The sequence below is a fragment of the Hetaerina americana genome, unplaced genomic scaffold, assembly GCF_022747635.1.
Source record: "Hetaerina americana unplaced genomic scaffold, ioHetAmer1.1.p SCAF_6, whole genome shotgun sequence".
In the NCBI taxonomy this organism is placed as follows: domain Eukaryota; kingdom Metazoa; phylum Arthropoda; class Insecta; order Odonata; family Calopterygidae; genus Hetaerina; species Hetaerina americana.
Window position 1 is genome coordinate 45478478 of NW_027287205.1, and position 72089 is coordinate 45550566.

The window sequence follows — 72089 nt, forward strand, 5'->3', positions numbered from 1 at the left end:
ATGGATAGCATCTGTTACAATAAATATTTGGAAATAAGGCGCCTAAAGGCTTAGTTTGTGTTAAACCTTACCCTGAATCATCAAACTCAACGTTATGGCTGATTGCTACTATGAAGAGGCACTCCACCTGACAGTTACCTCAAAGGTAAGGATCTCTGGTTGATCCTGTGAGATTGTCAGATGTGACAGAGATCAGCCGCGGGGGCTGATAAAAACCCGAACTTCAGTTTCCGAGAGTGTGAGGGGCATACTTTCGGCTATTTGGTAAATAACTGGTATAATTTTCCACCCTTTTATATATTGTCAACCGTGACTTCAGATTTAGAGCTTCATTTACAAGAAAATGTTATTGTTATTTGATATCGCCATGAAAATGATGTGTAACTGTTAAAACCGTGGCAGAAGGCACTATACACTCGCATGAAAAATTATCGATTATTCTCGTATTTCATTTATAAATTTAAAATTCCACAAAGTTTGGAAAGACATCAGACTATACTCGAAATTTGGTAAAATTTAGTACTTGAACGCAAAAGGATTTCAAAGTTTTAATAGTATGTTTTTGAATCTCTCTGATTCAACGGATCAAATGCGAAACCTCTTTTCCTTGAGTGGGAACTCGCCTTTTATTTGGCACAGGTAGAGAATGAGCAAAGCATGTTGTCTCGCTTTACTTGAATGACGCGATAAGAGGTGCTAGTCTAGCCATGGGATCGTTATAAACGTCTGATCGCCAGTCTTGATATCCTATCGACCCTTCCGCCGACGAAGTTGCCGCGGCGGTGCTAAAGAAGAATCGCTCCAGAGACGCTCCGAGAATCCCGAAGAAAGAGATCGACCCACCCTTGACGATTTTAAATCTGGGAAGAGGATAAGGACGCCCCGGCGTAGAGACGGATGTCGCCAAGAAGTGGACGCGATATTCATCACTAGCGCGAACAGAGGACATCACTTAAGATAATCAGAACCTTGTGCCATCGGGGTGGACCTTTGAAAACCACTGAAAAGTCCACTACTTCGACTTAGAACAGAGCGCAGAATGTATTGTAACTTACAGAAATAAAAATGCTAGGGCAATTTAATGGTGGGATGAAAAGTACGTTATGGTAAATTCAATTAGACGGTCTAGAACAGCATCACAATCTAAAATGATTAAGATATTTCACACCAAATGTGGAAATGAGGAGTCAACACCATATGAAAAAATTTCCCATTTTGACATACGTTTACGTGATTCCGTATACTTTTCGAAGGTGATTGACAATGCGATCTGATCTAAATACGAAACAATAGTCGGTACATGCTTAGTGATCTCTAGTTACATAAGAACACTGAACGTAAAAAGAGAAGGAATATGAAAAGTGTAGCATAAAAAGAGTAAAAAATAACAAAAAACAAGAAAAACAGATAAAAGGATTCAGATTTTGAAAGGGTGAATGATTTGGTGGGGGAAATTCAAGGCGTACAACGCAGAAAATAGAAAATACGGGATGCCGTAGAAGAGGATAACAATTACATGAGTAGGAAAAAATTAGCATTTTGAAATGTATAGAGAGTGATGATGGGATGGATTTACACAGGTGGACGAACGATAATTGTGGCCGTAGGAATCCTTTTTTCCATATAGCTATCCCATTTACATAATTTTCATGATCTCAGAAAAATAGGAAAATATTTGCATTCCACCCTAAGACACTAATTTTGCGGAGAAAATTTTGTGTTTTTCTTTTTTTCAATTATCCCCCAGAATAGGCATAAAATATAAACAAGGATATTTGAATTATAAAAAAGTATGTTATAAGTCCTCAGTGTTGTGTAAAAGTTTTCGCAAATGTGCAAAACCTACATCCATGTGGCGAAAAATCTTCATCAAGAAATAAATCAATGCATTATAATATTTCTGATAGTAATAATTTAATGTCAATAAAAACTACACTAATGGTAATAACAATATTAATAAACTAAAAATACTCAAAGAAATACTGATAATAATAGCAACAATAATAATAATTTTCATTATTTTATATTTTGAAGTATTTTTTGGAAAGACATGGACTAAATACCCTAAATTTTCTTAGCTTCCTCTTACAAGACACACTATGAGACCACAAGCTGCATATATTCTACATCCTTTCATTCAATCAACCCTAATATATTACGACTTAATATTACAGTGATAAAACTCATATATAGGCAAAAGTTTATTCTTCAAAGGATTGTTGAATCAATGCACCCGAAGCTGTCAGCGTGATAAGCATCGCTATTTGGTCACCACTTTTTCCCGACCTAACATTTGAATGCAAAAGACAGGAGACGTAATCGGAGACGTAATCGAAGATGTAATCGGATTTTCCTCTAACCTCCGAGACGCTTGCGCTCTTGAGGGAACACAGACGAAGGCAGAAAGAAAAGGAAGCGGCAAAGAAAGGGCGCGTAAAAGAGACGAAGGTGGAAGAAAGGAGGAGGCGACAGGAGCCGGGCGAAAGGGTGTTGCTCGTTGGAGGATGAACGGGAGGGGAATGGGGATTGTGGGAGACAGTCGGTGGGTAAAAGGGATGATTTGGGAGATTGGGAGAGGGCGGGGTGAGGGGAGGGCGAGGAGAGGAAGAGGAGTGAGGGGGATGAAAAGTGGGCGGTGAGAGAGGTGATGCTATTCGAGTGAACAAGCGTAAAGTCTAGGGGGCGGATGACGTGAGACAAGGGCATGGCGAGAAAGAAATAAAAGAAATTAGTTGAAGTGAGGACAGGGTGCGAGGATCGAGGGTAAAACCGAGGAGGGTGAGAAATAATACGTGGAAGGAGAGCAGAGTTGCCAACATACGAGTGATCCCGGGAAATTTCTGAGGGGATGAAACAACTTGATTTACCGGAAGACTAAGCCAGCCATATTGTCTCGTTGAAATATCGAGGTAAATATGATGAGCATAATTTGAAAAGTTTCCATATTCATAACGACAAATTTCGAGTAATCATGAAATTGAATTAATCAAAATTATTCCGAGAGAACACCCAGATATTCATTCTAATGAAAATAATACGATAACAAATAATTTAACAAAACGTAGTAACTAAAAGATTGTTTTATCAATGGTTTGAAAGAAGTTCCTTTAGAGAAAATAATTACGGAGGTTTACCGTAGAAAAAGTGTGATAGTTAAAATAAAAGAAAAATGAGAACATGTCATAAAATAATATCAAAATTCGCAAAGAAAACTATGGGAAAAGTAAATTGGAAAAGGAGATTGGCTTTCGGACAAAATGATTAGAAAGAAATACGAGAGAAAGAAATCAAAAAAATGTACACATGCAGTATGTAGAATCAACTACGAAAAGTTGAGTAATAAATGATTCTGGAAACTAATATGACGAAAGAAGGAAATATAGCATAGTGGGAGATGCAGTGCTAGGATTTGAAAAGTTTGGTAAAGAAGGGAGGAATGGGGACATACATAAAGGAGAGGAAGTATCAGGACGTAAAATAATTAAAATCATCACTACTAGTACTAAAATAACTATAAGTAATCTGACAGTTAAAATATTGAAACTTGTAGTACCAAGAAATATGAGGATAATACTCGCACATTGAGGATATGACTGGTAAGGATGTTAGGCCAACAAGCTTACACATCATGGAAAAGAACAACATGCAAAAGAAGACGAAGTAGGTTCGGAGCACATAAGTCCTAGAACATTTGATGCCGAGATACAAAGGGCATTATGAGAATTTAAGTCTTATTAAGTCGTGGTGATATACATGGTCCATTGTGAAAGTAATGTGCATTATTTTTATGTGACGCGACTATCTATGCCAGCGCGGTAAAATACGTTGGGAAATGTGGTGCGGAGTCTGCCCTTTCAACCCAGCCGGTCGCAAGTAAGCTCCGAGCGGTTTGAGCGGAAAGACGTGCCTCCGTGTGAAGTGTGTTTTTCTACTTTGTAACACGGCACGATGGAGTGTCTAGCCACACGCCACATACCCCCAACCACATGTCCTTCATCGTTGGTCCCCCGGTGGTACCCCAGCCCCCTTACAAGCCCGACTTGCCTCCATACGACTTTTTTGTTTCCCCGCCTCAGGAGAGAGCTGAAAAGAAAGCATTGGGAGACTATGGAAAACATCCACAAGCATGTTACAACGTTCCTGAGGGAAATTCGCGTCGAAGAGTTTCAGGGTGCCTTCCAGACGTGGCAGGCACGTCTCCGCAAGTGCAATGATGGAGGGGGAAAGTGTTTGAAGAATTTCAAGCATTTCTATATAAACGATCGATGAATCTATTTTTGCAGAGAAATCCCATTACTTTATAGTGGACCCTGTATGTTAATATCGCTAATCTACTAACGATTCATAAAAGAGTGGAAATAGTCGTTTTTATGGGCTGATGCACAGCTTTTATGAGGGAGGAATTAAGCCGGAAAACTTCCACATATTAGTAATAGATCTCATTCCAAATGCTACATAATAGGACGACTACAGAACAATAGCATTGATTTCTCACGCAGATAAATTGATTCTCAGGATCATCAATAATTGAATAGAGAGCAGGATAAATGATTACTGTGTGAATGATCAATTTGGGTTCTGAAAGAGGAGAGGTGACGCTATTGCAGTAATGATATTTATTAATATACGAGTAAAGGAATGTGGCATTGAATCAGGATATACGTAATTGATTCTTTCGAAGATTTTGAGAAGGTGTGTGGTATGGTTTATGGGCAGAATAAACGTAATTGAGTAAAATTGAAGGAGTAGATTGGAGGGATAGGACGCTTATCAGTAACCTGTATGTGTACATGTACGTGTCCGACTGCTCACATTAGAACGTGTTAGGAAGTGGGAAGAGAATTGTGTGTGCATTATCACCCGTGCTTTTGAAAATATATATTAATAGGTAGGTTTAGATGGGTAATCATCACCTTCCAAACCGACCTTCGGGATGATTACTGTTTATGGTTTTTTATGTGTGTGTGTGTATATATATATATATATATATATATATATATATATATATATATAGATACATATATATATTTATATATATATAAAACCATAAACAGTAATCAACCCGAAGGTCAGTTTGGTAGGTGATTGTGGAGTTCACCCAGTACTAAGCTGGACGGCGTGTGAAATTCACACATCAGGGTAGGGAGCCAGTTCCTTCCCCTTAGCCGGTTATGGTTTCCGAGGAAGATCTGGTGACCGAAAAATCACATAGCTTGGGTGGAGCTGCAGGTGCCCAGAGAGGCTTACACGGGAATCGAACCCGGGCCCTCCTGCCAGTAGTCCAACGCTCTATCCTTGGACTACCGCGACCCACACACACAAACACACACATTTACCATACACCATGAACACAGTAATCAACCCGAAGGTCGGTGATTCATGAGTGGCCTATCTATACCTGTATATATCTATGTACATTTACTTATTTAAAGCTTCTCCATGTTTAGATGTAAAACTAACCAATAATTAAAAATATCGATAATCAATAAAGGTCACCCTTGACCATGCTCCTATGGGCGAACACATGAAAGTCCAGTTGAGGTGGTAACCCTTGTTAGGAGCGTGAGGGTAGGCTTAAGGGGCCCAAAGTGCGAGGTGGGTGAGGATGAGAGAGAAATTGAAAGTGAAAGAGTTTTTAAGTTGCCTTAGTGAAAGAGTAAGAGGGAGAGGGAGAGATGAAGATATAGAGGGGATGAGACCGTTGCTCCCTTTCTACAGAAATCCCTCATTGATCACTTTCGACGAGGAGAGAGGGGAAAAAAGTAAGAGATGGAACACAGACACAAACGCCGGGCGGAGGGCGGAGGGGTTGGGCGTAAGGGGGGTGGCGGCGAGGGAAAAGAAAGAAGGAGATGCGATTGCGAGCGACGAAGCGATGAGCTTCAGCTTTTAGAAGGAACGGGAAGTAGGCTGGGGTAGTTGAGGCGATTGCGAAAGGGAGGGGAAATGGGGTGAGGAGCAGGGAAAATGGGCAAGGAGAGAGTGGCCCGGGTAAGAGTTCCTTGTGAATCGGAAAGACATCGAAGAGGAGGTCTTGGGAAGAGGGAAGGATAATGGCGAGGGGGCGGTGAAGGGGAGAGGGGGGTGTGCGTGGCGAATCCGGGGAGATGTGGCAGAGAACACTTTGGTGGGGGGGGTAGGGGTTCGGAGGGATGGGATTTTCGATGGATACGCAGAAATAATAGGATCCCTCTCCGTCCTTACCCCAACCCCAGTCGTACCCCCCCTATTTAATTCCATCAAAACAGGGTGACTGATGGTCTTGACCCGTTTCCTTAGATTGGAGATTTCCTCCCCGACCTCGTCTTAAGGGGACCCCCCTTACTTTTCCCGAAGGCGGCACTTGTCGTAAATTCCGATCGGGGTGAGGAGCGTTTTTTTCCGTGAGACTGTTACATTTTTTTTCTTCTTCGTGCTTTAAACCCCGGTCCGTCGGATGAAAGGTTAGCCATGTCGAGACGGGAAGGTACACATCCCTGCAGTCTATGGTCTGAATACACGCCAATTCCAAACGCTCCCTCGTTTAAATGCTGCCCCAAAAGATTCACAAAATTCCATTGTTCAGACCGGTTGGACATAAAAAAACAGAATAGAATAAATCCATTGACATTGTTCCAAGTAACGCCTTTGAAAGAATGTGTATTTGGTGCACTAGCAATGCACTACTGCGGAGGAAATGAGATATGCGGGCATGTTCTGATAAACGGTAGGAATTATTGTAAACGCGAAAGAAACAGAAAAGGAAAAGGCATCTTAGGTGAATTGAGGGAGGCAGAAAGTATGCGGAATTGATGGGAGGGTGAGATGCAATACAAAAATATTCAAATACTCCAATTTACGCCTATCGTTTTGCCTCAACGGCCATGTTTCCATGCCGTACGAAACCAAGCTCCACTTCGAAATATTCATCAATCCTTTCCTAGCATCAGGAGTATATTAGTAGAAATGTGAATTTTTTTGCGCTATTAAAATAATATTCTCTTTTTCAAACGAGATTGAAATTATCTAACCGTTCTATAACATCGAGCTCAGAATAAGTTTTTCTGATTCAGACGAAATTTTCTGCAATTTCAGCTTATGGAATTTATAAATTTGAAAAATAAGTTTCTCAAGCTTATGTCCCAGATTTTTGCCGAACTGAAGGCAGAATATATTTAATAACGTCATTCCTTAGACGGAATTTTAAGTAACACGACTGTGGTTTCCTTGGTCAAACCAAATTTTAGAGCGAGAGAGACACCCTCGATGAGTTTAACATGCTTACTTTTTTAGGTCATCCACTTTTAGGAAAATAAACTTCCATTCATCTTGCCGCTCACTACCACATGCAAACGACCTTTCACCTTTAAAAATAATCTGGTTCCGACTCCCTCCTACACTATTCCTCTCAGGATATCCCGAGTCCCCTTTTCTGATCTGCCCTCCGTCTTCCGGCTCATAGCCAAAAATTCTCTCCACCAATCATATCCCCCCAGGAAGTCATTGAATCTTCTGTGCCATTGATCCCCACGAGGCAACTGTTAATTTTTCTCCATATGTTTCATACACTTTGGCAGAAAGAAGGTCCCCATTTCTATCTGCAATCCGACCAGTAATCCGTGCATGACCTTGCCGAACTATACGGATGTTTTACATTTTATCATATTAACTTCAGTTTGCATGTACATATTCTCCACATTATGAGAATTTTATTTTTATTAGAACTAGTGTACTAGCATAACGTAGTTTTCTTACAGACCCTGGCACTACCCACTATGGTACTTTACCCTGCCTAGCCCGCGAAAAAAATTAATTTAAAACAAACTATTAAAAATACTCATTATTTATCTCTGAATACTTAACATCTGTCTTAATGATAACCTAAATACCTTTTCTTTTCCTATCCCTACCTCGCTTACCCTAAACTCTCCCCTCTACTACTATCGTTAGTATTCCACAGCCTCTCGGTATCTCCTGCATCCATTTGTCCTGATTTCTTCGAATTTCTCCCAGAAACCATCTCTCTTCCCTCTACCATACCTATAAATTCATTGTTTGTTTCCATTACGTCCATTTTTTCTTTTCCATATTACTCTAAAATCATATCTCAAAAGCATCTAACTAATGCCCCATCGGCCAAGTTTCCGTGTCACCAAAAATCACACTCCATATTAAAGTTTTCACTTCTTGGCTCTACGCCTTTACTAAAGGTGCCTGTCATCAACCCATGACCCTTCATCAACGCTCCCGTAACACAAATGTTTTTTACGTTCCTACTACTCTTTCCAACACCTTCCAAAACACTTCCCAAATAGCTGAACGGTTATATGTACATGTTCTATCTTTAGTGTGTATCCTTGACTTTCTGCTTCTTGGGAACTTCATTACCTTATAGAGATGCTTGGAGGAGTAAAATTAAAAAAGAGAAAAAGCTGACGAAGCGAAAAGAAGGAAAACATCATAGAGTAAATTTTGAAACGATGTGCAAGACCATCTAGCAACATTTTTTTCCTCGGAATTCCAAGTATCCACATATTTTAGTAATACATACAATTAGTTGATATTTTAGTCAGTTGGAGTTTCATAGCTTTTTTTACATATTTTTGGAGTTTATCCCAACTTCTACGAAATCCGTGCTTTCAAAATTAATGCGATGAAATACTAGTTTCTACTGCTCAGTAGGCTCCAATAATATTTCATTTATAAACTTTTAAATTGATTGTACCAATTCCCTACAAATCAATTTAGGCAACATTATGGATACATAACCCTGCCGATGTATTATCCGATTTAGAGAGAGGAAAAAACCTTCTCATCACACTCATCGGAATGGTGGTAGCAAACTCATGAAAAAAACAGTAAAATGATTCGCGAGGACACGGAATGAGAACATTTTCAGTTGTAAAATTAATATTTGCCCTGCATTCTTCACCTTCAGGTGACTGATCAGTAGAGCCTAAACTGTTCGGATAAATGAAAGCATTGAATTATGCGCGCACACGGACCAAATGGAACCCGATAAAGGAATTTAATTAAGCCCTCTCTCTCTCTCACCCTCTCCCGCGTCAAACTGATGATGGCAAAGCAAGGGATGTTGTGAAGTCGACTGTTGCTTTAAAATTCCATTCCTCGAAAGCGTAGGTGCGGTAGAGAGGTGCCTTGGTGTTGATGTAATGAGAATGATTTTTAACTGTTGAGTTTGTTTGCCCTGGGATGCGACGATTCTGAGAGAATAACATAGTTTCTATGATAGGGATACTGAGGTTTCGTAGTATCACCCAGCTGCATGAAAGGATTCAGAAATTAAAACAAACCCAAAGAGTTAGGCACGCTAAATATTTAACAACATTTTCCAAACTATTTAAAACTAAAAAAGTTATATAATAATCCTTGCCTATGCATAATCGGTATTTCCAACGATTTAATTTTTTATACATTTTTGATTTTATTTTAGAAAATATAATTTAGCCATTTCAAAAAATATATTTATATATACATAAATGTATAAAAAACCATAAATCCCGACGGCGTGTGAAATTCACACACCAGGGTAAGAGGGCCAGACCCTTTCCCTGTGCGTGTTATGGTTTCCCATGAAGATCTGGTAACTGAAAAATCACATACTAGTTTGGGTGGAGCTGCAGGTGCACAGAGAGGCTTGTCCGGGACCTCCAGTCAGTAGTCCAACGCTCTACCCGCTGGACCGCCGCGACCCACAAATGTATGTATATATATATATATATATATATATATATATATATATATATATATATATATATATATATATATATATATATATATATATACACACATATGTATTTATTTACTTATTTATAAAGGAAGAATAGGTGAATTGTTACTTTAAATTGAGCAGCCACAAAAACGGAAAACCTTTTCGAAACACTCAGGGTCGGGTCGTGTTTTTAAGACTGATGTGTTTCAGCAGTTTAAAATGGAAAAAAACGCATACTTTTGTAGGATATAGTGACATTCAGCATTAAATTAGCCTGTTATCAACAAACGAATAATACAAAATGAGTCTTCTCATCTAAAACGACTATTTTCGTAGTTAAAATTGCAATGACCTCTCACTCGGTGATGATTAGAGCCAGTTCATGCTATCCGGAATCCACTATATTTTCCGGAATCCGAATAAAAACAATTTCAAATAATCATAGAGATAAAAACTAAATAAAAATGCTTACCATACGTATTCTTACTCTCGAGTATTATTTTGTTTTTTTTTTCAAAACGTTTTACATTATTGAGAACTCATGACTAACGTAACCATACCTGAAAGTAAAAGATACATTAGACTAATTATGTATTTCGAGTTTCAAACAGATTTTCGACTAGAGCCGGAGATGGTTTAAATATGTGGTCCTCAGAAACGTGGAGATACGATGTCATGTTATCCTAAGCAGAATGGTGACATTTTTGGAAGGCTTAGGGTTGGAATCACTTGCAAGGCAAACGCAAAAGTAAAGCCATTAGCTTACAAACATCTGAGAAATATCATAAAACTGCTAAAAATTTTAAAAATTCCTCCATGATAGCTGCCCTTTATATCTATGAGGAGATACGTGTAATCGTAAAGGTTAAAAATGCAATTTTTTCGTGTGGAAAGAGAAAGAATAATTTTCATTGAAATTTCTCAACTTTATGTTAAATGGAAGTCTCTCAAGAAAATTGAATTATTTTCCGTAGACAATGGTCATTTTTGAAAAAAAAACATTCGTGGCATTATAACTAAGAGTAAAACTTTGAACGTATGAAAGGAATTGCGGAGGAAAATAAGTGAATGTAAAAATAGAGGCATATTAGAGTATTAAAACAAAGTTATAACCCCCCAAGATATGTACTTCACCTTACCATTTATATCGCGGGGATGGGGAATGTACCGTCAAAGGTTGAAACACCATTTTATCGCAGGGAATAGTCGTCATTGAAATAACCAGAGGTTAGATACAGAGGAGGTCGCCCACAAAAAAAATGAATCATCACCTCGGTCAGTTGTAGTTTTTGAATAATTATTTTGTAGCCTAATATCTATAGCCGACGTCTCGCGTCGCACAATTGGGACTCTGGTGAAAAATGAGCAAATAAGCAATGATTAAACTCGAGATTAGCGCCACCACGGAGCGGTTCTCCTGCATTTCCGCTGCACGTTACGCCCATCCTCCAGCAGCAGTGGCCGCAGTTTCAGTAATGGCTCTTCAAAACGCAGAATCAAAAAAAAAGTCAGTCACTGCTGTACCGAAAGAGAGATCACATAAGGGGCACCCGTTCGAATTGGAAATAGTAATCGAATAGGGCCACTCTGACGCCCGCTCCAATTTCCCAGACCCTTTCATTCCTCCTCCGCTCCCCCCTCTCTCCCTCGCATCCCAACCGGCCCGCCGATTCTAGAAGGCACACTACGCATCCCTCCCCCTGGACTCGAATTTTTTCTCATTATTTTCCGCTCCCAATCCTCTTCCCCAACATCAACTCCCTGGCGCCCCTTCTCTCCGTCCCCCTTAAACCGCGCCGATGAAGACCGAAGGTAACGCCTTCGCCCTGCTGGAACGGTTTCAACGGTTCAAGGAACACGTAGAAAAGGTTGTTAGCTCGAGGGTACCGGCAGGAAAAAATAAGAGAGGAGAGGAAGCAAGGAGAAAAGTTTCATTCTTCTGCGATGGAAAGATGCGGCCTATCGGAGAGGAACGGGAAGGATGCCCCGCGGGCGTGCCAAGACCGCCGGAGACCGCGTGACTCTGGTTATCAAGTATCACTCCGCTTGAGTAAAGATTTTCTAGATATCATCATCCTTTGATTGCCATTTTTTGTCTACCTTCGCTCTATTGCGCCCGACTTGAGGCCACGGAATACCAACCGAACACTATACATCGACATATGCAGTAGAACTTTCCTTCGGGTAAGTTAGTAGAAATGAATTGAGCAGGCACATTTTTACAAGATGATTATGTGGAAGTTTTATCCAATCGTCAACCGACCCGTGTATATATTTGCTCCTATCACTGCCATCACATTACACCACTTCAATTTCTACATCGGAAGATTTTCACCGATCTCACGCGTTGAACAACACCCATTACAAACACCATAAGATACTCGGTTACGAGATGGTCATTGCCGATAGCGCAAAATATTTTTTAACTCTTTGATGTTTTTAAGGATATGAAATCTTGAAATTAGTAGTGGACGGACAGAATTACTTGTATTGTGTTAATTTGTACAGGTCAAAAGTCAAATCATATTTTTACCAAATTGTTGTAGTATCAGAAGAAGTTACGAAGAAACTGAGAGGAAAATATTGCAAAGTAAAGAAAATTAAGTGATATCAATGAGTATGATATGTAAGCCGTTTTGCAACGTCCAGGAACTAACCGTCAATAAGCATAACACCTTGAATTGATAAACTGCAGTAGTTGCCATGCCGATAACTTCAGAAATTTTACCCTTGATAGAGATGATAAGGGGGACAGTGCGCAGGCACTCGTAGATCTCAATCAATGCAAATACTATTTTCTGAATACCTGCGACAGATTTTATGGAAATAAGATAGTATTCGCAAATAAAATCATTACTTGCAGATTCTTGATGCCGTTATACTTAAATAGATTTTAGGGTTGTACTCGAGCTGCAGAAGGTAGACACTTATGAAGGCACTATGTGTACTAGGACATATATTTAAAATTAATCACTGACCAACAAAGAAATGTTTACCTTACTTTGTGCTTTTGCAATACAATCAATATATTGAGACACTTAGGTACAATTGGATCATAACAAATTGCGATGTCAGAACCCAGGAAATATTAGGGTTTTTATGAGCTAGTGAAATGAAAGTCAATCGACAAATTTATTTCAAATTATAACTATTATAAAAAATACCGATAAACTGAATGTCCTCTGTTCTTGGTATAAATGAGATACTTAATTAGTTTATGGCATGCATTTTTATAAGGCTATACGGCAAGAATGCTTGCTAAATATCATAATAATTATTTTTTCACCAGGATCAATGTATCCCAAATATTTTGACAGTTCACACAGAGCTGCCTTCTACAATTTATTTAATCAAATATGAAGCAGAGAAGTAAAGTACTATTTATTATAGGAGTTACGAAGGAAAGCTGGAGAATATCTCAAGCCACAATAAGTTAGATGCTCTCTAACGAAACAAAAAACTTATTTTAGTAGAAGATTTTTCACTATTAAAAATCTATTCATATTTTTTCTTAACAAGTTGATGGACAAATTATTCGCGTTAGATATTAAGATGAACATTATTAAGGGATGAACAGTCATTTGGATGCTTATTAAAAATATACTAAGAAAATACCCGGTCATGATCGCGAAAATTGGTTATGTAAATCGAAAACTAAGTACTTATGCCGAAGACCATTCGGTATCAACAAGTTAAATGTACTCTTGTAAGTTTCAGTCTATACGATACATTTCCTAGCATGGATCTCTTTCTTAAAATCAGAATTTCCCTAAAGTAATAAAAACGTACATAACCTGACCTAACATTTAAAGATTTAAAATAATCTTTTAATTCAAAATTTTACACTTTGGCTCCATTATTTATTTTAGTCTTAAGTATTGATCATTGCAATGTCGACATCGCTACTGAGCCTACCGTCACCTGTGGTTCTGAGAGACCACGTTTGACTTGTCATTAGGTTTCCTGTGGGGATAGAATTACGGCAGAACGGCATAGAACGCAAAAAAAAACATTCTCTGAGGGACCGTCCCATTTCTAGCACGTCACGTCCTGATTCCAATAGTAGCTAGCTGTCTGCGGGAGAGAAATTCCTCATCTCCAGCTGATAATGAAACACACTCGTCGCCTCCACCCACACTCATCCTCCACCGACTGATATCCCTGGAGCGTAATTGAAGCGAAGGGAGCGCCTTTGGAGGCATCTTGAGAACTCTATCCTCCGGCCAACCCTCCCACCCCCGGATCCACCCTTTTATTCGCTCGCTTCGAAAGAGATTACATTAGAAAGGGATGGCGGAGAGTGGGAGGTGGTTGGAGATGAAAAGGCGGGAGGCGATGGAGTGGAGGAGGGGAAGGAGGCAGAGGGGAGCGCGGGTGGGGTGACTGGAGATTTCTTCCCGTAAATTACGCCCTCTCCTCCACGTCCGACCACTCCCCCGACTCCTCCGTGCATCCGCGGTCCCCGCTCGTAATTCGCCAGACCGTGCCGCTCGCCGGTCACATTCATTTTGTCATCCTAAGCGTAGACAAACAGCCAAAGAGCTCTCAAACATTTGTCTCTGATCTTCCCTGGGCGCCACCTGCCCCTCTACCCTAAATACGTACCCCTTTCTCTGCCTCTACTGGTAGGGACCAAGGCGGAAGAGAGGGAAGGGACTGGGAGGGGGGGAGTGCGAGACGCCCCCGTTTCCATTCCTCCGAAAACAGGGATTTCTTCCCCTTTCTTCTCTGTCTCCTCTTTCATTTCCTCTCTGTTCGCCTGGTAATCGAAGCCCTAGTGATTGATCCGTCTCCCGGAAGGGATCTGCTCAACAATAATCGTGCCTTAATGTATCGGCATGAGGACTCTTTACCTAAATAGCCCGATTGAAACCATTGCCTTGCCCCTGACACTGTTCAATGATCTTGGAAACAATATATGTAGATTGTTAGATATCGGTCCCATATATCGCCAATAGCTTTAATGTGGAGCGTGGTTTTGTACGGTGCGGAAACTTGATAACTGAGGCAAAGTGATAGGCTTAATTTGGGAGCTTTTGAAATGCGATCGTTGAAAATAATGAAATAAGTAAAATGACGGAAAAGAGAACAAACGATGAGGTGCTGGGCACTGTGGAGGAGGACAGAGGATAGTTATCAGAAAGCCAAAGGAGGCAAGAAGGTTGTTTGCAAAGCATTTTGATTAGAGATGGAGAGTTGAAGACGAAAGTGATAAGAGGGGAGGACGTTTGACAGGTGAGATAAGAGTTAGAAAAGGATAGGCACAGTGGTCGGAATGAAGGGAGATTGATTGCATGCGGGAAAAAATAAGTGCAATTTAATTTGGTGCCAGGTTGTGCCTTGATAGACGAGGCTAAGAAATGTAGCGATGATTAGCCTGTGTTAATATAAAATCAACTTTAAACAGTCGACTACCAATTAATAATAACATCGCTAACACATTATCGATCACTTGAAATTACAGTTTCCGCAACCGGTTTTCCGTCCTTAAGCCACGGAATTTCATTTCCTTCAAGGAGTGACAAACAAACAAATAATTTTACCATTGGTATCAATCTGTTTTACCACATTTTATTTTAAAATATTTACACCCTCCAACATTGAATACGAAGTAGCATACTTGGCGCATTTCTACCACCTCTAGTACAGTGATAAATAAGGGAAGGATCCTGACGAAAGGTAATATTCACAGCGTGTGTACCTTAGTAAAGCGGCTGATTGGGCGACTGAATCCAGTACGGCGTCCATTTGAGTATTAGCGTCACGTTAACGACACTATAAAGAGAAAACCGAAAATTACCTCATTAAAATTTCCAAGAAATATCGATGAACGCAAATTTGAAAACAAATCAGGGCAACTCGGGACTCGCGAGACTTTGAGGCAGGTCTCGTTCCTAGCCGCGTGGCAGGGACCCGGAGAAAAAAAAGCTTTAAAATAATAATTCAAAACTATCAAGACGAGGAGGTAGATAGTAACCAGACGCAATTACCCAGAAATTAAAATACACGAATTGGGGGTAACATTTTGCGCGGGTACATTCACAGTATCTTTGGGGAACGGGTTTGGTCGGAACACCTCATTAGGTCAGTGTTAAGTAAAAAAACAAAATAAAAGATGTATTAGCCTGCACAAACTGTAGGCCCCTAAGTTTAATTCTCACCACGGAAAGGCAACACTTAAGCTCATGAACAAAAATATTGATGAGGTACAACCACTAATTATGGAATGATCAGTTTGATTTTAGAATGGTGAAGGGTCCTGCAATGATTGTGTAGCCGCAATGAAATACCCAGAAATATACACAGAATATAACCTGAATGTATTTTTTACAATCACCAGCAACATTCGGTGATTATTAAAAGTTGAAATTGTATTTTTCGCTCGTCCCTTTAAAGGCATTTTTAAACACTAATAGCTAAGTAGCTAAGTAGCTGCTAATAGTTAAGTAGCTGCTTAATATTAAGATCTGATAAATTAAAATAAAATATTTGCCAAAGCCCTAGTGTTCGAAATTATAAATAAGGACATATAATTCCATAATAAACTTAGAGCAGGCTGTGGGTCTTTTAATCGGGTCCTGTGTCATAGTATAGGCCGAGGCTTAACATTTTTAGTTCCGCTGCGATGAAAATGTTTCACATCCGAAAGGGATTAAAGTTGGAGGGAACGCATTGGAGTGGGTAAAACAATATACTGTTTTAAAGAACATTTACATAATTTAAATGAAAATAGTAACAGAGGTCTATGAAAAAATATAAAATTTATTCATGCGTTCTCTGTATTGCAATTTTTGGAAGGTAACGCAGCTACTTACAAGATAGAGTTAAAGTAAATTCTTTCAAGTACCATTTACTCAATGGATTAGTAATAAATTTGATACATGTATATTATCCCTCTCTAATGTTTTGGTTGCTAAAACACAAGGATTATCGTATATTGAAAGTTCTCGCAAGTGGAGAAGTTAGGAAAAGATTATCACGCAAAAAACAAAATAAGAGGTGATAGCTTATGGTAGGGGAAGGGGAAGTTTATTGAAAATTTTCATTTCATGAAACTCATAGCCTCGTATTGTTTGCCGAAACTTTTCCTATTATTTCTTTCAAATTAAGTAGGTATATGGAAAAGTATACCACTATTGAAAAAAACTGAATTTAGGGCTCAAACAGAACACATACTTTTCTTTTTAATTTCTTTGTTATTTTTGGGTTGCTTTCTCCGATCATTCTTGCCAATACAAACATATGTGTGAGTAGCGAGATTTCAAAAATATAAATCTAAGGAAAGTAATATAAAACTTCACGATATTTTAGTGATTTATCATTTATTCGTCATTCAAAATTAGTGAGAAAATGACCAGTACAAATGCGTATTTCCATCATGAAAGCCATCCATATTGAAGGAATTTCTCAGGTATTTTATTTTTTGCTTGAACATTGAATAAAAAATTATAACTAAGATAATATTTTATAAATTTTTGCAATATGATTATCTCTAACACATTTCAGAAAGGAATTATAATCGTTAGACGTTTTCATAATTCTTATTTTGTCTTCAAATTAATCTGAAAACTGTTTGCGGGGAATTAATTTCGAAAAAAAACTTTTTTGTGGACATACTTTGTTACAAAGACTTTAACATGAAATGTGAGACCTGACCTTTGAGGAAAGAGGATGAGCATAGGTTTAGAGGCTTTTGAGATGTGGGTGTGACGAGGAATGGAGAAAATAAGTTGGACGGAGAGGACGACAAACGCCGAGGTTATAAATAGTGTGGGCGAAGAGAAGATTTTACTAAGGGATATCCAAAAAGGCAGAGAATGTGGTGGATGGTGGAAATATTAAAAGGCAGTGGCATAACGAGGGCCATAATATAAGAGACTAGCAGGATAGAGGGAGGAAGAGACTGGAAAATATTGAGATAACATGAAGGCAAAATTTACGAAAAAATGAATAAAGAAATAGGAAGTTGCCACGATATTCAGAAATAAATAGTCATTAGGGACATTCTAAAACCTAGCTTTGATAAAGATGGATTACTTTTACTGATTTATTTTAGTAACACCTGCGAACTCTGATCCATTTCAGTTCCCCCTGACTAACTTATAAAAACGTTATGAACCAGAGCAAAAAACTGATGATTTATGACACGTACCCAGCAAGAAATGATTGATGAAACAGCAATTCATGAAAATAAAAAACAATTATTTTCGAGTGCCTAAACCGAGTAATTGAATTGAAAGTCTACGGACCAATTGTTCATTGAAATATATCCGTATTCTGATTGATCGTTTAGTGAGCAGAAATAGATTATCCAAGAATATCCGCGAAAGGAAATAGAGTATTTCACTCGAAATATAAATTCAGGCATTTGTTGATATGATTTACTTCAGTTTCGTTTTAAAACACTGGGGAAAACCAAAACGAATGTTTTCGTATTTATTCATTAAGCTAATATATTTCTAAGGAAACACTGGATTGATAATTACATAATAATCGCCAATTAATGATAATTTCCTAAAAATGAGGACACCAAAAATGTGGGTGGAGAAATATGCTTGATCTAGCAAAATTTTAATCTTAAGTCTATGCTTATTTTTTCTCAAACCATATCACAGTAAATAATATCCTAATCTGAGATGAATATTGATTTTCCTTTCACACGCTCCCTCCAGCGAAAACCATTTCAAACACATTTAACGCCTAATACTTTCCTCCTTATTTGCCAAATTTACATATAGATTCAAACCTGTAATCCATGCTGAGGAAGTGGTAAACACTCTAGCATTAGCATGATGAGGAACAATAAATTTTATAGCAAAGAGAAGCAAATTTTTCGTTCAAAAAATAGCAGCCTAACCTGGCCAAACAGAGGGTAGACTGTTGTATAATGTTCGCGTAAATTACCTGTTTAAAACCATGGCCGGAATATTTTAAAGTCCCTTTAAAAAGGGTGTTTTTTATTCTTCCCACGAATGCAGTTTATTCAGATTGAAAAACATACTTCTGCAATAAATCTTTCGACATTATACGCATTCTATTTATCTTCAATTTCCTATGTGGCCAAACCATTCGATGTAATTTTGGGATTGAATAATGCCCCTGGATATCAGGAGTGAAATCTTTAGATATATATCTTCCTAATCCTTTCGACCGTTATGTGTATAACTTACATCCATGACCACCACGATTCTGCAGTACAATTTTACACCGGTAGTTTTTTACTTTTTTATTGAAAACAATCACTGTATTTATTTTGGCCCTTTGCCTAATTTAAACGAATAAATTTCTTTGGGCCTCTGCGTTGCCTCGTTCTTAAATGGTGGACGTTAAATACGCATTTCCCTTTGTTAGTTAACATTATCCTTTTTGAGAATTATAGACATTTTGAATTGATATGCTTATAAATAAGAAGAAGAATGGTGTCATTTACAGCTAATATGCTGTCTACACGTCATTTATGTGAATAAAACATCATCTACAATTTATGTTGAATTTATATGAGTCGACCTAGAAGAAGACCCTCAATTCTTGCCTAACTCCCGAAGATTTGGTGAGTAGGCCGTGGGAATAAGTAGTATTTATGACAGATATGAGGGTGTACAAAATATCCTTTACACCTAGATAAATAGGTACATATATTTTATAATTAAGTGCATGTAGAGAAAAAATGTAAATAAAGAACATTTTTATAACACCTCGACAGCATAATGCAAGCGTACACATATTAAATTAAGATCTCTAAATATCAGATACGTCGCTCCTCGAGACCATTACTGCATTTCTATGGGACATTACACCCCTAATGAGAGATATCAGTCCTAAAACTTGCACTTACAATTTACTCTCGGTTGTGTAAGAGATTAAAGATTGAAGACGTCCACCAGCGAGCTGTCGCGTTGGGTGAAATGTATCGTCTTTGAAGTAAAACGAAGTTCGGATCCTTGGGAACAAGAAGGATAAACCCCAAATAGATAGATACAGGGGTTCGAAAGGTTTCAATCCTTTTATAAATAACTCCATGACAGCAAAATGAAACAGGTAAGGGTATCGCTGAAAAGATGAGAAAGACGTGTATTCTCGGCTTGGTATCCTTTGAAAGACATTATAAACCGATGTATGAGCGTTTAAAGTATATAGGAAGGAAAAAAAATCAGTGCACTTGTCGTTTTCTTAGTTTCTCTATTCCGTAAGCACGTACTCTTCTGAAGGGAACGTTTGATCTCTACCTGCAGGATGTTTTCTCGCTGTATCCCATGAGATAAATGCTTTTAAACTTTCTAGATCTATTCCTGAGTCCATCAATGCATCCTTGCCAATCATTGGCAAGTGCTAAAGATGAAAATTTTGATGTTAAGTCGGAAATGTGATCTAGATAAGGAAAAAACAGCGGTGCAACAAATATTCTCATCGCACAAAAAGCCAACGGTGAACGTTTGATATGCATTTTAGCGTATTCTTCATGTGGCCTATCAGAAGTTATCTCGCATTCCAAAATATGCTTCACTGTAGCAGTACGTATCAATAAATATTAAGAGTGTTCGTTCAAATTAATGAGCGTATGTAATATGAATATTTTTTGAAACTGGTGGACACATTTGCGCACTTTATATGTAACAGATCCTTCTCATAAGCGGCGCATAGGGAAAACTTTTAATGCTAAAATTTCACGCAAAGCGAGGTTTATTTTGTGTTGAAATTTACTGCCAACATGAATAAATTATGTCGAAGATTTTTTTCATTAAGTATCCTATCATAACCTGCCACATTTTGTGTAGCTACTTTCGACATGCATTTTATTATAGAAAAATAAAATGACTCACCAATACAAATAGATGATTCGTCAGACGAAAAAGGATCCTCATTTCAGTCTGGTGCCAATGCGAGAAAAAATGAGAGGGAGAGAGAGAGAGAGAACGGCTTCAACGTCTAATGGGCACTTACAGATAATTTAGAGAAATATAATTAATTATCTATTAATTCGTTCGTAATTTAATAATGATTACTTGATTACTGGGCAAATTTTTGTCATATGTTTTCGCGAGAGTAAAAATATATTTGTTAATTAAAATAGGGATAAACAAAAAATTAATTCCTACGTAACATTACCGACAAGAAATTTTAGAGATTTAACTACGTATTTACTTATCTTTCTTAAAAATATATGACCTGTGGTCTTAAATAGGCTAGCTTTAATTTTAGTTAACTTTCCCAAGACCTGTTCTAAATTCACCAAACAGTTAAGAGTTATCTTTGGGAAGATTATCATAGTGATTTCATTTTTGTTGATTTTAAAATTGAATAATGCTTTCTGCAACCTAAAATTTCACTATAAATCCATTTGAGTATCGAATTGGCCATAGAAAATGTTTTCATACATTAAAGAAAAAGATCGGTGAAAAGTTTTGCAGTTGTGCACTAAATTAGGAAAACCATTTTTGTGAGTCGGGCTTAACCACTCTATTTCATGTAGGAAAGCGAAACGAAGTCAGATGTCAATGTAAAAGAACACTTTCCTAAACGATTGCACTTAGCTAAAAACTTCATAATTCTCATTGTCCTTTGAATTTAACCCATGGGAGAGTACGGTGGATTCGACGATGTCAAAAGCTCACGATGAGATGGAGATTACACAAGGTCCTGTTACAACATTATTTCGTGGATATCAATTTATTAACATTACGGTTGGGCCCAACCAATGATTGAAACTTCTCACATCTTTGTACATTGAATTATTTCCATTCATTCAACCATGAGTTTTGGGTTTGGATCATTCTGAAAATTACATTTTTAATGAGTATTGAAATAATTATCGGAATTAGTCATCTACGTACGCATTTCAATTACTCTCCTGGCAGTTATGATCATGAAATGTCTTCCAATTTGTCAAATGCAAATCTACGTGTTTGACGAAAGTAGAGTATTCACAGTGGCATGCCCCATTTCCCAATCCTGTTCACATCTTCATTGAACCATAAAACAGCAATTTGTTCGGTTGAAGACTCCATTTAAACTCTTTCAGTCTCCGTCGACTGTTTCTTTGAGGTTCCGAAACTTATCCCTGATCCATGATCGTGTGTTTAAGACTATTTATAGGTCGTATCACCTCAATCCTCGAGCCGTGCTCTCATTTACTTAAGATGACAGATATTAGTTTATGAATGGCATCACTGTTCTCCAATTTTTCTTGGCGACCCCAATTCTCTTCCGTTTTAACCTCAAAACTCTTCAGTACCTCTGCTTCAATACCTATATCCCCGAGGATACTTTGCTCATCTTATAGTGTAAACTTCCATGTCACATTTTAGAAAATATTGATGATCCACAGTATGGATAATGTTATCGCAGGGCCTGATAATTATATTTTACCCAGGTACAATGTTTCAGTAAAAGACATACATGCACACGCATTGTTTACTGATTATCCTAAAGTTTACTTTTCCAATTACCAAAAAATAAATGAATTAAAAGAAAAGTTTACATCGTGTTAAGTTTACTCGTTAGATTAATTTAGTATTACTTTAATTATTATTTAAAGTTGCAGTATATCAAACAAGATCTTTATAGTATTACGTACAGGTAACGAAAGCTAAGTCTTCCGATTATCGGTGCCATAGTCAGGGTTACCAGGTATAGTCCAGTCAAAAGGGATTATGAATAGAATTTTTTAGGAATATTTTTTATTTAAATCGAATATTAATAATGACTATAGGCATAATATCAATATACACCATCATAAAAAGCGCCCATTAAAAAGTGTTGAAGATTTTAAATTTTTTAGACAATTCAGTTTGATGAAAATTTATGGGTCAAGTTCTTACTCATCAAATTCCCTATTTATTGGGCTATGGATTCTACAATAATCTTTTTACAAGTTGCAACGCAGGGTTTAATTACCCTACTACAGGTAATAAATCTTTGCCTTTTCCATAGTTTTTAATACATAATTCCAACCATACTCATACTGAAGAAAAGTAACCTTATTTAAAGCATAAAACGTGTATGAATGTTAATGGAAATATTTGATGACCCATTAAATTGTTAACAACGTAAGAAAGCTCATTTACAACTACACAATACCACATAAGCTGTTGTAAGAACGTTGGCAGGGGATGATAGGTCATTAGCCTTCGTACATATGGATATTTTCTCTATTACCTCATGCACCTGGCACCCCACGATCCACCGAAAACCTCTTGTAAAAGGGGCTACCGAACATCAAACATTCAACATGCTTACACGTATCACTAAAGATTAATGAAGATAAAAACGTACTTTTTTGAACTAAGTGCGTGGAAAGTGGTTTCGAATAAAATAAAAGATTTTTTTCAAATGGGTTTCAAACCTCAACTCAAAAACTCTAATTGAATGAAGTGGCAGCAGTTTATTCATGTAAACTTTCCTCTGTAAGTGGTTACCAACAATAAAATTATTCTTCGAATGTTGCAACAACAGCAACTGGTTTTCGCACACCTTTCATACCACAAAAGAAAGTTCATTTCCTTACGCACGTCTCACATATTAAAAAAATTACAGTAACCTCAAAAAATAGGGAAATTTGAAATATTTCTTTTAATTTGTAAAATAATGCATAGGAAACCCGATGAAAGCGCATTTGTATGGATACTGGATTTTCAGCGAGTTTTATTCGAATTATATCTTTGGTTATGCATCCAGCTGAATACTTGAATGATAACAATTTTATCGATAACTATTTTAGTAGCGCATTATCCGTCATACAGAGAAAACACATGCAAATAAATTGATCTAGAATAACTTCTTTTTAAATTTCCATTTTCACACCACGTCGATTGGAGTGGTAACTGCGCTCGCCTAAAATACTCTCCATGTAATTTGTGGGCGGGTTACTTTCTATTCATTCAAGGATAACGACACTTCATTAGTACCAAGTGGGCGTCCCATTAAAAATCGTTTGTATCAAGTCACAAAGGTAAGTGTTGAATAATTTCTAAAAACTATTTCTAATCCTAGAATACTAATGAAATATTTCATGCACCTTATGATATCACTTCATTAACAATGAAAGTATCTTTATGAAAAGAGGTTTCGGACGTTACCCTATGAAGATTACATTACATTACCATGTAGAATTCCTCAGCCTAAACGCTTGTTTTTTTGAATATATACATATAACTTGTTCTCCAATTCTTCATCCTCCTCTAGAAAAGCCACTTCCTTCATCTTCCATGTTTAGTCAATGTTTTGTACTATTAATTACATCAAAATTGCATTACCTCTCAACGTTTCCCCAAGTCACGTTAACCACCTTCTTTGCCTTTCGCTTGGTCCTTTCACTCCAGAACACGTAAAATATCGTCGTTAGTCTACCTCTCTGTTCAATTTATTTTCCCTACTCCACTCACGAGCCTCTAATCTAAGCTAATCCTTTGTTTCAAAGACAAGATTCTCAGAGCAGATAATCACGATATTATCGTCTTTATTAATCTCTTCTTAAGCCTTCACTGAGCTTGCCCGTCAGGTTTTCCCTCCCTTTTGCCATTAACTCTTTTACCAAACGATAATTTTTTTTATTCGCCTCGACTCATTTGCTCATTTTACACAAAAATGCAGCCTAATTATTTGAGCTTAACTGAGGAAAATATTCAGCCTATTAACGTGAATTTCCCTCATTAGCCTAGCTATCCTCCTTCTTATTAAACATTCTGCTTTTATTTTATTTTGATTGTTTTACATCCTATGATTCATGCATGCGTCTTGAAACGCATTTAATATTAATTTACAATAGCATGGCTTTGCGGGTCACTGGTGCATAATCATCATATTTTACTTAATCGGCCATCTGCAAATAATTACGAACCTTCCTATTTTTCATATTTAGCCCTTATACTGTACAATCTCTCAAACAAATTATGTTCTCTCTCCTTTGCCTCTTTTTCACTTTACATGCTTCCTTCTATCACGCCTTTCTCATTATCTCAGTATCTCCTCCATTCACATTTTATGTGTTTCACAAATATCCCCATGAACGTCTTTCATTGGTTCCCCGTCCAGCGTATTATCCTTCCTCTCGCAAAGAACATGAGTAATTTTTCCAACGCATCAACCGCATAAGAACATTCCAAAAGCAAGAAATCTATTCTCCATCTATTTCCTGAAAAGCAAATTCCCTGGGCCATACCGTATAAAATCTCATATTTGAAACCTTGGGAGATATATTCGAACATTCCATCATCGATTCCCTCCTAATAGCAATTAATTCCTACGCAATAATCTACATCTAATAAATGCCCCGCAGGCCTCTGGATGGGCGGAGGAGTGGCGGAGGGTGCTAAGGCACCAGCCACACAACAATTCATATTCGAAGATGAATTAAATACAAAACTAATCGTGTACAAACACTATTTATATACATCACGTCATAATTGAGTAAAAAATGGCATGTTTGTCTCTTATTAAATATATTTGAGTTCTTGGATTCTATTTTATGATTGAAAAACATCTTCATCGGATCTGTTGGTGACGGGGTATTTCTCTCTTTATTTTATCTAGTTGGTGATATGTGGATAGAAATGTCCTCATAATTTTCTTTAAAAATTGGTACATTTGAGTTAAAAAAATACTGTCCATATATTTTCCCATTTGGATCGTTCCAGTTTGGTCTTCCGTTTTGTTCTTCACGTCAGAGCTTGGAAATTCTGCGGGCTCTTCCGACACCAGCTCCGCACAAACGAGCATCGCACTAGAGCTCGGGCCGTCTTTCGAGCTGGGCGGAGGTGATCGATGATGATGATCTGGCCACGACTGGCACGGATCCCTCGGAGAGTGAGGCGGTCTCTTCTCCACAAGGACCTCTTTCGGGCATGCGTCGACGCGGGCGTGGCGGGATTCGGGGGTGGGCGGGAAAGAGTGATGGGCAAGGGTGGAGAGGGTACATTAAGATGGGAAAAACGAAGGGAACGAGGCGAGGGATTTCTAGGAATGCGTCCCGTTATCGTGTGCGCTCGTTCCTGTTTGAATGCGCAATGCTTAAGAGCTAAGGGGGGGGGGATAGAGGGATACATTTCCACTTTCCTACGTCAATGCAGAGGCTCCAGAAGAATTCGTCCCAACTATTCGGTCGGGTTGAAGAGGAAAATGTCTCAGGGTTAGATTAAAAGTACTTGACAGGTTTAAAATATACTACATCTAACCATGCACGATGTAAAGAGGGCGTGTGCCAGGCGGTGTTGGGTCACCAGTCATTAGGATAACTCTCGACTGATTTTTCGTATTACGTATCCAACAGCTGTGGTCTCGCAAGGTAAATATTTTTAAGTTTATCTGTAGTCTAAATATACAAATACGCATTAGTTTTCTGGCAGTTAATTCTAAACGCTCCACCCAGAACATTATGAGAAAAATTGAAATAATGAACGAGAGATTTATATAAAGAAGAGAATTGATGGACGAGTGAAGAGACTATAAACGTAGAGAAAATATTAGCATAGGCTTTTATGGAGCGTAGGGTGTAATAGATGGACCCGGTTTTTGAAGCAAGGGAATGAGCCTACAGCGGAGGCTTTGGAGATGTGGGTGTGCCAAAAAATGGAAAATAGCACAGAGAGGAAGACAAGTGCCCAAGTTTTAATTAAGGTGGGAGACGAGTAGAAGTTTGGTGGATTTCCGAAAACGGTAGAGAAAGTGGTTGGAGGGAAGAAATACTGAAAGGTAGCGAGTGATAGATAAGATAACGTAGTTGGTAAGCAAAGTGGAGGGATTAGGAGAGCATGAAGGCAGGCAGAAGTTAAGAAGAGTTGAAATAATATATAATTTTGGGCAAAGATTGACAAGAGCCTCCAGATATTTAGACGTTGTTAGGATCCGTCCAAAATCGACAATTAAATTGGTAGGAAACCATGATGAAAAAAATCTCCAATTTCTCATAATACGAAAAGTAAAAAGTCGCTAGGAACCAATCATAACCTCCAATAAAATATATACGAGTAGAATACCTTAAATTTTGGGAACCATTCGACCCTTTACAGCTATCCTCCACCAAAATGCCGTCATAAATATGCTCATAAATAAAGTTGACCTGGAGTAAGAAATGGAAGGGAAAGGAACTACTTCCTGAGGCAAATAGATAACGTAGTATGATACGACCATACGAAATATGAAAATGCTCTTGAATGTATAAGCCCCAGTTAAATGAAAACCGAACACCCGCATTAATACAGCACGTGCGAAAGGTGGCAACACTGTTGTTACGTATCTATACTGCCAACACTGTGGTAAGAGTGGCATAGTGACAACTCACAGGTGCACGCAGTTGTTGGGATACGTCCTCATTGGTGCGCGGACTGGTCTGGTGTGCTTGTCTGCAAGGTTGTCGCAATAGCAGTAATCCGCACCTTGTAAATACCCACAGTTAAATGACGTGGGTCGCGTTGCTTTTCCAAGATCTTCCATTAACTTTCCCACCACAAATCAACCCACTTCAGCCATATTCATTCGTGGTAAAATAATCAATTTTATTATTTTTGGGACAGTCACTGTATGTGATTTTTATTTCTTCGCTAACAACATCCACTTATTTTAATGCATAGATTGGCGAAAAAGATCAATTTAAAAAATAAAAGAATATTGTTTACTCCAACTTGCAATGAAAAAGTTAACCAAAATATCACCTCATGTTTATATTCAAAACGGCAATGCGGACGGATTTCCCCTAAATGATTTACAATTTTCTCATTTTCAGTATAGTCTTTCAATCCTAAGATAGATTTAAAGCAACTATTAAAGCTATGCTTTTCATCAAGAATCTTCCGTATTGATCAAGAGCATATTGCAGGTCTACAAATTCCTTGCGGTGGCTTTCCTATTAGATACTTCCTTTCTATGATGCTAACATTATTATCTTCAGTAAGAAACCTTAACCCCGTATTGCCATCCAATTTTTTTGCTGCGGTTTATATTTCATCCCTTTCTTAAGTGCCTATCTTCAACCAAATCAAGTACTTTACTGCCCAACCATTTTACGCATTTCATTTTCATCACCCTTACGTAGAACCAATTTTCAACAGTTCCTAAACCTACTTTGTTACTGCTTATGCCCACTTTTAGTTTTTTTGAAGCCTTAGAAAATTTTTTCAGTAATAAACACTGGTAGACATTACGAATCGCTACTTTTGATCTTTTCTGATCATATTTGCTTCTAATATTTGATAATTCAGATAAAAATCTTTCTTTTCCTACGATTTTGTTCTTATAATCAGTCTTTTCCGATACTTTTCAATTGCCTGCTTAAATTTCATATTCTTACTAAAGTTCAAGTACATATGCCATTCTTTAGTATTATTTCGGAGCATCGATGTGACCTCAACTTCATAAAATTACCTTAATTTCATTCTATGCAACCATAAAGAGAGATTTTCCTTTTTCGTACATGCTTATATTCTCCTTAGGCATTCTTTCTCACTGGAAGCATAGAAGCCGCATATACTTGTACTTCAGAACATATATTCATTCTCCTATGTATTTCGTAATAGCTTTTCTGGTGATAAATGGTTTTATAAAACAATAGGGATCTTAAAAATACTCTTTGCAATTAAGTCGTTTTTCGCCTGCCTATAAACACTGAAAAACGGTACAACAAGCAATACATATTCACATTTGTGTATATTGCGTGTTGTAATAACATATATGTATTTAGAAATCTATCTCTAGGCGATGAATTTGAAATTTATCTATTTACTAAACTGGTTTCAAGGGGGAGGGGAAGCCTTTAGGTAATTAAGCAAATTGGTCCAGATAGACCGGGGAGAACCGTCAAACTGATGAGGCCTTTGAACTTTCGGGCACGGCGCCAGAATTTTAAACCCCTTTTGACCTTTTTAGTGCTGAGCTAAGTTACGCTACTCTACGGTCTTTTGTGTTTTGAGAGGAGGCAAATTTACGATTTCAGAGGGAATAGAAGATTTTAGTATGGGGGGATGCGTGTTTGTGGCGATTTTGCCTTGTGTATGCGATGATAAGCTTAATAGAGGTGAGGCGGAAGTGGGAACAAGAAGCAAATTTTAATCTGCAGAAAGACGTGATGGAGTTAAGCAACAGAATCGGAGAATTTAAACGGATTGCCGTAAGTGAAGACTAGAATATCGAACTCTTTGGAGAGACATATTTCTTTGCCAGAAGTTAAGCTTCGAAATTAGGTCTCAAGGCCTCGCCCAAAGTTTTTTACTAAAGCACTATTTTTGCACGAGGCAAAAAATTGAAACAAGTGCATTGCATTAATTAGTGGTAGTTCGTTAATTTCTTAATAACTAACATGACTGTTTTTTAAGTGTATTTATAATATCAAATATTAATATGGCGTATAAAGGGTTTTTAGAAAACGTACCTGGAAATAATTAGGAAAAATTAACTTATTTCGGAAAATGCTACTATGCCTCAAAAATCTTCCAAGTACATCCCTTGACCGTCGACAGGTAGCTGAATTCAGGTAGATCCTTAAGGGTACACAAGCAAGGTCATTCGACGTCAATTAGGGCCCCATGGTGGTGCCCTTTGAGGGGGATTCCACTTTTGGGAATGCAAAACAGTTTGCTGATGCCAAGTAAGGACTATAATAGGGTTGGGAAATCGTTGGGACGCGTTGCAGAAGTCTTTCCGAAGTAGACACTTGACTCTGCTTTTTGTCGTCGATCAAGACCTTCGGAACGAGTTTATCGCAGATCATCCTCATCGCCAAATTTTCTGTGATAATGATGAGCACTGTCATCTTATCAATGCCAATACGATCTTCGTTCATGGCCACATTTAAGCTACGGTCTGAATTCAGCACTTCACGCACACTTTTCACGTTGTCGTTGGTTCTTAACGTCGCGGGCCGTCCTGCTCGGGGCTCGTCCTCCACACTCTTTAGGCCATCTTTAAAGAGACTGAGCCATTTAAAAACTGTTTGTGACATGCTTTTATCCTTGAACACATCGCAAATCAAGTCAAATTCCTTCGTACCCGATTTCTCCAGTCCAACACAACATTTGAAGACATACCACTGTTTAACCGCACACAGCTTTTTACTCTTACACCAAGTCACAGGGGTCCACTAAAAATACGATCCAGCCAACACGAACGCTCGCAGGTGATTGGCGCATGGTGCGTGTTGAAGGTCAAAACCCCCACCACTGTGTCTTCGCGGTGCGAACGTGCTGCGACGTTCATTCACGCTAGGAAAAATATTTCCCAATACTTTTTATAAAAAATTTGTATATTTTGTTTTCATTTTATTATATTTCAACAGGAAAAATATATTTTATTTATTAATACCAAAATATTATTTATCATTTGGTCTATCTAATTGTCATGATCTCTCCTACCTCAGATCGATGGCTTTAATAATACATTATAAACAAAACCGCTAGATTTAATGTATAACTCAAACTTTACATTATATTTGACCATCTATATTAATAGAGGAACTAGAATAGGAGTCTCCGTGGGTGACTGACTCCCATTCTAGTTCCTCTAATAACATAGATGCTGCTCTAAGCTTATCATAATGTTTGGGGTGAAAGAAAGAGAAAAAACAACTTTGCACTTCCACACACTTTTTTAATATAACACGACCATGGTTTCGATGCTGCGCATCATCTTCAGGGACACCTGAAGATGATGCGCAGCATCGAAACCATGGTCGTGTTATATTAAAAAAGTGTGTGGAAGTGCAAAGTTGTTTTTTCTCTTTCTTTCACCTCACCATGAAAGAATTCCACCAAGTTAAGCCTGAAACTGTTAGATTTATCATAATGTTTGACAATTATAGCTCCTTTACGCTGCAACCGATCTAAATTCGATAACCAATTCTACTTCATAGCGATCCCATTTTCAAACAGCACATTCGAAAAAGGTCTGGCTAATGAAAGCCTGCATTGCGCTTTAACCTTATCGCATTTCCCTCATACCCTGTAGACGGACTCGATGGTTTAAAATCCGGCATTAGAGAGCGCTGCTAAAAACCAATCTTCGGTTTCATAACTCGCGCTAATGAAAACAGATTTAATTGAGGATCGTGAGATCGTCATTTTCTATTTTTCGGGATTGATTAAAGTTGGAATGGTTGCGGGGTTCTCTCCAGATTTGGGCACGGTCGTAGTGTCGTGATGCAATTCTCGAAACGTGATGTTTTACCTTGATGCGATGTGACCTTCTCGGTCTCCTACGACCAAAGTCAAAAAACTCCCAATGAGCGTCGGGAAATCAACGTCAAATTATCCCTCAAGTTATTAGCAATCGCGAGCGAAGCCTGGTGAGGGCAGGAAGGCGGTTAGTGGAGGACCATATTATGGCGAACGGGGACGAGAGAGGAAACTCAAGTGGTCTGAGAAGGAAAAGGGGGGGGGGGCTGATTGGTAAGAATTTGGCAGAGCGTGGGTGAGGGAACTCCGGTGAGGATCGAGGGGGGTTTTGGGGGGGATAACGAAAAAAAGGGCACGGGGGAGGTGGGAGGATGGTGCCTCCCTTGTTGGAGCGGAGAGATAAGGGAAAACAGATGACGGCCTAGGGACGCGGAGAGAAAGGTTGTGGTGGGGATCGGGGGTGCTGCGGAACGACGAGGAGAGAAGGGCGGGAGGAGACGATGGACCAAAAAAATTGTAGGTGCGTCCGTGCGCTCGTGTTAACTGCTTAGATGGAGCCCCCTCTCTTCCCGAAGGGCTTGGACTCCCACGGAGTTAATAGAAGTAAGTGAGAAGTGGGTGAGATGGGGACGAGGGGAGGAGAAAGGGAATGTGGGTGGGCGTGTAAGGGCGAGAGGTAACAAAATGGGGAAACAAAAAACCTTAATCCTCCCTTGTCCGCCTCTACCTTCGGGTGAGGTCTTGGGAGTCCACGTGGGCCTATGTCCATCCGTCCCTCCTCTTCCAATTCCCTTCGATGCATTATCGACTGGCATGCTGATACGCAACCCCATTAATGGTGGAATCTCTCCCTCAGTGATGTTGGGAATAATGCTCCCAAGTGTAATGCTCACCCCTATAGAAATATCAAGCTAGTTCTATTCTTTTGATGGATACTATGACGCATTTTCAGCATACTGTTTCCTAAAATTGCCCTCATTAAACATTCAGCAATGCGTGAAAGTTGTGCCCACCGAAGGAAATCGAAAATATTTTGAAGGAACACGAATTTTAAATGGTGTTGGTCTCCGCATCATCGAACACATAGTTTTTTTATGTATTTTTCCGTAAGAGGGTCTCTTCTGTCCATATACAAGGGCATGCTAAAGGATTTCTTGTCACAGGCAAAGAGCAAAATGACGAAGTAATGGTTGAACTCCAAATCTATTGAACTATAAAAATAAGTGAGCAGCCATCTACGAAGTTAGCGACTGTGCTTTATTGATAATCCTTGATTAACCAAAGTGTTTTCCACGAACTTCATAATTATAGAAAAGGATATTGGAAAAAAATTTGAATTTCTTACATTCTTAGGCCTTAACCTCTTTGCCAAACATGACGTAGATATTCAGTGCTCTTGTTAACATGTACCTACCTATTGTAGGAATTGCGCTTCGTTAAAATTTTTCCTCGTCTTTAAACTTTAAAGGGAAATGAATTGGCATGGTGAGGGTTTCGCAATTGAAGGGAGAGCACTAGGAAAGTGGAGTGGAGCAAGAAAGAAAGTAGGATTTTCAGACCACATGACGGCATGCAGAAGTTACGAATAACTAAAAAACGAGCAGAGCAAGGAAAGAGGAAGTTCACGCAATAATTAGAAGTAAATAGTAGTTGGAGACGGTCGGTACAATACCTTTAAAATAGGCAGCATACCTTTCGTGAATGGAAGTGGCTGCAGAGGCGAGACCATTAATTGTTCGCTGATGCCAAAAAATGCTATCAAGGACGAACGTGGTTGAGGATGCTGGCACGCCGCACCATGAAAAGAAAGTTTTATTTATCAAAAATGAAATTGAAAATGGGGTGTGAGCAAAGCAACATTAAAATTAAAGCCAACTGTTTGACACGATAATTCTATGATGCATATACTCAATTTCGTCCAATGAATTGGAAGGCTGGTATCCCATATATATTTTCCAATTACAGCAAACATTTTCGATTACTATGAAACAGTGAAAATTTAAGTTATATTAACTACACAGATTGATGAATGCAAATGTATACAACTCGACCTATTTTTTAGACTTAACATTTCACTTTTCAGACTTATCTATCCTCAGTAAACAGTTAAATACACTTGAGCAGCGTTAAGAAGCTGCTAATCGTCATTTACTACATGGACGAATATCAAAATTACTTTATTTTGAACGTCTTAGTAATTGCCATGTGAAAAATGTTTGATTAAAAAAAGTCGCTAAATACGGATGTTCCGGCATCCTCATCGTCGATACTTTCTTCAGTGTTGTCGATTCTAAACTCATATCTCAACTTGAGCTCACATACTGCGGCAGATGAAAGGCTTCATTTTCAAAGTCTCCGCTCCAAATGTGTTACAGATAGCGCCTTTAAGGAAAATTGAAATCATTTGACGTCAATTGTCTCAATGCAGCTTCGCTGATGGCTTAAGAAAGTTTTCACTTGTCAAGCGAGAATAAGGCCGCTCCCTCTGGATGCCGAATATGGAGTTTAAGGTGACAGAAGATACGAACAAGGGCTCGAGGTAGAACGTAGGATACAGGTCATTTGTGAAGGAATATAAAAGAGATTTTGCATCTGCCGAAGTTATAAAAGAAATATATGAGTAAAAAAGACAAATAGAGAGAGCGACGGATCGAGCCGTCTAAGGTATCGAAGGAAAAGAAGGTTAGCGACGATAGACAAAATCTCATATCCTCTTCCTTTTCTAGCGCGGGAATGATTTTAGCGGCACCAAAACTGTATATAAACCAGAGGAAAACGCTGTTTTCTAACGACCATCTTGACGAAACAATCCTCCACATGCCGTTTGTAACCGAAAAAGAGGCCAACGCAAATTAGTCAGCAAAAGATGATCCCAATAAATAGAGCGTTGCTCGGCAACATTTTTTTGCGCTGTAATGCATACAAATGGCGTCATTACTATTAAACCTAATGATACAAATGATTGTCATGTTCATTCCTATTATTGCTATGAAGATAGCCAGGCAAAATTATACATCCTTTAACCACTCGTTGCAATACGCTATCTCGCTCTCTATTAACGCACGAAAGAGGTAAGAAGAATCACATGTCAAGGAATTTCTCAGCGAATTGGCAAATGATAATGCTCTGCAGGCACAGACTTCCGCTTCTTACTTAATAGAATTCCGCGAGTTATTTCACTCACAATGAATGGCTTGGAAATCACTCCCATGGAATGATCTTGGCCGTATCTAGCTCCTCTTGTGGTAATAAGGGCCTTTTTATTTAATTTTTTATGCACCAGGAGACTCGTGCGAATGTTCAGCTGAGAGTTTGCAGTCTTGGAGAATTTCAGTTGTGTGTTTACATACGATTAACTCTGCTGCCCCAGGGTTTCGATTCAGGCTACGGTGCGATAGTTGGTGTTCCCTTCGCTCTGCTTCCCAACTCAGATCAAAAATGGGCGATTTTCTTCAAAAGAAAGCGTTTCTACCCGCGGTGAGGAAATTTTTTTCTTTCAAAGGGTTCATTAACAGTTGACATATCTGACTATAACACTGGGAACATACTTTTCTATCCTTGGAAGGTAGTTATAAAGAGTAGTAGGGGGAAATATAGCAGTAGTGACATGGTCTCATTCGTAGAAATCAAACATATACTGAAATTAAAAAAAATATTATAATTTTCAAAAAGGGAGATAACCATTTTCAACGCCAATACATCATCACACAGTAAACAATACCTGATATTTTGTAGCGTATAATAATTTAGTGTAACTTAATGTTCTTGTACGTTATTAATTGCTGTGGAAAATGAAAAATTTTCTTATTTCTGAGGAGAAAGATGAGTTTTATCAAACTTTGTTCAAGTTCAAAAATCGTTCCACATACTTGTTCGTCGTAATGTCAATGAATTAATGAGAACTTAGTGATAAAAAATGGTAAAGGTATTATTAAATTTTAAGGATTCCTATTTACGGATATAAATGAATTTTTCTCAAAATTAAGAGAAAGAGAATGAAAAGAAGAGTCCCAGAAACTAATATCTGTATCAACTCCCGAGTAGGCGGCCCTGCCGCCTAAATCGTTTTGATCAATATTCTTTAATCGCAAGGAAGATACCTAAGCTGCAAGAGAATTTAGAGCGCTCTATTGTATTTATTTGTTGTATTTTAAATGATATTCTAGTTTTATATATTTTCTTAGATTTTATTGAGCTCGGCTTGGGAATTAAAATTTTTTCACCGAGAATCCGAAACAAACTCGTAGGGACACGATTCGTTTTTATTTATCCATTTCAAAAAATATAGTAGCGAAATTCATTAATAGTGTAGTTCGACAACTACTAGTGAGTCTCTATCGAATATAAATCATTCTTCTAGCCTTCTTGACTTAATCTCTAGGCAGTGTCGTTTTCTTGGTAGGAGAATTTTCAGTAAAAGACGCAATTGAGCTGAGATAATAATTTTCTTCCCATCAGCCCCGATTCAGAATGCTTGCATTCCACGAATCTTTGGCCTAAGTACCAAGTGTACTCCAACCTTATTCAATGAAAAGAACTTTAAGGTGAACATGTCTTATTTTCTATTTATCTCACTACAAAATTAAAATGAATCATCAAATGTCAATTAAATATTTAATGATACTCCAAGGAAAAAATAGAAATATTTAACTCACAAAAATAAAAACCCGAGTGTGAAATACTGTCTTAGAAACGCTAATTTTATCCCACCAAGTATTAAAATCTGATTTCATTTTTCAGCAGTGGCGTCGACCTAACTTAGAACATTCCCATAAGACATACTGGAAAATGATGAAGCACAATTACATCTGAAGTACGTATCATAATTCCAAAAAACTAAATGGTCACAATATACTTCTATAATGATTTATTCAGACTGACAATGAGTACAGCAGGAAAAATATTATAAAGAAATATTTGTAGCCCAAAATGGTGTTGATAGGCCTCCAATATTCTCCGCCCTGACATACCGAAAGTTCCTCGATGACCTTTCCCAAATACGAAGCTAAAAAAATAGATGCCTAGATATTTAGGTTGAATATAACTCCCTAAGGGATACCTTAAAACCTTATATCAACACATATATGCATACTCTTCGAAACCCGCCTTCATCTACTCTGATTCAAAATTAATTCCGTACAAACTCGAAGGGCTTACTCTCCCAGATCGAGAAATTAATTATAGAGACCATAAATGAAAAACCAGAAGGTTCAGACGCAAGGCCTGGTTTAATATTTTACCGATTTCTCTCTCTATTCCTGAGGAGATGGAGGAGAATATATAGGATTCGGACCGCAAAACTCTTTTTATTTATAGATTTCCTGTCCCGCGCAGCCAGTCAAGGTGATAACTCCACTGTAACACCGGTAATAAGGAACCGTTGCTGGCAGCCTTTCCTTTTATCCGCACTGAATTCATCATCGGAGGGCCCTCCCGAAAATCGCTTACCATAACTTCTCCCTCGCACCCACCTCCCCAACCATCCTCCTCCAATTTATCCCCTTGCCCTCCCTCCATCTCCTCTCACTGGCACGCATTCTCTTCCGCCCTGTGCCTGCCCTGGCTGGCCATCATATCTTTCATCCTTCCTCCCTGCAAAATCCACCGCGGCGAATGGAATTAAAATTGGGTCGGCCTCTCAATAAGCCCGTTGAGTGGGCAGGTATTCATATAAATTGAAAACAATTACGTTCGCGTGCGACGGATGGAAAGGAAAGCCTTTGATGGCATGTCCCAATGCGCCTCGCATCAAATTTTCATTGCATTCCGTGAGGGGGGTTTTCAATCTTAATCTCTAGGAATGAATATTATTTTTTTTCAACGCATTTCAGTACCGTTACGGCGCGTGATTGATTTTTCTGAACCATCAGGTCCTGCTGATATGGCTGCTATGACGTCAAGCAAAATTCGGGTTAATAAGAACTGATGATATTAATTCATCTCCATGGTAACGGCGGCATTAAAGGTATTGAACCAACCTCTGGTTCAATTACAAAAAAAGGCATGTGAGCAGTATTTTCATTCAATTTATCATTGGTCATCAATTAGTATTCACTCACTAGTTCAAAACTTTTTCTCCTATAATGCAGATGTCATTTTTATTGGTTGAATTTTCAAATTTGATACAACGTTACTGCATTACCCGAGGGAAGTCATTACAATGTATTCCATACCCCAGGTTGAATGAACTGCTCGTGTAAGACTAACATTAATTAATAGATAGATTAATCATTTCTCTCAGTTCAGTTATGCCATGCTGTGTCTATTATTGAGTATTTGCTTGGGTGTTTCATAGCTATGACTGTGTCCAAAAGCCGTCGCAAATTAAAGTTTATAGGCTATTTTTGAAACGCGAAATGTAGTTCCATGTTCAATAATGTAACTTTGCGGTATAATTAACAACTATGGACTCTAAAGAAATAACCTAGGAACAGAACAATTTTTTTCTAGTTAATCTAGAAAATGATTCCCGGGTTCCACAAAAAGTACGTTGTGGAAGCCCTATGAGCCTTTCTTTTTCTTTTAAGTTGACAATCACTTGTAGTAATGAAGAGTTAATTTAGGAATTCCTTATTTAGAATTTCATTCATTATTTTATCCAACAAGGAGTGATAGACGAACAAATGTACGAAGTTTTCTTCGAGGAAGACATTGTCAAAAGCTACGCATTGAAATAAGTGCAAAACTTAAAATAGACCTGCCAACCACTTCGGTGTCCATATGGTACTATGAAAGCCACCTATAGAAAAGAGCGATTCCACAGTAGAAATGCGGTAACAGAGCTTTGTTTTGTACAATATTTTTGCATTGATATGATGTAAAATAATTCAAATAATGGTGATAATGTCACCTACAGCCACATAAACTACAGGGGATTAGGGGGGTGATGGACGAACGAAATACCCCAAGAACGAAAATTCCTTTTAATAGTGGAAGAACAATAAAGGGTTGGATAAAAAAATGACAATGCGTTAGGCTACTTAGAATAAAACTTTTTCCCTTAATCTATATTGTTATTATATATATATATATATATATATATATATATATATATATATATATATATATATATATATATATATATAATTAATTCACAGATAGAAACGAATACCATTTAAGTTATACATTTTCCCATAATGTGCCAGCGTTGTTCATTTTGCAAAATTATTTAACCAAGAATCCCACCAATGATTTCACAACGTGTTCTCCTGAAAAATAAGATTATAACGACCAATTATCCAGAAATCCTGAATTCGGGTAATCAAAAACTTAGTCCTTTAAAGCGTACATTTGTGGTCCTTCATTTGATAATTTAATAATACTGAAGAGCCCAAAGAATATTTTTATTTTCAGGGCCAGGTTCTGTAGAAATCAATAAACGTTTTCAAGATGATTAGAGTAAGCATCGCAGAGATGATATATAGATTGACCGGGATAGATAGATAGGTTGACCGGGAAGGGGTGGCGGGGAGACAGGAATGTGAAACTAAAAATAGGGTAATTGCCACTCGCTTTATTCAAACTTAGTCGGTAATAAGTGGTTGAGGAGTTCAGCCAAAGGAGGCTTGAAATTAAAAGAGTTGGGTTGGTTTGGGTTCGGGGGGAGGGGAGAGAGAGAGGGAGTTGAGAGTGACGGGGACAGCTTGCAGAGTTCGAGCCGGCGTGGAGGGCCTGAGTTGCAAAGTTGGTGGAGGAAGGAGGAAAGGCAAGGTCAACAGAAGTGAGAGGGAAAGGAAACAGTCAATGAGAAGGTTCACATCAGATTTAGAAGTTGCCATTATCCCAAACTGTCGAAGAAAATCCAACTTCACACCTTTATTATTGATGCGAGGCACTTCCGGAATAAAGTCATCACCACACAGCTCTCTTCTATTGAATGTTTGGAAAAAGTTGGGACCGACATCTGCTTTGTGTAAACATTTCATGTGTTCCGAAATCCGAATGTTTATAAACTGACTATATTAGTATAACTGCCAGGAGTTACAAGCGGGAGTGTTGCAACTCAAGTGTGCACTCACTATTCTGGTTGAAAAGACTGAAATCATCTTTAGAGAAGAGTTTTTCCAAGGGTGTGAGGTTTATGGCTGAGGAGCTTAATTTTCATTCTTCGGGGAAATGTTGAGACTTTATATGATAATGGACCGACAGGAGAAATGTTACCACTATCGCTTGGGAAGATCAGCAAAGTTAGAAGCGTTAATGAAAGTAGCATTAGTCGTTACTTGTTTCAATTTTTAATTTCAAATCTTTTCACTGTCTCTATCACTATAATTAGAATAAACAAAAGAAGAAGCAGTCGACACGGTACGGGCGTGTGTTGGCAGTTGGGAGATATCAAAGGGGGTAAACAAAATTGGATGCTGAGCATTTCAAAGGGCGATGGAATGTTTGTCTGACGTTTTCCCATCTCTCTCAATAGTCACCAAGCTGGAATCGAAGTTAAAATGTAAAGGGGAGAAATTTCATGTAGTTTGAGGTGCCCGAAAGAGTTTTCTTAGGAGAGACTTGAAAAAGCAGGGATAGTTAGTCTGTGTCTCCATCCAAAACCAACAGCAAATTGAAGCACCATAAAATTATTATCACTCCATCCGTTCTGCAATATGATATACTTGATGGATGGATGGAGTGCTTTTTCTTAATTAGACATGTGTATAGGATTCGCTAAAGGTGATGGGCCATTGCATAAACTTGACTTAGAACTAAAGCGTATAAAGTACAAGGTGCAATCAAAAAAAGACTGTACTGATTTTATTCTGCGCAAACCATTCAACGGATCGAAACGAGACAGAGTTCGCCATTTAGCGACTCACCTGGCGACTAAAACGAGAGGTGTTGCGTTTGTTTACGTCAAGTTACGTTACGCAGCAGCAGCGGTACGTGTCTTAACCTGTTCGTCGCCGCGTGCTACGGCAGCAATGAAGGAGCTAGAGGAACAGCGTGTGTGCGTGAAATTTTGTTTCAAACGTGGCAAAAGTGCTATGGAGACATTTGGAATGATTCAGAAAGCCTTTGTTAATGAAGCTATGAGTCGAAGCCAGTGTTTTGAGTGGTAAGGTCGTTAGAAATCGGACAAAACCTCGGCAGATGAAGATTCGCGAACAAGGTGGCCTTCCACTTTGTCAGACCCCAACCATGTCAAATTCGTGAACGATTTGGTACGCCAAATCGCCGTTTAACTGTTAAAAAGATAGCCGAGGAAGTGAACATTAGTTTTGGATCCTGTCAGACAAATTCGACGGACATTTTGGGCATGACGCGCGTCGCATCAAAATTCTTCCCGCGGGTGCTGACTGAATAATAGAGACAAAAATGTGTGGATGTAACCGGTGACGTGACCTGGGTTTACGGTTAAAATGTTGAGGCAAAGACCTAGTCTTCTCAGTGGAAAGGTCCTCGTCCTCCGTGACCAAAGAAAGCTCAAATGTCCCGGTCCAAAGGGAAGGTCATGCTGGTGTGTTCCTGAAACAATACATGGCGTTTCCACCACGATGACAAGCCGGCTCGCACGTCGCTGATCGTGACAGATTTTTTCGCCAGAACCGGAACTTCCGTGACCCCGCAGCCACCCTACTCTCCAGACGTAGCTCCATCAGACTTTTTTTGTTTCCAATATGAAAATCAACCTTGAAAGGGGCCGATTTGACTCTATTACGGACATTAAAACTAATTGTACGGCGGACCTGATGAGGATCCCTAAGGCGGCTTGCCAGGCAGGGTTCGAGAGCTGGAACAAACGTTAGCAAAGGTATGTCGTCAGCCAAGTCATGCACTTTGAGGGTGACAAGTTTGATTAAGCTGTATCCGTCGAAATAAACAAGTTATAAAATCAGTCCCGTTTTTTTGATCGCGCCTTGTATAGTTGTAGAAAATGTATACGCCACTTCTCTTTCCTCCTACCATGCCTGCCTCCATCCCATTCTACTCATTACATTTATCTTTTTGTATCCCCAGCCTTGAGGTCTAATCTAAAAAAAATGGCTACGGGTAAAGTCTGGGACAAAAGAACAAAAGGGTTTCTGAGCGAAGTTAAGTTTCTTCCCTTTAATTCTAATGCCCATTAAATATTCCTTTCAAATATTCCTTTCGTATTGCTCTGATTGGCATTTTCTTCGTATTTTATTTGATTATCTCTTTATACGAGAGTTGTCCAGAAATTAACCTCCGTTTTCGAGTAACTTGAGAAGTATAGGAGAAGGCCGAATGGTCACTATATTGACGCACACAGTCGGGCAGTACACCTCAAGCTGCAGTGATTGGAAGGTGGCGCCGCTTGTTGTTGGTCTACAATAGCGAGTAAAAATTAACGATACAATTTAAATTCCTGCCAAATGTGAAGTCCGTTCAGTGATAAGGTTTTTACTGATAAAAAACGGCAAAGTTGCTGACATTTTTTGGGAAATTTGTGTTCTGCATGGACCAAATGTGATAAGTGACGAAGTTCTCCGTTAGTGTTGTCGTACGTTTAAGGGTGAACACAAATGTCCATGATGATGACAGAAGTGGCCGTCGGTCTGTGGTGAACAATGAACTGTAGCGGAAAATTGACGAAAAAATGCGTGAAAACCGGCTTTCATCGATATCTGAAATCATTATAAAGTTCTCCACAGATTTTTACACCTCTCTTGCATGGAAACACGAGTGAAAAGTTGGGATACCACATGTTTTGTGTTCGCCTTCACGGGGAACTTCAAGATGCCACCATCGTCACTGAGGTAATCTCAGGTGGCAGAATTTTATGCGGAAGGAGTGGCAGAATTTTATGCGGAAGGAGTTCGCAAACTATTTAAGAGATATAACATAGGATTGAATTTGAAATGTAATGAAATAATTGACTTTGTAATTCCACACACTTTATTTTAAAATACACATGACCCAGGTTTCGACGTTGAACGTCATCATCAGACTTGATAATGACGTTCAACGTCGAAACCTGGGTCGTGTGCTTTTTAAAATAAAGTGCGTGGAATTGCAAAGTCAATTATTTCATTACATTTCAATATGTTATTCAAATTCCATAAAGTTACGCCCGAGACAACAAATTTTAAATAGGATTGATTGTTTGGCAAATATGTATAAAAAATTGCAGAAATATGTAGTTTTGAGATGAAAATAACATATTTTCTACATCCATTCCAGTGTATTCCTCCTAGTATAACGGAGGTTACTTTTTTGGTATCCCACGTAAGTTACTTTAAGAAAACAAAACTGATGAAAATTTATCATGAGGGGGCATGACAACGCTAGTAAAGATCACTGGAAACATTTATTTTGGTACCAAGGTATTTCCATTTAAAACGTACATGAAATATTGGTAGTTTTAACGCCAATTACCATTGCCTAAATCAAACTATCAAATTGGAGAGACACTTTTGAATGAAGGACATGGTAGTTGTGAAAATTTGTTGTTAATTATTTCAAGTTCCCGAATTTAAATTCACCTATGCAAAGGTCAATAATTATTCTATTATACCCAATGATTAGCAAGGTGAAATGCGACTCGTTTCAATGTTTTCGCCTGAAGTGCACTTTTTCCCGCGTAAAATCTAAAATATTTCTCTTACAAAACAGTTTAGAATCAACAAGTTAGAAAACACATTTTAGCGCTGTGACTTTGTGGAATTGAATCATGAAAACCAACAAAAAACTTGGTTGTATTCAAACTATTTAAAAAAATTAGTATGAAGGTGTACCATGTGTATACAATCTGATATTTTTGATAGAAAATTCAATCAGTCATGGTTTTATATATCTTTTCGTTTCTTTTTTCACGGTTTGACTGGTTCATTTTTCCCCAATCCTCGCTGTAATGGATTACAAATGGCAACTAATAGTTCATCGCCAAAGTCCGTAGAAATTGCCTCATCAACGTTTTTACAATAATTATGGATAAAAAAAGGCAGGCGGAATATTTGTTTAATTGAATTAACACTTTGAAGGAAAGCAAAATCTTAGTGATAGACTTGTAGAGACCTCGATTCGTTCATATTTGGCCGGGAAAAAGAAAATTAACGTTTCATCACCTCACGCTATTTCCAAAAAGATGTTATTACGGACGGTCATTTCGAGGTTCATTTCAACGATAGGCACGCCCTATGATAGTATTAGTGAGGAATTCGGAATCAACAAAAAAACTAAATTACAGCTGCAAATGGCCGGCTTGGGTATTAGACATTTTTGAAATATCTTCGAGATAGAATGCGCTTCGGCGACGCACAAATATATAAAAACACAGATATAAATTTTTCAAAACATAGAAACACAAAGAAAGGACACTAAAGTATGTAGTACGACCGCAATCATCATCAGAAGGACATTATATATATATATATATATATATATATATATATATATATATATATATATATATATATATATATATATATATATATATATAAATATATATATATATATAATGTGTAAGAAGACGCATACATAGCCACACACCTTTAAATACAAAAATCCGTCAAATGGAAAAGCTATTCACATGGATACATCATATACTATATATACAAGGAAAATGCATTAAAACGCATGCACTTATAACGGACAGACAAGAGGTTGGTTGAAAAGGTGAAAGGGTGCGCAGGACAAGAGTGAGTGTGTATATATAAATATATATAATAAATGTGTATGTATATATATATATAAATAAATAAATAAATATATATATACACACACACACTCACTCAAACTCGAAATCCCGCCAAACAGCGAACAAATACTCATTCACATAAAAAATATATATAAGGAAAAGGGATAGGAACACATACATAGGACGAACACAGTAGAGGTGGGGAAGGCGGAATCAGATAGAAGTAACTTATATCATAGAAAAATAAATATGAACTCATAACACTAGTTTCAATTTTTGTTAGATGAACAACCAACATCTTCAGATGAAGGGGAAAAATATGTATAAACAAACACACATACACCCAAACTATATGTGCATATGTGAATATAGGTATACAAATACGCCATAGGGAAATAGGGAAACACGACAGGAAAATCCAATAGAATTCCTTGAATGATGTGTGCTTTTTATTCGTGCAAATTCCCGCTGAAAGCCTGCGACAAAACATCGACCATCACCAACACATGCTCCCGGAAACTCATCCGGCTACACAAAACCAGACCGTCCGGTCGCATCCTCTCTCCCTCCGCTGCCCCCGGAAAAAAATAAGGAAAAGCTCACGAAACCGTTTTTCTTTCCCTCTTCCATCCCAACCCTTTCGTTTTTTCCTCCACCTAGGTCTTAAAACCCTTACTCTTTTTTATCTATCCCTTGCCGTCCTCATCCCCCTCCTAGCGATCTCAGCTATCCCCATTCCGTGGAATACTACTCACCTTGGTCCCCCATTTCATTCCAAACCCTATGCCTTCACCCACCGCCTTCCGCACGCACAGCTCCGTACAGGCAAACACAGCCGCTCCAAATCCTACCGAAAAAACACCCAAGTTGCCTGAACCCCGAACTCCTATCGCTATTTCCCTTTGAAATCTATTACCATTTTGTTTTTTTTTGTTTCTATCCGCCACCTCTCTCCTTCCGTCTCTATCGCCGGTCTCCATTTTCCTCTCCGTAGGAAACTCACCAATCGGAGAGCGTTCAATTCCTTAAAAAGATTGCGTGTTGGAACTATCAGAAGTTTTTTACACGTCATATGGTGTGAGACGACGGCACACGAATATTACGTCTGACTTTTTTTACCTGGAAAACCGAGAATCGTAGTATTTCAAATAGACAATGACCTACCTGTATGTACATTTGCCAACTTCCATCAAATACAGTTTTTAAAAATTCATTCTTCCATATGTATCAGGTTATAGAGTGACCAAAGGCATTGATAGTATGTAGAAACGAGGCAGAACTCGACGGAAAGGTATCAACTTATGATTGTCATTATAATTTGCATGGATGTAGCTTGTTTCCAGTTCACTCGTATATTTCCTTACTTTGAAAGAAATTGCTGCTCAATATTTACACATATTACTTTTGGTAATACCTCTGTTTTTTACAAATTAGCAAATATGAATTTTACCACAGCAGATTTTCACAACTAAATGTTCAATGGTTCACGTTCTCCCGGAATCCACACTTACCTGATGTTATTACGTCTTTTATAATATCATATTCAGCTATTACTATTCCAATATACTATTATATAACCAGTTTCAGCTTTCAGTTAATTGTTTTAAGAGCTCCAATTTTCAAAATTTAACAACCGTAAAATCAATTCTGGTAGATCTTTCACTATATTTTCAGGAAAGTTTTTAATAATGATTTTCCCTTCACATATTAACGTATTTACCGATTTAATTTTACATTTTTTGTGCGAAAGTAAAGAGAGATCCTGCTAAAATCACCAACTTTAAAGAATCTTACTGCGAAAAGTATTCCGGGGATTCCATTTCTTTAGCAATCACAGTCGTTAAAGCGAGCTTCCAATATTTTACATTAAAGTTTTCGGAGTATCAGGTACATATAAATATGGAGTATCAGGTACGTATATTTCGGAGTATCAGGTATATAACCCTTAGGATGGTGACGATGGTACCAAATTAATATTTACGTTGGTTGGGCATAACAGAATGTTGGATTAGAAATGAAAAAAATACGAGTACTATGAGAATTAGATAGCCGATTCGCTTAGAATAAGAAGATGGGGTACTTTTAAATGACTTAATGTCATTCTTAATCTGCCTCTCACAACCTTTGCGGATGAAGTCCTTAGTGGAATGATCAAAAAATTTCAATGAAGCTTCAAAGTGAGACGTGAAAACATTCGCCAAGAAGGGAGAAAGTGAGTTGCCCATAGCAGTTCCAAATTCTTGTATGTAAAATTTACCTTGGAACGTAAAATAATTTTGGTTCATCACCAAATTGGTGAGTCTGACATATTCGTCAATTGTTTTGGAATCTAAGTGAAGCGATTTAAGCCAGTTTTCCAATGCTTGGATGGCAATATCAATGGGGACACTAGGGAACAAGTTAGCGACATCAAATGACACCACGATTTCACCCTCTGAGAAGTTATGGTCTTTAATTTTATTCACAAAGTCTACGTTATTCTTAACTGAGTGAGGGCTAACGAAGTTAAGGTTTGAGAATTGGGAGACCAACCATTTAGATAAAGGGTAGGTGGGTGAATCAATACTAGAAACAATAGGTCTCATGGGGCAGTTTGTCTTATGGACTTTGGGGGGAGAATAAAGTCTGGGTAAAATTGGATTAGACACGTAAAGTTTGAATTTTGTCTTCTTATCAATAACAGTAGGACAATCATTTGGGACAGATTTACACTTGGACACAAGCTTGTTAATTGGGTTCTTTTGGACCTCAGAGTAAGAGCCGTTTGACAACAAAATACTGACTTTTTCAAAATATTGGTCTTTGTCGAGAATGACACACAAGTTACCTTTGTCAGCCTTGAGGTAAAAGCAATCTTTAGATCTTAAGCTTTTGACTATTTCAAAGTTACGCTTAGAATAAGAAGATGGGGTACTTTTAAATGACTTAATGTTATTCTTAATCTGCCTCTCACAACCTTTGCGAATGAAGTCCTTAGTGGAATGATCAAAAAATTTCAATGAAGCTTCTAAGTGAGGTACTAGATCAGTAATAGGGGATGATTTCGGTTGCAAATTGAAATTCAATCCGTAATTTAATAATTTAAGCTCCTCCTTAGCAAATACTTCACTAGAGAGGTTTAATACGTTATCAAAATTGTCACTGTTTTGAGAAGAAGACATAGACTTACTTAATAGCCGCTTGAATTTGCGGTTAGTGCCTCGCGCTTTGTTTTCGACCTTTTTGACTACGTAGTGAATTTTTTCTCTAGCTCCTGCCTATTATATATTCTTCGGATTGCCCTTACCCTTTCTCACTTCGACTTGTGTTGTCGTGACGATTACCCTTCAGTACGCTGAAGAGGGCTACTTTGTGGCCGAAATACGCGTATTCGTATTCACCTTTCTTATCCTTTCCTTTTTTACCTTTTACCCCTTCTTGACTTTTGGCCCTGCCAACTAATTTCATTTGTACTTTGTTTAGAAAGGTAAACTGTTTACGGCGATTGGAGTTTTACATTCATTCAATATTACTAGCCGTAAGAGCTCATTTCTATCATTATTACTAACCACTATCCTTGTTTCCTGATTTGATTATTGAAATAAAATAAGTTAATAAATAAATTTATCCTAAAAAGGTAGCCAAAACCTACTTTCTCCTTATATGTTTCTAGATGGATCCAGGTACAGTCCCGGATGACCTCTCTGGGAATCCTCTGGGTAAAATATCTTCCTGGGAAATCTCATGTTGCACTGGGAAATGGACTGACATTAATTGACTTCATATATTATTGGTTGGCCCATCCTGATGTGTGAATTTTGCACACCGTTGACTTGGGTATTACATGATGGGCAAATCCTTTACCTATCAAATCTTAATTGCTTCTTAATGCTGCAATTATAATTTCACTTCAATATATTTCACGTGCTTTCCTTTTTCTTCTTTAATATTGTTTTTGACTTGACACCGTCACTTCAAAATCCCCAAATTGGGTCAAACGCCTTTAAAAACGCTTCACTAAGGGACGGACAGAGGGAAGGGTCAAGAGGAGTTTATTGTTCTAACAGTGGTTAAATTCTGTGCCCATAAAAAACTACCACCACAGGTACCAACCTCGACCGCATCTGTAATTTTAATGGATTTATCTACTGTCGTGTTGCGATTGTACCCATGGAATGAGTCGGATCCCATTTGGGAACACTATTTTTACGTGTATCGCACGCATTCTCTTAAGAGTTAACTATCGATCACGGCCGAGTTTGAAACTAGGATCGATTAGTCACCGTTCAAGTTCCCATTTGAGTGAGTTAGATTTAAGCGTTAAAATCGGTGGGATCGGATTAGGAAAGAGCATTTTCGAGTAATTTATATTTAGTACTGGAAAGGCGAGGATATAGTGTTTCCATTTTCAGCCTAAAGCTTTTGATTCGAATTTAATCCCGAGCCACGGATGCTATGTTGTTGCGTTGCGAATTTACCATGGCAAATTGATGTGAGTCTGAAGCCAACAAATCAATGGCTTAAATTAGGGATTTATTGATGAACGATTGTATCCATGGTTGGAGGGCGCAATTATTGTTTAATACTAATGCTATCTTTTATAAAAAATACAGTTAAAGAAAGTTACTTTTAAAATTTATATCAGAAGAGAAATTTAAAAAATACTGTATTCTAATGAAATACCACACGATTCTTCAAGTCGGGCGCACAAAAGCTTTCTTGGAATGCTATGCCGTGCATTGGAGATGATATCTTGTTTCTCAAGTAATATTGTTACAGTTAGCAACTCAAGGAGATTTTGGATTTTTACTTGTATTTGGTATTATAATTTTGGCAGAATTTCACCATTGACTTCACATTCTGAATTGCGCCTTCGAGTAAAGAATAGTTTCAAAAAGGGCGATAGTACTTTAAAGTAATTAACCAGGAGCACATTTTGAATTATTCTTGCTACGACTTTGAATCGAATTTAGACATGATAGCGTTAATATTGTTTCCATAGTTTATGCGGAAAAACCAAATTAATACTGGTCTAAATCCGAATAGAGAGCCTTAGGGAGAGGTTGCAGGAATCGTAACTTTGTAAAGTAGCGTAGATATGATATACTTGTATTCTCATGCAACGTATTTTGGCAGGATGCGATTTTTTTTCATAAATCTTCGAAGTAAATGTGCAATTACGCTAATATTTTCATACCCCATTAAAATAGCAAAGAAGTGTTTGTGTCTAATCTGATAGCTAGAGAAAAACACCCTTAGTATAGTTACTAGATCCGAAATAGTTACCAAACGAAATATCTTTCGGCTCTCGGGCTAATAAACCGAGGGCCTTTGCTTAAATAGATTCCATTGAAGGTATTACACCTATTAAAGATTTGCTGGCCAGGTTTTGCCCAGTTTCCAAAAAATGCAATACTATGTTGTCTTTTATGCATCCCGAGAACTTCCTCTTGTTTTCCCTCTCTTTTTTTTCCTCCTACAGTGCCTAATACCCACTGTCAGGCTTCATTCTGCCTAAATCGTTTTCTATTCTTTCCTCTGGCCCGCTCAACCAACATTTTCGCTCCTCTCACGCCCTCATAATGCGTACCACTTGTTACTCCACGCACTTTTTTAAGATTATCCATACCAACTTCCTCTCATTCTGTACCCAATTTAAAACTAAAGCGTTCGTCTTCCTCTCTGTCGAACTTATATTTTCAATTCTTCGCCAAATCCACATCTCAAAAGCCCCCACTATAGGATCATACTTTCACCTCAAACGGTCTAGTTTCCCGTTCCATACAGGATAACCTTCATATAAAAATCTTATCAATATTCAATTAAGTATTTACTGTCGTTATCTGTCATCGACCCCGTCCTTATAACGTACGATATTTCCTCAAAATCTCCTAATTCTGACTGCTGCACACATTTCCCGTTAAATATTACCTAAACATTTAAAATTTTCCACAACCTCTTTAATTTTTTCCCTCATAATTTAATATTTTAGATAGCCTTTTTCCTCCTTGAGATTCTCAATGGCTTCGTTTCCTTGCCTTTTGACATCCTGCAGTTCTCACAATACGTATGTAAAGGCCTAAACAAAAACTGCAATCGCTTTACCGTGCAGTTTTGACTGATAATTGCAAACCTAACTGAATTAACCACCTGGCTGGCTTCTAATATCATCAAGCCAAGTGGTCTCGAAAGGCGGCTAACAATTAGATATAAGACGTGTGACTTTGAACCAGTTCAAGCTGTTCCCAAGCTAACCTTAAAAGACCATAATATTTTCCCTGAAACAACGATTTCAACCTCTTAGATTACTGGTCTCCCTTAAGTGGTTGTCACCTGAACTTTTTGTAGTGCAATCAACACTTGATGACTTGCACTGGAAAACACGTAACTCAACACACAAAAACATAGATTCAACACAAATATATACACATGCGCACAGATAAATTCTCTAGATAAACCACATATGAGGTAAAAATTTAGAATCCAGAGAGTCCCCTTGTTAAACAGTAATTTAGCTTTAATTCCCCAATAAAATCCTGTGGTCTTACAAAATTTTGCTGCCATAAAGGAATGTCTAAGATGCTCGTGGAGATGAAGAAAAAGGATTACAAAAGGACTGGAGCCGTTCCAAATATGCTACAAGCTAAGCTCTAAGGGGAAAGGGAAGAGTCCTTGGATCTTTCTCTAAGAGGCTATGGCTCACGTCGTTGAAAATCGTTGAGACCAAGGCCTCGTATTCATACTAATCTACCGAGGATATAAGATGGAAGTCCGTTGCAAATTCGATCATATATGACTGAAGTTGAATTCTGGAAAACCAAAAAAAAATAACATTGTGGATGCCATCACGTCTAATAGCAGGGTTGAGAAATGACTGTTATAAAGTTTTACTTGCTAACAGAGCAAGCGTTTACTTATATTCAAGTTGGTCGAATAATTACTGGCTTTTATGATATTTAGTAAGTCCTTTTCAATATAATATTTAATTAGCAAATAATAATTGACGACGGCAGTACGCAGCGGAAGTTCAAGTTAGCATTGCCTCATCTTTTCATCTTCCACTTTGAATGAAGAAAAAAGTGTTCCCAACTTCACAAAAAAATGTGATCGAAAGATTTGCATTCAAAAATTAAATTTGAAAGGTCACGGAAACCATATTGAATTTGATAATGAAATTCTTATAGCTTCTCTTGGAGGAAAAACAGCTGAAGAGTTTTCTGAATCCTAATGAAACGATAATCCATCGACAATGAAGCTATTACGACCGTCAGGAGGAAAGTGTCTCCGTAACCTACTTAATATAGGAATTTTAAATAAACATAATACGAAATTAACTGTATTTTTGTCGAAATTCTTAAAACAATAAATACCCTAGCTTTTGTGAGGTGAAAATTTTAAGAGAAATTCGAACATTAGAATTAAGGAAAATACTTGCTAGTTATGTGTTATCTTCGTTTTAAAGGCAGCAAACTTCCCACACCATATCATTCAACGTATGAGTCGCCCATCGCTTACATCTACGCCGACGAGTTATATTCATTCCACCTTTACTCATTGATGTCTAATATCGGATGTGATTTCTATAGAGGCACATGTTTCTACTACGTCGATTCCATGATTTCAACGACACTGATAACTCCTTTTGCCTAACCAAAAATCCGTAATATCCATGGCCGAGGCTTCTTGAGTTCGTCGTCACACGGTATTTCGCGTTTTTTGATCTGTTGTACCCAAGAATGCTTATTTATTACGTCGATAAAACCACCACTACATATCTCACTCAATTGAGGATGAATTTTAATTTGTATGAAACCACAAGGGTGGAGAAAACGGATGATTAAAAGTTGTTCTGACACGCTATACGACGCCTTTAAAGGATATAAAGCACTTCTTCATCACAGCGGCTCATAAACGAACTCTATGTACTGTACGGTGCAACCTTATAGAATTCGTACTTTAAGAGCCACGCGCACACAAAAGTTCATTAACCGCCCAAGCGGGCAAGTATAAACCGTCCCGGTGAGTGAAGTCCCACCTTTACCGGTCATTGTACATAAGAAACGCATGGCATTGAAGAAAGAAACATGGCTGAGGTGGAAGTGCGGTTTGCGAGAAAGTGAAACTTAAAACTAGGAATAAAATATGAATTCTAAATCTAACAAGAAAGGAAAGCCGATAGGGAACGGCTTTTTGCATAAAAGAAAAAAAAAGTACGTCACTAACAGCACTGACTGCCCACCGGCACACTCTGAGCATAGAGCGGTACAAAAGGAAGCGGAGGCGAGGTTGGCCCATTTCCCACAGCGGGAAATTACACTTGGGCAAGAGGAAGCGGGCGACAGCAAGACCGTGAAGCGGATAAAATGATACTGAAATAACTTGGAGGACGGAGGAAGAGATCCGTCTGGCCGTGAAGCGGCTTAATACTATGAAGAAAATTTAAAATTAAAAGACATAGTAAAGACTCATAAGCGAGTAATATCTTTAGGCAGTGTATAAGTGTGTTTCTCTATGGGATCATAGTCCCAGATGGTTTCTAGCAGCGGATTTCCAGACGGTGCGAGGCGGGATTTGAAAGACGCGACTTTTGAGGGAATAAATTCCGCGACGGATGGGAGTTTATGTGTCGCTCACACGTTGGCCATCCTAGTGAAACGACTCACTAGGAGTAACGACTGAACAGCCTTGTTTTGGACGGTTTCAAGGTGACGCCAGAGCGTTTTCCGGATGGCAAACACGGGGCAAGCGTACAGAAACTGCGGGCGAATGATTGACCTGTAAAGTGGCGTCCTGTCAGCGTGACCCAGGGGAGAAATCTTGGAGGAAAGGCAGCCGAGACGGCTCCTTGCAACCATTGCCTTCAGACGGCAAAAGTCGAGGTGCGGCTGAAAGGTGAGCTGGTTGTCTAGAATGACACCAAGAAATCGGTGCGAAGAAGCCCTCGGTATAATGTGTTGGTGGAAGAAAAGAGGAACGTGGGGTGTGCGTTTTCGTCTGCGGGAAAAGTGAATATGTGTGATTTTGTCAGGATTAATTCGTATTTTCCAAGTCCGAGTCCACCGGTCCAGTTTGTCAAGGTGTGCTGTAAGTCGTCTGATGTTCGCGGAGCGTGTTCGAGATGTGGCGGCGATAGCAGTGTCATCGGCGTACATCTAAAGGTAAGTGTGAGGTGTAGAAGGCAGATCGTTGAAGTACAAGTTGAATAACAGAGGGCTGATAAGAGAGCCCTGCGGCACGCCCGCCTCGGCTCTCTTTACAGAAGAGAGGGAATCACCCAACGACACGCGGAACGTACGATCGGAGAGGTAATTTCGGACGAGGAGGAGAAGGGGAGGGGGAAAGTCGAGGATATGCATTTTGTAAATGAGGCACTTGTGCCAAACGCGGTCGAAAGCACGGGCGACGTCCAGGAAGACGGCGTCCGTCGTACGGCGAAGATTGAAGCCGTGCGAAATTTGTTCACTGAGGCGTAGGATCTGATGACACGCGGACACACGCGAACGAAAGCCAAGCTGCTCGGGACGGAGAATACCCCGGTCGCGGACGTCGGTTTCAGGGAGGGTCAGAAGGACCTTCTCGAAAATTTTCTAGACGTTTGAAAGAGGGGTAATCGGACGACTATTTCCCGGGGTGGTGGCATCATTCCCTGGTATCGGGAGGAGAATAACTTATCCTGACTTCCAAGGGGAAGGAAAATGAGAGGAGAGGTCTTAACCTTCAACACGGGTTTAAGTTATCATCTCCAAGTCCCGAGAAAAAAACTGGGTGACCTTAGCTCTTAGACCCAGTAACATTACTTTCAACCTTGTGTTAGAGGTATTTTCCCTTCGGTTCGCTGAACAGGGCCACTTTGTGGCCGAAACACGTGTGTTCGACGCATTTCCTGGTTGCTCTTTACCTGTGTCCAGATTCTCCCAGAAGTTGGGCCCTATTGAGAGTGTTTCTTGAGTGCTTGTGTGTGTGATTGGTCTGTACCAGTCACAAAGCGTGTGCTTGAGGATATCCTGGAATCTTTAACGGGGATTCTCGTGAAGGATTCCATCTCCATCTGAAATTCTTTAACAGGGTCTCACAGCCTCGTGAAGGATTTCAGTCAGGATAGTGTGCGTGTGGCTGTGTGTTGGTCCCTGACGCGGATTAATTTCCCGTAAACCACCACAGAGGGTATTCTGGTCGAGAGGTTGTGGTTGGTCCCTGACGTGATTCCCGTTAAACCAACTCAACAATTGGTCTGACGACAGATTGGCAACTAATTTTTACGGCCATTGGAGTTTTCTTCCCCATTCTAATTTAATTGAGAGGCCGTAGAGCTCATTATTTCTTACTCCAAATTTTCAGTTAATATGTGATGTACCGCACTTTTTGAAATGCCTCCTATGACTGCTAGCTCGCGCACTTTCATTCGACAATCATACAGTATCGCTTTGTAGATTTTCATCACCGTTTCTAGAGTATTCACCTCATTTGTTTGGCCAATGCAATGCTTGTCTTGACAGGTCGCACGGCCTCGTTTAAACTGCTACCCAATATTTTACTGTGGTAAATGAAGGAGCCGACTCATCCAAAGTAAATTCCAGTTCAGCTTTTATATTGGTTGGACTGAGGCCTTTCAAATAAATGTATTGTATCACATAACGATGACCAATTTTCTCCATTTTCACAAATTCACTGAAAGCGTTCACTATTGACAGCTGCCAAAGAATTACTAAACAACGTGGCGTCTTCAAACATGATACATATGCTTTACATTTTGCGTACTTTTAATACAGTGATAATTTTCAAACAACTACCGCCTCTCTAGGTCAGGCCGGGTACTTCTGAGACCACCCTCGTAAATAAAAAAAATATGAAAAACCATTGATAACTCGGGTAAGGCATGACTACGTAAGAATAATGGATGTTATTCAATTGTGTCCGGCTCAACTTTGTGGAAATTCATTTTAATTAAATAAAGTATACAGCGAAATGATACATGGTATTCTTCATTTAATTAATAATGGATGTTAATGAAATTACACTATTTCCATAGTTTCCACGAACTTATGAAGGTAAAAGCACAAAGCATTTATTGAATTAAGTTCACATTGTATTTTTCCTTTGTTCTTGAACAGTGGCAAATACATTCTACTTCATTTTAATGAAAATGAACTTCCACAAAGTTGAGCCAGAAACCATCGAATAATATATACTCGTACGAACATTAACAAAGCATTTCCCTATTCATTCAAGGCATTGTGCAGACTCAGCCGATTAATTAGTCAACGGAAGGTAGGGTTGCGTCCCTGACACACACGTACACTTTCACTCCCCTTCCACCACTTCTCCATTTCCATGGTTACTTAACCTCCTGATTACGCACAGTATATTGCACATGACTATACTATAGGGTAGGAAAATGTGTTTTTTAAATAAACTCGAGGAGACTACAATGTAGCTGCTTTGTTGAAGAATCTCAATTTCGATTTACATGTTACACTGGAGCTACATAATACTGGCGCCTCCGGGCCCCTTAGAAACCATATTAAGGAGGTTCAAAAGGAAACCATACATGTGTATAATCAGAAGCGCTTCCCGTCACTCAATTGGAAAAATACTCTTAATTGAGGTGATTGATTTGATCAGTTCCGAGTTTCAAAGGATCGGGTATCATGGAGAAGAGAACAATACCTTCACCAATATTGCCGTTGCAGAAGAAGAAAAAGAGTCGAAAATCAAAGCGTTTGGAGTCAACTACATAAGCTGCGAAAGTGATACGTTGCTAAACAAATTTTCTTCACACTACCCTTAAGTCAGCCTCAAGGGATTTTGGCGTCAGTATTGGAATACAAATCATGGTAAAGGGATTCAGTATAAATAATCTGTAATCTGATGAGATTTTCGAGCAATTTGAACTTGAAGCAAAACATTGAAAGGCTTATTTGAGGAAACGAGGAAACCTTCACTTTAAATGGAAGTATTTTCAATATAAACATGCAGACTAGCAAGGGGTACGATGAAATGCGATCTCAGGGGAAATAGGTGTACAGAGGAATGGTTTCTGAAGCTCTGAGTTAACCTCTGTCTCTTTAGCCATTATGCTGAAAATGTGTTATTAACCTCATCGTACAAGGGTAGGAGAGATCATGTCAGTTATTTCGAGAGAATATGTTCAGAAGAGATAAATTAATGATGTCATTTTTCCAATGACGAAAAGGGATCGGAATAACCTTGTCCGACTGCGCTAGGGAGGGAAATGTTTTCGGGTCAAAATTAGTCTGGTGAGTAATCACCCCATGCCGCACACACTAGAGGTGGCTTATAGGGTTCTAAAAGTGCTAAAAAACAAAGAAAGAATCAAGTGGTAAGAAAAGACTTGTACGTGAACTATCGTTGCACATTGATTACATGGATACGAAACCTGATTTTTGGGGTAATTGGAAGACTTATGAGTATGGTATGCATGGCATAGTGATATTGGTAGAGAGAAGAGCATATAGCTGGAGATGGTTGAAAATTATAAAAACTATTACTTTTGGCGTTGAGTTTTGGTTGTAATTGGTCGTTTAATATCTATTTTCCGTGAAAAGCGGATTGGTATCATAAGAAGTTTACAATTAAGATTAAGGTTTAAGATTGGTTTCCTGCAGCTCTACGCTCTCTAATTTTAATAACTTTTTCGTTTTATCTATTTATCTAAATTCACGTTTCGCATTCTGAACTTCCTCACTTTGATTTTTTCCTTCGACGTCTATCTTGAGGAGACGGTCATGCACCGGTTTCCGTTGAATAAGTTTATCTCTTGTTCTGTGATGTTTTCAATAAAATTGTTTGTTCCCATATTTTTCTTAGGACCCATTCAGTGGTTTTTTAGATCATCCATACATTCTTCAGTATTATTTGGCCATAGGGCGACGCATTTCTTTAACACGCATTCTTATGCTCTACTTGTACCCACTCATTCGATGCAAATGAGTGTATGTGGCATTGAAATATTATTTAATGAGTCATAACATTTAATTTTTCAAAGAAATGGCGAACGAAACTTGATTACCTTTCGAGAGGATTCGGCATACGCACCGCCATCTACCATTAAGGGGAAATAAAGTTAAAAGTAATTTTAATCATTTAATTTTTAATAATAATTTAATTATTTTTAATAACAATTATTCAAATATCGTTTTGACGAGGGCGGAGAACATTCGATACCTGGGCAACCCTAAAAAGTGCTACTTGCTGTTGCTGCACTAGACGCCTTCCAATGGGTGCACGCCCCTCCGCGTAGGGATTGAATTCTCCGCCGCTCTCTCTCCCTCTCTCGCCAAGGCCGTCCCTCTCCGCCTCTCTCCTACTCCCGTCCCCGGGCCACCCACACACCTTTTCCCTTACACAGCTTTCTCCTCTCTCCCTTGCGGTGGAGGCGAAAAAAAGATGGCTCCGACGGAGGGATTTGACGGAGTTGGTTCCATATCTTTTAAAATGTTTTCGGCTGAGAGGGGAAACTTGAGAGAGATCGGAAAGGCAAATCCTTTTTCTCTTCATAACAAGGTAGAGTGTCCTTAAGGACACTCCTCCCGGCCTGGGAAAGAGGGAATTGCTGCCTTTTATGGAAAGAAAATTTGAGAGAGAGGGAGGGAGAGTAAAAGGGAAGAGGAGGAGGAAAGGGTGAGTCCGCTGAAGACTTAAAGAGAGCCACCGACTGGATTCGCTCGTACGGGTGTAGAAAATTGTCTCCTGAGAAGGAACTATTCGAAGGAGAGAACTGAGCACGGTGTATAAATGAACCGGGTTTCCGTCGATGTGTTTAAGCAAGGCGATATTTACACGAGAATAAATTCCCAGGATTACGTTTATTTCCGCAGAGGCTTCGTCTGCACGCTGCGCAAACATTGAGTCATTACATCTAATGAGTAAAAGATGGCAATAAGGGTAGGATAGACCTATGCATTTTTGCAATGGCAGGAAAAATTACAGAGCGTTTTTCAATCATCATGAGTCGATTTAAAAAAGTAACAGCGCATACAACTGATTCTAAGCTGCAAAGAGATAATCTAAATAAAAGCGGGTATTGATCTGATTGATTATTTCTTCAAAACTCATGACATTGATCTTAAGCATAGAAATATCACTTTCCAGAGGCGACTTATGAAGCAAATAGTACATTTTAACCTCATATTTTCTAACACTATTCCTAATATGAGATCCAGTAGGATTCCCACAATCCTCCTAGGAACGTTTTTCACCGGTGACCTCATTTTTACAAAATCTTTTCACATGTACTGAATAATGGATGACAAACGATGGAGGATAAAATCATATGCAATAAGTATTCTTCTCCTTCAAATATTATATATTTTATATTTGAGGAAAAATACAATTTCATTTAACAAAAAGGCAATTGTACAACGTCCTCAATGTGTAAGAGGAAAGCTAAAATTTACAAATCAAGAAGGAATTGCACAAAACCGGGGTATTAGCGTTATTTTATTGCTATTGCACTCTTATTTCATAATAGGTAAAGATTATGGACATAATATCGAATCGTTGCCTATAAGATGCACAAGATACAGACCGGAAGATCTAAACTTCGGCCATCTGCTTCGAAATAGCCGTCATACATTTTTATATATGCGTGCAAGATAAAAGAAAAAAACTAGTTAAATATAAGGTGAATGGTTGTCACGCAGTATTTTGTAGAGTAAAGCTTAATTTATAAACCCTTGAAGGTGAAGAAATGCACATTTTAGTACAAAATGTAGGGAGGATAAATAGAAGAGCGATATAGCGCTAGCGAACACACAGAGAAACATAAGCAAATGAAACTCACATACTCAAGCTCAACAAAGGAGTTCCTTCACTCCCCACAGAAAGATGGTTTGGCCAGGGAAATTTTGGAATACTTGTGTCATTTGCATAAGTGATTTTGTTCGCTATCGCTATCTCACTTCTCCATTGAAATTAAAATTCACACTCGTGAGACTTTCCTTACAGCCAGATAGGTCGAAGGTTAGGAGCCAGACGAGAGGTAGTCCACGCAGCGTCTGATCCTCAGTGAGGCGGCTGCAATGGCGTCTGACCACATTGGGGCGGGCAGTAAGAGATGATGTCACGTTAAAAACACTATTGAGGAAGGCTACGGGAAACCACCTCAATTATCATTCCCAAGGTTAACATGATGGACTATACAGATATTTTGAGTCCTGGCAACTACGGGGCTCGGCCCAATCAGCCGTGTGTCGTGCCCGGCAGCGGGGGAGGCAAGGCTTCCGCGGTCGTCATCCCACGAAACCCTTGCAAGGGAAAACCAGCAGCAGCAGAACAGAAGACGCAGGAGAAGATGACCACATTAGTTAGAATAGGAACGTGGAATATTAGGACAATGATGAGGACAGGGAAATTGGAGAATGTTAAGCGAGAGATGGAAAGGGGAAATATAGATATTTTAGGTCTATGCGAGGTTAGATGGAAAGATAGCGGGGATTACTGGAGTGATAAGTATAGAATAATATACAGCGGTGGGGACGAGAGCCAACGAGGGGTTGCCATAGTATTAAATTAAGAGGTAGGAAGAAGCGTAGTCAACATAGAGCAGGTAACGGACAGAATACTACTAGTAGAGATAAAAGCAGAACCGACGAACTTGGTTATTATTTAGGTATACTGTATATACATACTTTAAAGGTAATCTACCGGTTAAGGTAGGTTTTTGGATGGACAAAACTACCAAACAAACATTTTATTACTCCTAACAAAACACAAAATCCATCATCCTACTCTATATCAGGTCCCTCTTCATTTCTGAGTACTTTCTTCCTCCCTACATCCCGTCCAACATCCCTATCTTGTTCCTTCCCTTTCTTCGTTTGCCGTAACATTCTCCCCTCAGTTACAGTCTTCAACATCCCGCTGCCGGTCAATACCCCCTTCAGCCACTTTTCCTGCCTCCATAGGATTGCTCCCAACAAACCCCTCTCTTCGCCCACCATTCCAAGTACTTCCTAGTTTGTTTTCTTCTCTGTCCATTTCACCTTCTCCATTCTTCTCCAAACCCACATTTCAAAAGCCTCCAGTCTACGTCTATCCTCCTGCTTCAGTGACCACGTTTCCGCGCCGTACATAGCTACGCTCCAAATTAAAGTTTTCACGAGTCTTTTCTTAGCATCCTTACTCAACGTCCCCGTCATCAACTCCCTCCTCCTTGTGAAAGCCTCTTTGCCTAGCGCAATTCTTCTCCTTACGTCCCTACTACTTTGACCGTGTTGGTCCAAAACACTACCGAGATACGTAAACTGTTATACCTCTTCTAGTTTTTGCCCTCCTATTTTGATGTTAAGCTTACCCTTTTTCTTTCTATAAAATCGCATAACCTTTGTTTTATTAATATTGATTTTTATCCCATACCTGTCGCACAGAAATTCCAATTCACTCAGCAATGCTTGCAACCCCTTTTCTGACTGACAAACTAAAGCTTAGTCCTCAGCGAACCTAAATGATTATACGAATTCCCCGCCCACTTTCATTCCTACCTCGAGTTCTTCCCATGCCTCTTTGATCATTTCCTCTGCATACAGGTTTAACAGCAACGGTGATAATGGGCAACCCTGCCTTACACCCCTTCCTAACACTGCCCAACCGGACTCCCCGTTCCCCACTCGCACCTGAGCAGTCTGAGACATGTACAGGTTGCGGATCAGTCTCCTTTCCCTCCATCTATTCCTATTTTCTGCAATATACTCATTAGTTTTTCCCAATTCACTCTATTCAACGCCTTTTCTAAATCTGCGAAACAGGCAATTACGTCCTTATTGTGTTCTATTTTTCTTTCAATTAGTGGTATTATTACTGCATTGGCATCATGCGTGCCTCCCCTCTTCCTAAACCCAAACTGATCATCCCCTGGGTAATCATTTTCCCTACTCTCTATCCTTTTTTATATGATCCTAAGGACAATTTAAGCTGCGTGGGATATCAAACTTATCGCCCTGTAGTCCTCACATGATGTAGCCTTTACCTTTTTCGGAATAGGAACTAAAACTGATCTCACAAAGTCTTCCGACCAGATTCTATAAAACACTTCCTAGAAAACCAGTTGGGCGACCTGAAAGTTTGCGGACACCTGAAAATATTGTGGTACTGAGAGCGTCCATTGAAAAGTCTCCACCGCGCTCTGCGCGGATACATGCTGCTTCACTTGGAATATCGCCCAGAACTGTAGGACGAATTTTACACTCTGACCTTCAATTATACCCTTACAAGGTGATGGTTGCTCACGGGTTCAGTTCAGAAAACTGGGTGAAACGTACAGATGCTTTTAATGTAATCTTAACCTCTGTGCAACCCGACACTATTCTGTGGTCTAACGATTAAGCGCATTTTCATCTCTCCGGCTTATTAAATAAACAAAATATTCGTTACTGGGCAATTGACACCCCTCCCGAACTTCACCCAAGACCTCTCCATAGCCCCTAAGTTACAGCTTGTTACGCCGTGTCCTACATAGGCATTACTGGGTCTCACTTTTTTGAATCTCGATATTCAACTGTTACTGTGCATTCTGTGCGATATTGTGGGATACTGGAGAAGTTTTTACTCCCCAAAATGGAAGAATATGGTGACAAATATGAAACGACAGCCTTTTGGTTTAAACAGTATGGTCCCACAGCTCATAATACCCGTCGTTCAAATCCTGCAAGAACAATATCCCGGCTGCCTGGGCTCCTTACGAAGGGATCTTCCATGGGCCCCTCACTCCCTGGATTTGAGCATACGTAATTTTTTTCTTTGGAAATATCTCAAGGCTGAGGTAGCAAAGTTCGACCAAGGTCCTTGGAGGCTCTTAAGGAGGCAATTACCGATGTCATCGATCGAAAAATGCAGGATAAGCTGAAAAGAATTTTCGAAAACTTTTTCGAACGACTCAACATGTGCATTGCTCACCAAGGTCGTCCCTTGGATAAATAATTTTCAAAGCCTAATGAAAATAAAATTACATTGGATTTAGCTTTCAGAAATAAAAATAATTTTAAATTATCTTGGCTGATTTAAAAAAAATAAAATTTACCCGCCGAATCAGGGAGTCCATTCTATCTCTCTCCCGAATTTACATTCATATGAATTGTAGTTAATGAGACATTCATTCATAAATCCAACCGATAGTATTTTTGTATCCTAATGGCACGATGCTAGCTATTTCAAACTACCGAGATGGGGTAAGACCATTAATTTAAAATCTCTAAGCATTCAGAAAGCAGCAGGGAATGCATTAAACAAATTGCAATCTCATAAGATTTTATCATTTCAATATTTATGATCACGTAATGTAAGAGATTACTCAGATATGGAAATCGTAGTGCTTGAGTATTTATTTTGCATTTATCAAAAATTGATATGCTTTATGTGTCCTCTGTATCCTTATTTGCTTGAAGTGCTTTATGTGTGTTAAAATGAAATGACTGAACACATTTTGTTTCTCTTACGGTCCTGTGTTTTTAATTTTAATTATTAATCCTTTCTAGAATATTTTATAGCTGTGATCAGAACATGCATTTTTTAAAGTGGTCATATTATTGATATTGCCGTTCTGCCCTAAAAAAATTTTGGCCATAATGCCAGAATTAAATTTAACTTTATTAAAATGTGCATAACATTCATATAACTTCAATCAATCATTTATTTTTACCAGGTGCCCAAATTCACATGTAAAAGAATTTCAATTTGGGTATGATTTAAATAGAAATGTTTCGTTGTAAAAGTGTGGACATAAGATAAAATTGTTGATAACATCTAAAAAGACCTAACTATCGCCGCCATCGAGACTTAGGTGGCTCCCGTGGCAGCGGGGTAGCGTCCTCAAATACCAAACTGGAGGTCGCGGGTACCCGCTTTCGTGGGTTTTTCTCTGTTTAGCGCTTGGGTGTTCGTCATTATTTCTATTGTTATATCATTGCTAAATTCCGATGCAAAGGTCAAGGTGCTGTTTTCGGAATAATTGTGATAAATAAAAAGGAATTAGTAATTATAATACTTTTATATAGTTTCCCTAACGTAAAGATGAATCCGTCAGTTATCTTCCAAATTTATATTATACAGTACTTTTTAGAACAACTATTACGACAGTCGTGAGGAAAAAGTTCTATATTGATTCATGACTTCTATATGATGAAGCCTACACATTTTTATGTATTTAAAATGGAGTTCAAGAACACTTGAATGTAGGACATTCCAAGTGTTACTGTTTAATTATATCACGAATATTCAATTCCAATGGTTTCAACAATGGATCAACCTTCTACTTGCATTTGGACAAATTCAAAAACGCATCACAGTTGAAAGTTTCTTTCTTTACCATTGTGATAAATAATACTATTTAATAAATAAATATCAAGAAAGTATGAAATGTATGACTACACAATATTGCAAAACGCTAAATCAGGCATGAGTGAACTTAGCATACGAAATATGAGGTGAATATTCGGCTACTATTTCAATTCGTTCAATAAAAAAACCTCATCGCGGAGTCATTTAGAGCTTTCAATAAGACGAATAAATAACATGGATGAAAAGGAAGTGATTATGTATCTGTCCTATTGTTCTTACGCTAGTAGGCATCAAATAAAAATGTCACTTTTAACCAATAGTATTATCTGTTTTTTCATCACCAACGTTTTTTACGCAGGGAGAATGATGACTGGCGGTCCGGATAAATCGCTTTCTGTGGTGTCCTTTAATCACAAAAAGGACATCACAAAAACTTGTGTGAACGAACGGGGGTGCTACTTACAAGATTTTTGAGTGCATTTGTCAACTCTGGCAATAAATGTTTTAAATCGACTAAGGCCAGCTACTTTTGGGACAAACTATGCATGATACAGTGTAAGTGGGTATAACAATTGAATGCCCTGTTGGCTAGCTCCCTTTCACAAACGTAAAAAAACAGTGGACGAAGCATCTTGATTAAATGACTATTAGCAATTTTCCATCGCCGAGCCAATAAATCGGAGATGTACGAGACATGCACACGTAATGGACTAGCTTCGGTATCGGGGGAGCTGAAAGATCTTAAAAAATCCTCTCGCCGGAAGCGTCGACGACTTTTTAGTAGACGTAAAGGGCCTGTCCTACCATTTGTGCTTGCTTTCCTACTTTTCGCTTGGAAATTGAAGGGAAAGCATTCAGTGTACTCTCCTAGAGGACCTAATGAATAATCAAAAATGTACATACGCTTATGCTGACGGAAAACACTTGAGGGGAGACATCGAGAGGCATTCAAGTTGAACGCACGTGATGAGAGGAAGGAGACAGTACCTGTAACACAAAAAGAAGTTTGTGAGCTTCCGGTGATTTATAAGAGGAAAAGGAAACACACGGAACAAATTTGTATTTAATATCTTTTACCTATTCTATTCCTCTATACTCACCATTCCACGTTTTATTAAACAGGATTCACCATCCGATTCACCTAATTTTAAAACTAAAACTAACTAATGGTAGCTGAAATACATCTAAGGGTCGACCATGCCTTGAAATGATAAGGAACTTTTCCCTTTCCTCTAGCATACGGGCCTCCGCCGCGTACAAGCGCTATGCCTCCCCTCCCTCTCTTGAGCAATCCTATTATCCCAACATTTCTATCAACTATATATAATCATGGAGGCAAAAATGTAACGGTTATAATTTAAGATGACACTGATGAGTTCAATCTTGGTAATACAAATAGAAGAATACGTATTCCGGGTGACATGAAGGGTGGCAAAACCGTGCACATTTGAAAGGCTATTTAACGAAATGAAAAGATGAAAGTGTGATATAGCATGAAAACTTTCTTAAAGGAATTCACACTTGCATAGTAGCTTTCAGGTATACTCTGTAGTTTGACAGGTCTCGACGACAATTACTCTACTCCAACGTAATGCCAATCATGAAGAGTCCGGTCTGTTAAGTATGATTAACCTTGTAACCCCTTAGTTCCCTAAACCTCTTCGTGAAACACATATAAGTTCCCTGCTAAGGAAACAAGGCTAGACATTTTAGTCTTTAGATGCTTATATTTAATTTCTGAATAGAACTATATTTATATTCTTTTCAGTTTTAATGATATGATATATTCCAGTCAACTCGTTTCGATTGATTTTTTGGCTGTAAATTCATGGATTAATATACGAAAACTTAATTAAAGTTATCTAAAGTGCGTCTATTTATGAAAGGTTTTTTTTAACCAAGCAAACACGGAAAAACTATTGTTCAATCCGCCAATCACTATTCAATTACTCGCTTGATTATTTATCACTAAACTGCTCGGATGAATTGATACTAAAAAACATTTGATGTATGTACCATTTACGGAATTAACTGATAATGCACAGTTCATGAATTTAATCATTTCAAAACCTTTTACCAATTTCCCGAAAAACTAACTAATGTTAATGGTTTCACATAAAATGCAGCAGGAAAAGGAGAGCAGGGAAATTTTTCTAATTTTGCCAAGGAAGTTAATTCGATCTAGCATATACTTGTAAAAATACTATTCAGAGAGCGACGAACTAACTATAGAATTTTACACTATTATTATCTAGTACATCCAGTGATTTCATTATCAACAGCATAACTCATCTGAGCTATAAGCTTGATACACGAATTAATTTCGACCGTGATATAATCAGGAAAGAAAATTCTTCAATTTTTTTATGATTTCCCAATAGCCATAAAAATTCGGCATGTCAAAAAACGAGCGGGTGGAAGAGAGCAGGGTGGAATATACATTAATGTATATTATATTGAGATGAGTGCTGAAGGGGAGAAGAAGTTGTCACGCCGGGAATAGGTTGTTGGATTGATATCGAAGTTGGGGGAACGTGAACGAGTTGTGGAGGAGATAGGGAAGGAGAGGGAAAGTCTGGCGAGAGAAGAGAGTTTGAGAGACTTTGAACCTGCATGGGGTAATAAAGTTAAACTTACGTTAGAGCTCCGCGATGGCTGAAGGGGTTTGGATTGAGGATGAGGAGGTGATAAGCAGAGGGGAGGGAGGAGTCTAGTTGTAAGGCTGATAAAGAGGTGGTGAAAGGTATGCCGGAGGATAAGCGGGATTCGAGAACGGGAAGTTTACGGGGAGTGGAGGGTGACGGATGAATTGGGGGGGGGCTTAAGGGTGCGAAGACGAGAATGGAAAGTGGAGGGAAGGGTGGGGTTAGGGGGAGGGGCGAAAAGTTAATGGAATAATGCGGAGGCGTAGCTGCGTAGAAAAAAAAACCCGTATGGGCGCAAGAAATTGCTGGCGGAGAAAAAAAAGTGGAAGGAAAACATCTCTGGGTTCATCCAGGACAGAAAATAACTACGAGAATACTTTTAATTTGAATATGATGTATAATTCTCCGTTGCATTATTCGCATTAAAGTTTACATTAACCGAAGAAGAAAATCAGGGAAAAAGAAATCTGATACCGCTCTATAGTTTTCAAAATGAAATGCCTAGACGATGCACACAAAATCTCGGCTGGACCAAAGTTACTATTCATTTAGTTTGCTAACAAATCAAAAAACTAAAGATCAAAATACAATAACACGATAGTCATGGGTAATGTTTCCTGAAACATTTTTCCTGATCTCTCAACATGTCTTTAAGTTTTTCTGTTTTGAAATATTGAAAAGAGAAAAAAGCATAGGTAAAGTAGGAAAATACGGTCGCCAACGCCTTTAAACCTTAATTTGGCGAGTATGAACAGATGATGCAAGAATCAATGAAATTAGCATTCACCTGGCCAAAAGCTGCACTGAATGGGTACTAAATAATAATTTCGATTGACTACGTTGTTTTGATGGGAGACTGTTCGTTCAAAGGTCACTTTACCTATATATAGTCTAACGGGTTGATTGGTGCTAGTAGGTATCCTAACACATTCTGTGGAATGCTGACAGGAAGCAATGTGCCATAGCGCCATAGAATAAGTCCTTCAGGAAGAGCTATGCTCAATTATCTTTTGTATCATCTTCTACCAGGGAATGTTTCCAGTCCGCACCCTCTTCTTCAAACCCTCTTTCCTCATTTTTTTTATTTTGTAAGTCTACTATACGACTATTTAATGAAACTGTGATATGTTTTAAGAATGACTACTGTTTGTTATATCATGTCATTGCCACCCGGCTTATCGCCTAACAGCAATGTATCCCAAATAATAATAATAATAATAATAATAATACAAGGTTAAACGAGTATTGCCTGAAAATCCTTACTCAACCTTCTGTTACTCATTCCCTCCTATTATTGATCTAACCCTTCCTCTTCCTCAAAGGCCTAATAATTTCTGATTTATTTGCATTGATTCTCATTCCATTACTATCGCACTGACTATCCAATGCAGCCAATCTTGACCAACCTGAATGCTAAGGCTAGGCTGAATAGAAAACTATAGATTGTACCAACACATACACGTTAAAGAGCACGGATAATAATACTTAACTAACAATACCCATCTAAAATCCCCATTTAACGCTGGTACCTGAGCAGCTTGCGGCATTTAGGTTGCGAATAAGTTACTTATCCCTCTATTCACTCCAATGCTTTCTCGAAATCTACGAAACAGGCACATAAAGATTGTATTTTATGTTCCTTTCTATTAATGACTTCATTACTGCCCATTCCTTGCTGTGATTACTTGATGGCATTGTCTGAACAAAAACAGTGTTCTTCGGTTCAGTTTTTAATTCTACGAATAATATTCTATTACTCACCACGCTTCTGACTATTTTCTGTTTAGTATTACAAGGGAGTTAGAAAGGTTCTCGGAATCACCACAAGACAAGATGTCAGCGCTAGTGCAACGTGTTTCCACGTAGTGATAGGTAATTCTTCATGATTAAACACGTAACCCATCAGTACTCAGGGAAGAGATCTGTAGTGCGGACGCCTCTCTGTTGTTGTTCCCGCGTAGTGATTTGTGAAGGAGTCGTGGAAAAATTGAGATTTGAGCAGTGATTAAATACTTCGTAATGAAAGATATGAAAGGAAAGGTATTTCGTGCCCACTATCAGAACACTGAACAGAGTGGCAGATGCTCCTTTGCCTGCCATCCACCCTTCGACCTAACTGGTAGGTTGACCGAAACAGAAGCAATTAAATTTCAAATGTCATTGCTCCCACCAGCACAGCTCTAGGCGCGATCAGAACCCAGAAACCCTTCCACCATGCATTATTTGCGCACCATGGGGAGGGACTACAATAATTGACCATTAATAATTAATTCTATCACAGAAAAGAAGCTCATTCCTTGGATCATTTCATAAAATACTACGCTACGGATATCGGATGGTGATTGAATCATTGCAAGAAATGAGTAAATTTTTAAACACTGGTTTTGGGACCAAAAGAGTAGAAAATATAGGAAAGACAAAATGTTGGTATCCGCAAAATGCAGCATAAAAGATAAGTGCAAATGTACGCCATTATATTAAGTCGTTGGATACAGGAATTAATTCTACTTTATTCTTCATATTGATTCTTAACCCAAGGATATATATTAGAGTCTCTTCGATTTGATGAGGGTAAAAAATAAATTTTACACTTCCACAGTAAAAATTTAATATTTCACGGCCATGGTTTCCATGCTTTACATCATCATCCGATGATGCGCAGCATCGAAACCATGGTCGTGAATTATTAAATCTTTATTGTGGAAGTGTAAAGTTTCTTTTTCGCCCTCATCATGAAGGAATACCAAAAGTTAAACCTGAAACTTATGATTCTCAAAAATTGTATTCATAGAACACGGAACGCCATACAGTTATACCTAATGGGAGCCACAAAATTGCGCTTATACCTGAAACTTACTTAAAAAAAATACCGATAAGACTAATTCATCTTCGACCTAGAAGGAATCGCTAAACCGAGGTCCTTGTCGCATCGCGTTCTAAAACCTCGTGAAATTGGTTAGCGAAACTAAATTGGTGACACCAAATTGTTTAAGGATATAATACTAAAAACATTTTCAGTAAACATTCACTTATCTGTCTACCGAAGAATGTAAGAAATGCTTCTCCCGCCCATTATTGAGGCACTTAATTTTTGAACTAACAGTTGGATTTTCCGACCTCACTGAAATGAAAATAGACGGGGAATTTTTGAAAATTATCAAAATAAACAATAATCAACATTAATGTAGGTTAATAATAGTCGCGAGCAAATTTAAAATATTTTCTATATAATATAGTGGACTTCAAGGAAAAAACAATTTTACATTTACTTTACTATTTGAAAAAAAAGGTAAATAAAAAAATAAACGGTACTTGATTTAATTAAAAACTAAATACTCCAGGTTGAAGCTAAACACGCAATTTCCGTGAGCAAAGAAAGAAAAACACGAGATACAACGAATCAAACTAATGCCCCGCTATACCTTTTGCCATTAGTCTACTAAGTGGCATCATTGAGTCACCAAACGTACTTTAGTACTCTGACACCCTTTGTCGTGCTCGGGACTACACGTAGTCCTATTCCACGTCCCAACTGAAACGAAAACGTGCTCTATCTCATGAATTCATTCAAAGGTTTCCATCCCAGAATTTAATTACTCGGCCACGGGATCAAACGGCTACGCTCGTAGGAGCATGCGGTTAGGACCTTGATCATTCACTGATTTCTATGGAGAGGAGCAATTTTTCCATGCCGGGAAGTTGATCAAGGAGCGGAAGCCCCAACGGAGGAGGGGACAAAGGGTCAGAGAGGAAGATACGGGTGAGGCACGGGGGCTGAAAGTGCCGGATGGTCGGCGGAAGGGTGAGCGGGAGGGGACAAATTGATGGGATGGGCATCAAGAGAAGGAAGTCACGTGAGGGAGGGAAGCGGAATGGGTCGTGGGCGGAGGGAAAATGGAGGGAAATCACTCTGCTCTGGAAGGGGATGTGGGGGCAGGGGATGAAATACTCCGGACAGCCGGGCTCCTATCTATGAAACAAATAGGCCACCTGGTGAGTAACACAACCTTCTGCTACGAATCCGTATGTTATCTGAATGAAATAAAAATAAAATTACGAATTTATGGTTTTTCCATTTGGTTTCGCCTGAAATTTTTGAAAAATTTAATGATTTCGTCTATTTGTCAGCAATGCAATAGAAGAATAACCATGAGTACTACCACGAATAGAGGAGGTCCCTATGGGGTCTACTAATGTTTGTAAATTATATTTCCATTTATTATTGATCTAATGACCATTGAATAATGTCCATTATTATTCATTGTCGAATGAAGTAATATAGAGGATAGCTAATTAAAATTTAGTAGTTCTAGGTTTGAAATGATTATTACTACCTAAATATTTAAATACAAGTGCCTACTGGTTGCCTCAATGAGATTATGAATGCAAAGATGATATTAATTACAATAAACGACTTTAATTCGTGGGTTAAAAGACTAGGGTCGAATTACAACAGCTTTTCATGACGCACAGTGCTGTCCTGGGTATCATGAAACCTTGTTTATGTATATAATAAATAAAACTTATCGTATGAATGAGAGGAAGTGAGAGGTAAGAGTAAAAATCAATTTCTGTAAAGCTAGAATTTATGTAACAACAAAAAAACGAGCTTGCTTCATTAACAAAATCATCCATTTCTTCTCATTTGGAGCAAATAAGCTCAAGAAGGCTTTGCAGTTCATCTATAGACCGCGATTCACGAATCTGAGTCTAATTTTTATGTACTCGTAAGTATTAGTTAACTTCGTACTTCATGCTGAAGTTCACGACTTTTGATACAGGTTCCATGACGCGTTAATATAAAGCCATTTAAAATAGGGATTCGGAAAATAAATTGATTAACCATGTGCTTTTTTCTTCATCTGTGATATTAACGCATTGCTTATCTATTCACAGTATTGTAAAAATGTAGGGTAGCTTATTCTTCTACTACTTATGATCCGCCTACTGTACTTCTGCCAGCAGAAGTCAGAACTTCATTCGGATAAACCGTTCGGTTAAATTATTACCTTATTTAGAATTATTTTTTAGAATATTATAGACGTAAAGCTATTTACTAAAGAAATAACGACCAAAATGTTACGAAGATTACCATCATCGAAAGAAGGCGAAAAACCTGGCCGAAGTATAATAGGCAAAGGATGTACGTAGTTCTCGAAATTACGCAAACATATTACTTACATCAAACCCATGATAAATATTAATACACTAATCTTGGTCGCATTTATACAACCAAATCTTTCGCTCAGACCATTCGTCAAAATGGTTGGTTAATAGATTTCAATTAGACAATAGGTTGAGACAGCAAGTGCATATGGTAGGGCCAAATCCTATGTCTGAATATGGAAAAGATCTGGCTCATAGACACAGCTTGAAGGATCAGATAATAGGCCCACATCATAGGTTCATATAGTAGGTATAGGCCGGTAAAAGATCTAGTTCATATGTCGATTTCAAAGGTCCAGATAATAGGCCGTGATCATAGGGCCAGATAGGTTCAACTCATAGGCTCATATACAAAAATGCAATATATAAATAAACATCAAGGAGTTTCAAAAGACTTTCTTGGTGACGCAAAGCACTGACCTTGCGTCAGCCTGTGAGGGGAGAGCATGGATCGCTTAAAGTGGGGCTTATAGACCGGGGCAATGGGTAGTCGGAGGGAAGGGGGTCTCAAGGTTTGAAGTTGTACGAAGTTATGGGGACAGTGGGGGCTGGGGGGGGGGGTCGTTTCAATAATGATGGGGAGGGAGGTCTAGAGGGTTTTGTTGTCTCAGGGGAGAGGGAAGTGGGGAAGGGAAGGGAATATCAAGGGAAGGGCAGGTACTGAAGTTTGGTGGTGATCAGCCGAGGCGACACTAGAGCTATGAGGTTAAGTAAACGAACCCAGATATGCGCCGCTTGCCACGATTATTTTAAATGATTGACAGAGGAGCGCGATGAATAGTTTTTCTCCAATACTCCTCTCAACCCCAACCATGGCACGTGAACAAATTTTGTGAAAGGAAGTGGGGAATCTCGCAAAGAGAGAGAGGGAGAAAGAGAATGGGAGAGACTTGGGCGGGGCGTGGAAGAGAAAGAGTGTGGTAGGGCGCGGAAGTATAAATTAATGAGCAAATAAAGAATTTGTGACTGCCGATCCCGACGGTACGAGTAAGGAGAAGATGAGGGACTGAAGGGGCAAATATTTGCCTACTTAAGGAAGTTAACATCAAATATACATGGGAAAGTTTACATTTGAGTGAGATCCTTTTTCGTTTCTCATATAGAACGGTCTTGTTCGCATGAGATTTCTGAGCCTTAATCAAAAGAAAAGTGTTTTTATGAATGTTTTATAAGCCATATGCAGGTTAAGCAAAGTCTGAATGAAGTAATTAATTCAGTGACCGGAATATGAGAATGGAAACATGTCAGATTCGATATGTCATTGCAGACAGGTATCACTGTACCGTCAAGGTATCGATGCAAAAATATTTGACGGAGTGGAAGAAATCATTTTTATGTATCACTAATGATATTTAAATACGGTTATTTGATAAAATAGTAGGTCTTATACCCTACTTTAACAAACATTTTACCCTTAGTTTACTTGTTTGGAAAGATAAATGATGATTATGTGTATGAGACACTTTAACAATGCTCACTTGATTTACTTTAATGAAAGAGGAAGTTTCCAAATGCTGAATGGCATTCACAAAGGAAGTTTAAGCAGTAAAAAATCATTTAATAAAAGCATTTATGGAAAACAAAGCATTAAAAACAAAACAGCTGGC